Raw genomic sequence first — 66,823 nt, forward strand, 5'->3', positions numbered from 1 at the left:
AGAAAATGTGGTATATCCATATAAACAGCCACAGGGAAAGAGTAAGTATTGCCATTTACAGCAAAATGGGAAGAGTTTGAGGGAATTACATATAGCAAAGTAAATCAGAATGGTAAATAAATATGTATAAATGTAAATTTATAATATACATTATATAAATATATAAATATATAGTGGTTGATTTGACTAAGCAAATATTTATAAAAACTAGCAACACTAATAAAGTGAGGCTTCTGTGAGGGACAGGGGGAAGAGAAATGGTTAAAGGGATATAAGACATGGTGGTGGGAAAGAAATTTTTAAAAAATGAAATTCAACAATAGGAAAAGAAATTATTTGAAAAGAATGAAATATGTCCATACAAAAATACATACACAGATGTTTATCAAAATATTATCTATAATGTCTAAAAAGTTAAAATGACTGAAATGTCTATGCCTAATAAGGGGATAAATAAAATGAGGTATATATATGTAATGAAATCTTCTGTAGACAAAAATGAAACAGTTATATGCTCCAACAAGGTTGGTAAAAGAAACTTGTCACAAAAGACCATATATTTCGTATTTGCATTTATATGAGATGTCCAGAAGAGACAATCTACAAAGAGAAAAAAAATAGATTAATGGCTGGGGGATTGTGACGTGGGGTTGATGCTCACAGGGTTTTTATTGAGGGTAATGGAAGTATTATGGAATTATATAGTGTGTGATGGCTGCCCAATTCTGTCAGTTTACTAAAAACCACTGCATTTCACTTTTATATGGTGAGTTTTATGGTATGCAAGGCATATCTCAATAATTAAATCATTATCAAACAATTGTAGGAAAAAAACTAGTTCATGGAGTTACTATGAATAATAAATGAAATAATGTATATAGAAGATCCAGCCAGCTATAAATATTAAAAGACTTGTAAATTGAATCATGTAATAAGTGTACATCATGTATTATGATGTACAAGCAGTTCTAAACCCTGATAATAAAATACTTTTCTCAGAAACCACTTTACCCAAAGGACACAGAAACGTCAGTTCCAAAGAACATCTGCACCCCTATGTTTATAGCGGCACTGTTTACAATAGCTAAGCTTTGGAAACAACCCAAATGCCCAAAAAGAGATGACTGGATCAAGAAGATGTGGTACATATATACCATGGAATATTACTCAGCATTCAAAAAAGATAAACACATGCAATTTGCAGCAACATGGATGGCGCTGGAAGGGATCATGCTCAGCAAAATAAGCCAGAAAGAAAAAGAAAAATGCTGGATGGTCTCACTCATAGCAGGAATCTAGAAAACTTAAATAAGGGACCAGGAAAAATGAATAACTATAAGAAAGTGAAAATCAAAATCTACAAAAAACTATGAACCAGAGACACTCTATGGGGGTGGAGGGCGGGGAGGGGAGGGATGGGGTCAAAATAAGGGGATTGCAATTGTATGGGGAATATAAAAATAAAATTTATTTAAAAAAAAAAAAACACTTTAAAACCTGAGTGACTTATGCCGCTGAGCAGCAGATAAAGAGATTACGATTAAGGGAATAGTCCCGGATGTGGGTGAGGTAGTGGTGGGTGGCTGATAACGTCAGTGCTAGAGTAGAAAATCCTTCAACTAGGTGATTATAAGTAGCACAATTCGGTGACTTTAATCTTTTAGAATCTAACCGTTGTCTGGAATCCTGAACCCTTTTAACTTGTAATCATAGCTGTAGGCATATTTCATCATCTTCAGTGAAAGCTCTGCTCACATCTGCATCTGCCTCAATGTTCCACAGCCTTTTTTAACCCCTCACAGTAGGTGGCTTTTTTTTTTTTTTAATTACATGTTTTTCTCCCCTACCTAACTTTGTAATCCCTGAGAGCAGTGATCACATCTTATTCATTACTGAATAACCAGTGCCTATATACAGGCATTCAAACACTTAGTGAACCAACACTCAAGTGTATTTTGCTCCTCTTTATAGATTCCTCCAGTACTAAGGCACCAATAAATACTGGCTGCTGCTGCTCCCAGGTGAATGAGCTGTATTTCTGTTCCCCTTTATGAAGGGTTCCTTCTGCATCTTCATTTCATCCTAAAACCACAAGGATGCAGAATCATATTAGAAACACCCACAGTCATCTCATATTTTCATCCTTAAGACCATAAAGAACACTATCTGTGACATCCTATGACAGGGAATAGAATAATGATTATTCTCACCAGAGTGGAAAAGACCAGCATTTGACCACTTTGTAGGAGTGATGAGTACTGTCACAGTGATGCATAGGTGTGTCTCTAGTATCCTGAAAAGAACTGAAGTGCTTCTGGAAGATCTTTGCAACCTATTACCTGGGAGTCATTTATACAATGGAGAAACTGGCGTCTGATTTACTCTCTCAAACTTCCCTAAGGAGCAAAGAGGATTGATAGTTTTTGGGGTTTTTTTTAGATGAGCCACTTCTCAAATGAACTGAGTCTCTACCACCTCTTCCCATTCCTCTGCCTGCCCTCTTCCCTAAGATGCCCCTTATGGGCATCTCACCAAGCAGTTGCCATAACACTGGTAAATGGAGTAAACAAACCAGAACAGTTTGCTTCAACATTTGAGGTCTGAAACAAAAAGAATGATCAGATTCAGTTCACCATCAGCCCTTGTGCACAGCTGTGTGTTTTCCTTTTGCATCAGTAAGGCTGACCGCTGGAGCTTCACAGTCTCAGGAGATGCAAAGACTATTCACTGGTAGTCAACAGTTCTCAAGTGTCACACAACCTTTACAACCACTATTACACCATCAGTGCTTACCTATGAAAGTGAGAATTTTCACTCATAACAAGCATCTGGATTTGGGGCACAGAATTGAGCATTTGTTTTTTCTTGCTAATTTCATAAACTGTGTGTTCAAAAAATAAATCTTCACTGTATGAAGGAAGTTAGTCTTGCGTTTAACTACAGCAGCTGCCTGTGTGATCCACTGGTACTCTATATAGGAAATGTCTAAATAATTGAAATCTTTAATTGGGTTAAAGAGATCCCTAGCACATAGGTGTTCTATAAATAAAAGAATGAGTAAATAATATAGTGACATTCCTTTTCAGGCAGTTTCCCTTAAGAGATCATTTTGTTTTGTTTGCACCAATAAGATCACTGTTAGGGGACTCTTCAGGAAGGTTTGGTTTCAGCTGGGGCAGGGCTTTCCGGAGGAAATCCCTTTTAGTTTACTTCAAGTATATGCCATCTTCTTCTCTCCAATTTCTCTGAAAATGAAGAATTTGTTTATCTTTGTTGTAAGTATCAAGGCACCTTGGATTTGTATTTGCAACTGGGTCAGAGAAAGAAGTCAAGCTTGCAGACTGACTGTACCTTGTTACCTGAAGTCAGACAGGTTTAAGTAGCCCGGAACCTAAGCTGGAGGGCAAAAGAAACGGAAGTCAATTTAGTATGACCTGTTTGTCAGGTGATTTTTGCCAAGGAGGGGCCATGAAAACAGTTAGGGTTTTGCCCTTATAAGACAAAATCTATTTCTTTCCGACTGATGATTTGTCATTTACTGCACTTCCTGCCTTGTGACCACAAGGGTTGACAGAGTTCTTGCAGATCAGAAAGAAGGGGGTTTCTGGTCACACGCCAGTACCAGTACCGCTGAGAAGAGCTTTCCTACAAGGTAAATTTGTCTTTTTTTGTTACTTCAGGCTTAACTTTGCCTAACTTTGCTGGTTATGCAGCTCAGTTGGTATGGATTGTATAGTTTGCCTTCAGGAAACAAAGATCTGAGCACCTGTCACCAGAGCCCTCTGTGTGCCCCACCACCACTGAACCACCCAGCAAAGCTGCAACTGCCTTGGGTTGCCCCCTCAGAGGGGCCCCTTGGCTCTCTGGGTGGGTTCTCCAGTTATCCACAGTTACCACCCCATCCCCAAGTTAGGATTGTTTTTCCTTTTTTAAAAAAACCTTGTTATGATTTATTTCTATCACACTATTTCAGGGAGGCTATTTACTGTGATTTTATCTACTTTAAAATGTTCAGGAAAGTACATATTGATTATTTAGATTGTTCTGTTCATTGGCCTAATGGGAGTAGTCTAATTTTAGCTCCTGTGGTTCTGTTTTTCTAAAAAAAAAAAAAAACAAAACTTCTTTACAGTGTTTTAGTGGATATATTAACATCTCAAATCATATGTTACTGAGTGTGATACTGTTTATTTAAGTGATTTTGGCCCCAAGGGTTTTTAATGGGTGTGCTTAATAACCACATGGAATTGGAGGCATCCTCATCTCCATTTGTGTTCTAAAAATAAAAGCAATTTGTGTTGGTTAATTGTACTGTTTTTGCAGAATTGTCTGAACTATTTGTTATGCTTATGACCATACAAATGACCATTAAATTCTGGATGAATGGTTTCTGTCTGCAGTAGAAATTCTTTTAAAGTTGATATGGGGCATTTATTCCAGAAACTTTGTTGAAATGGAGACTTTGGACTTTGTAGTATCAACCTTTATTTAATTCTTGTCATTCAGCAATATTAAGAACCATTGACAAATGTTAACCATAAAAACCATTTCTACTAAAAATGAATTATCACCATTATCAACATATTTATCAAAACCCAATTTTTCTTAATCAAGGATAGCAACTTATTTTCTGGAATTAGTTCTTCAGGACAGCTTTTAAAAAAATAATTGTTATTAAATAAATAAAAGGGATTATCCACATATTTTGATTTTGAATTTACATGCATCCATCATAATTGGTTTCTATTAAATAAAATTACTTAAAGAATTGTGCAAAAGCAAATTTGCATGTAATTAACTGTTTACCTAAAATGTGAATATCTGGAAGTTATAAAATGTTGCCACAGTATTGTTTTACACATTCACCTAAATAATTTTAAATTAGGAAAAATGTGGAGCTGGGAGAGGAAGATTTGAAGTCCAGAAAAGAACAAATTAAAAGTATGCTCTGTCTTATTTTAAGTAAAAATATTTAATTAGAATAAATAAATTAGGATGCATGGGACTGTCTATATTTTCCTTATATCGAGAGTGAAAAAAAGAACATGAAAAGGTTAATTCAAAGTAGGAAAAAAGTCTCTTGATTGAAATTCAGGTGGACTGTAAAATATCAGTCTGGTGAGTTATAAAATATCTATTCCTCTTCATTTTAGCTCATCCCCAGTAACATCAGGGAAGAATCTTCGGGGTCCCTCCCAATAAGCACTGCTATGATGGAAGGAGTTATGCTAAGGGGAACATTTCTTTGGCTTCAGGGATGCTCTCCTTTGTCACATTTAAAATGTTGTCTCCTACATCAATTATGCTTTGGCAAAATCTGTAATTTGGAAAATAATGTCAGTGTTTTAATTTCAATTGTAAGTTTTTCTCTGAATTCTTTGTGGGAAGAGGAAGCCAACAGTAAAGTCTCATTCAAATATATCTATTTAAATTAGAGAAGAAAGGAAAGTAATTTTAACACTTAGTATTTGCAACTACTTACTATATTCAACCACTCTTCCTGCCTCACCTCATTTAATCCCCACTCTCAACTACCTGAGAGTGGGCTTAGGTCATTGTTGGAACTCGCTCAAGGTCACTAGTCAGGGGAGGTTGGGAGGTAACCAGGATTACAGGCTCCATTTGGCCTCTCTATAAGGATCTGTCTACTCCAGGTCCTCTCTTCCAAACCAGTATACTTTCTCAGATGTAGATTGCTTGTATGTAGACTTTCATTTCTGAAGCTGACTAAGAGAGAGTCTTGTCACTCACAATTTTAAGAGAGAAAGAGACAAAGCAAGAAATTTATAATAAACCCAGAAACATTTTTTTATTTTTCATAAATGAAATACCACTGAACTTTTCGTGTAAGTTGAAGGCGTAATTCAAACATTTTTTTCATTGAAGTAAAATTGGTTTATGACATTATATAGGTTTCAGAGACATAGCTTTGTAAATCGACACCTAGTTATACTACATTATGTTTGCCACCAAAAGTCTAATTTCCATACTTCACCAGCAGTATTTTCTTTTCATTGACACATAATTTCACTAAAGAATTGTGTGTACAAATTTGCTTCAACCACTTCCCCAACTCATCTCTTGTTACTTCCTTCTGCTCTAATCATCCCCCATCTTTCATCACCACCAAGTGCACAAGACCACACACACGACACCAGAAAGTTCTATGCTCTTTCACTTCTTTTCACTCCAACAGTCTCTCCAATTGCTTTTTTCTTTATTTGTAAAACATCTAGTTATTTTTCAAAAACTAAATAAATCCTAAACCCCCCCCAAAACAAACAAACAAACAAACAAAAACCACATCTAGTTATTTTTCAAGGCTCCTCTCAAGAAATATGTTCTGCTGGGGGGGGGGGGTGTCTTCTCTATTTGTCTCCCCCCCTACCTTCTTTGTCTTCACTTTTTCTTATCTATATTAAAATTTGTTAGTACTTTGATCTTGGGGTAAGAATAGCAAGAATATTGTTTTAGTTTCAAGTCCTTATTTGCTGACAACCTGAGTTCCTTCTCTAGATCTCCTGGCATATAACAAGTGCTAATGATATTTATTGAATTGAAAATTTGTCACAAGTATTTTTTCTCAGTTCCTTAGATATTTGTGGAAGTCTTTGTGGATCTCAAAACGTAGTATTTACTGATTTTCTCCAGTGACTGCCTAGAAAGAAGAGATACAACAATAATATTTTGCATTTTAAACACACAAAAAAACCATGTCTTTTTGCCAATGTACTAGTCTTCATTTTAGCTTCAAAAAAGTAAATGGATGTTGACTTCAGGTAATTTAAAGAATTACCAAATGACCAGAGCAAACAGGCAAAAGTATAACTTCGTTATTTTAATCTAAATATATGCATTAAGCTGAGATGTAGCTAACCTTACTTGATCTTAGGTTTCTTTGTTGATAAAGAACATGGGAATAGATATCATTACCTTTTACTTGGTCACTTTGGATTGTTCTCTGAAAATTCTCAAGTCAACTTTTTATTATCTAAAGAATGAAGGCCTTTCTCTGTGTGCAGGCAAGTTGGCAAACACATTTTAAAATCAGTTTAAGTAAAACAAAATTAAAATCTCTCATAAGATTATACTTATGAGAGTCAAAAATGTGTAAAGTAAAATTATAAAAAGTATTCCTATCTCACAGCTATCGTCAAATAGAATGGTACAATTCCATCTGCATGTTGAACCACACAGAAATAAAACTCAGAATTAGAGTTCTTCAAAACTAATCACTGTCAGCCAATTTCAAGAGTTTTAAGTGTCCCTAATTTGCCAGATGGTAATGTTCTTCTTAAATCAGACTCTTCATGATTCACGTTTTCATTTTCAAGTTTTAAGAAGTTACCTCCTAGTTAGACGTTTGTCTTCACAGATGGCTTCTCTTAAGTTCCCTCCTGTTTCAACTTCCTTATACTATAGACTATTCCTGTTGCTTTGGTTTGTCAATTGCAGGCATTACATCATTATTCCCAGTAATTTCATAACAGTCTATCTTGTAAGATACTTTAAATAGCCAGAGAGGCGGAAGAATTTCAGTCCATCACCCTAATAATAACACCTATATTTATATTTTACTCACTTTGAAATGGGTATTTTTCTAAGCATATTAACCATATAAATGCATCATTGTCATAAGACGCCTATAAAATGGTTGCTGATGTTAACTTCATGTTTTATTACTTTAATGCTCTACAATTGAATCAGTTTTGCATTAACTGCCCAACTCCAGGGAATCCTCCTGGAATAAATAGGCAACAGTCATGGTACTTATTTGTACCAGGGTCCTTACTTGTACCTAACTAATCATGATTTATTCTGAACGCACCTATATTATAATTGTTTTTATTAAATGGGCTCTATCATCATCATCAGTACTTCTCAGTCTCTCTCAGCATTGACTGAGTATTTGGCTTTTACCAATTGATGGGTCTTTGGCCTGGTCCCAAAACATGAGCTCTACCTTCAAAAGCTTTGAAAGGTTTTTGGTGTTAGAAGGTTAGGATATTTTAAGTGGCATTCACACTTTCTAACTGTTGTGACTAATAGACACAAATAATCTAATGTTTATATTCATGAACACATAACTATAATTATATAGTAATGGCCAAATATAGATGTCCTAAAAACTGAAAAAATGAAAGATTGTTTTAAATAGTGAGTCAAAGAAAGGAGGTAAAAAGTGACCCACTTACTGAGTTAAAATAACTTTTGCTCAACTCTATGAGTATGTCAGCCCCACTTATAAGTTTCTTAATTATGGTGTTCTTTTTGATGGAAGGAAAAGCTAAGATGTTAAATTGAGGACCAGTGAAGCCACCGTTCTGTGGTTGCAGCATTGATTCTTATTTTAATCGGACATCTATTACATGGAGGGAGGGATGGTCTGTGTCATAGTCTCTCCCTCTCCCCCCCCCCATCCTCCCACTCTCCCCCTCCCCGCTCCCTCCCACACACTTACACACACTGGGCTAAAATGGAAAAGATTTTGTTCCCCACAGGCAGAGAAGCCAAGATACCAAAATAGGCAGGCAAATGAATTAATTATGCAAGCGAATCAAACTGCCCAGTTAGTTTTCCTCTTTTCATTGGTTGCACTTTCAAGAGGGAAGTGAATTTGTGGGATAATTAGTTTTCATTTAAATAATACCTGCATTTTGATCCCTCAAATTTGTCCAAGCTTTGAATTGAAAGGTATAAAGGAAGTAAAGCACATAAATGTACTTGTATAAAATTTGCTGCTTCCTTTTGGCATTCCACTGGCAATGTTTAGAATTAGGTTGTATCTTTGTTACCCCAAGTGTAACATTTTAAAATGTTGGTCCTCTGTGACATGGTAGGCAGGCTCACTTTACCTTCACCGGGAGGGCTAGCTTAGGAAAGAATAGTGGAATATCCATTCCATGTGGAGAAAACTAAGTAATAGGTACAAAATGAAAATGAGAAAAATGATGAATTTGCGATACCATTTGACATTGTTGAGCTCCCTTTCTTCATCTCACTAAAGTGAAATAAACGTCCTCTGAAATTTCCAGTCCTTTTAAACATTAATTTTTCCCACATTGGAAAGATTAAATATTATGGGATCCTTTGAGGACTTTTCCAGATTTTCTTTCCCTCATTGTCTTTCAAGTTGGAATTGTTCATCCATAATATCACTAATTTTCTGTTTCTTTCCTATGATTACAGAGAAAGACAATTGTGACTCTTATGTCACCTCTTAGGGGGATGATCACACAGTTTTTTTCCATCACCCCATACCTACTTTGCTGCTCATTGCATTTTCAGTGTTTTGATTCTTCTTCCAATATTATATATGATATCATTGTTCAAAAGTTTGTCAATCTGAGGGTCTTTAGTTCCTGTGCAGGATGCAGATCTGACAAAAAGAAGACAGAGCAAATTTGGAGGCAAATTGGGCTTCATATTTGAGCTTTTTACTAAATGTGGAGCCTAATCAGGTCTCTTAAGTCTTCTGAAATGCAATTTCTTTATCTATAAAATATAGGGGAAGTACAGTGAATGTCCTAAGTCTCTTCTTAGGTTTCCTTTCTCTCCCATTTCCCATTTTATCAATCTATGTGCATATTCCATTTTATTTATTTATTTATTTGTTTTAAAGATTTATTTATTTATTTATACAAGCACTGGGTACAGTCAGAAGCACGGGAGGGCGAGAGAATTCACCAGAGCCAGAGCGGGGAGCAGAACAGGCAGAAGGACAGAAGTACACTGCTGAGGGGAGCAGCGGGCGGCAGGAGAGGTCTGTGCGCCATGTGGGACCCTCCTCCAGTGGCCGGGGAGCAGCCGGGGATCGAACCAGCGCTGCAGAGGCTGCGGGCAGCTTCACAACCCAGCCTTCAACTGCTGCGCCACCAGGGAGGCCCAAGACCTCTTTTCTTGTCATGACTCATGGGTGTGTTCAGGCTTTTTTTCAGGATTACTGTACATTTTCCGCCTTTGGCCACTTCCTCAACTGTTACAAGGTACTTTCCAGAAAAGGCTAAACCGATATAGCCCTTGACCCTTCAGTATGAGATCAATCAATACTAATGCTGCTGACTTCTAGTTGAGCTTATCAACCAGTCCTGAAACACCTTTGGAACCATAGAAGTACTCTGGGTGAGGAGAGTGGTACTAAAGTCAAAACAAGCCAAGTTAGCACTTAAAGATAGAGCACAAAAGTAAGGCTAGGTTTATACATACACCCTGCACACTATGTAGTACACATATAATCAACTGTGGGTTTTAGGTGGTTACATAGTATTTCAAACAATTTATAGTAAAAATTGGGTTTGTATCCCAAGATAGTATTATAAATTTTTTAGTCATTTTTTTAGCTTCCATTCTTGCATGTTTCCTCCCTCTCTCCTTTGCTTCCTTCCTTCACCAGGCACTGTTGTATGCACTTTAAACACTTTGTCTCAGTTAATCCTAATAGAATCCTGTGGAGTAAGTACTGTGGTTGCATTATTAATACCCTCCTTTTACATATGAAGAAACTGAGACTAAGGAAATTTAAATAACATATACAAAACCATGCATGAAGCAGTAGTTGTGCCAAAAAGTCCAGCATCTTTTTACCATACCACATTGCTTCCTAGTTCGTTCTTGTGTGTGTGTGTGTAGCCTACTTTCATAAGGAAAAGTAAGATCATTAGCACTGGTGGGATTCCTAAAATGCCTTTAATTCTCACCTAAACTGGGAGAAAGGTGAGTTGGGTTCTAGCATAGGTGAAGTAAAGCTGTCAACTAAGAATTCTGCTACCATTCTTGAAACACAGAGACAAACTTCTTATTCTCCTTTCCTGACAGCTAAGATGTCAAGTAGGCCCCATGGGCTATGCATCTCAAGGGGTTTTTGGAGGACCCACTTCTCTTTTTTTGAACTTGTCACTGACTCACTTTGAGACTTGGGTGAACAACTTCGCTTTTCAGGGCCCCCCATCTTCCCATCTCTAACATGACCAGGTTCCGCTTTACCTCAGTGTTGGGTTTTCTGAATAGGAACTGGTGCTATAAAGAGGAAGCCATGTATCTTGGACTACCTTTAATGACTTACAGGCAGAATCAGCTTGGGGAGGCTGAGTAGTGCTTGTATTACCTGAGGCGAGTGCATTAAGCTCTGTGACTAAAGATAACAAGGGGATTCTAGTTCACCAAGGTTTTCCTTCTGTAACAAGAGCTAGTAAAGAAGGGGACCACATTGGCACCTGCCGGCCTTTCTCCTGCATCCCTGGCTAGTCATACCAACCCCTGACAGACCCCTTGTGTGCTCCTGCTTGTCTTCTCACTCTGCAGCGCTCATTTCTCTTACATGGAGAAATGGAGCACCCTTCTCCATTTTCTGTATTTGGAAAACTTTTAAGATGTGGTTCGGTGGTCAATTGCAACTTCTCCAAAAATCTTCCCCTTCTCTTCTCAGGCAGAGTAAAGTGTTTCCTTCTCTCTGTTCCTGTAGCACCTTGATAATAATATCTTTAAGGTGTCAGATTAGTGTGGTGTTTAGATTGCATAACCTTTTTCCTTCACGATACTTTGTATCCCTCAAAAGCAAGCTCATTCACTATTCCTCTTTGTGTCGCCAGTATGTAGGACAAGGCCAGGGCTCCGTTAAATATGAATTGGTGACAGGGCCTTGGATGCTAGTGATGGAGAGGCTCCGTTTGTCCACCAGAGACAGGGACATAGCAGGAATAGACAGGATCAAACCTGTTGGTTCTGACTCTCTTGATGCTCCCCTCCAGATATTGAGGAAACGAAAAGAAGAGCTATTTAGAATCTCAAAAGACACCAGAAAGAAGTCCAGGCCTAAGTAAAATCTTGTAGAAGTGTGTGTGCCCCTGATTAACATGAAGTCAGATCTGAGTAATCCCAAAGAGAGCAGAACACTTTGAGATACAGAAATCCAGTAACTGAGGGTGGTAGGAAAGGTGTGTTCTCTTGCATCCATGTTGGCCTGTAGCAGAGGCAGCATATGGGGCTGGCCCACCAGGCTCTGGTGAACTCTGGTGAATTGGGGGAATATTTCCCAGTTCATAGCAGTGGAACCCTAGGCCAATTACTAAATCCTCAGTTTCTTCCTCTATAAAGGGGAAATCATAATAATGCTATATGAGGTTGTAGTGAAGTTAAGTATGAAAATGCATATAAAATATTTTGCATTAAGGAGCCAACCACTTAGTAAACCCTAACCAGTTTTTTCAGTTGTTCTTTAGCTATTGTTTTCTCTGACTTCAACATGGATAGACTTTCTATGGAGAGAATATGGTTAAATATCCTACGTGATAAAGAAAGGCTGATCTTTTAATTAGCAATAATCGCGCCTCGGATAAACCTCATTGGCTACGATACTGCCACTGCGCAAAGCTGGCTGATCTTTTAAAACAATTTTTATCCAAGTTTTATTTAATGTACTTATAAAAATTAGTAATAAAAAAGTAATAATTTAGGGCTATCCCTGGTGGCGCAAGGGTTAAGTGTCAGCACTGTGAATATATCTGCAGCATCTGCAGCACGAGTTTGAACCCCAGCCAGGGAACTAACCCATATGGCACAGCAGGCCTCTCCTGACTCTCCTGCTGCTCCCCTCAGCCATGTATTTCAGTTAATCTGCCTGTTCCCCACTCTGTCTCTAGTGAATCCTCTCACCCTCCCTGCCCCCTCACCTCCCCACGCACCTCTGGCCTGTACCCTAGTTCTTGTATGCATAAATAAATAAATCTTTTTTTAAAAAAAGTAATTTAGGGCAAATAATTCATGATGATTAAATAAGTGCCCCTAAATAATAGCTAACGTACTGTGCTCTGTCAAAATTTTTTAAATTTTTTTCTTTATTTTAATTAATTTGTCTTACATATCTATAGAACTTTGGGGATACATGGAAAAGACTGATCTTTAAGCAATCTCCTCCTTAAATGTGGGAATACAAGTGATATGTGGGGCATATAAGACTCTCCAGGAGAAAATATTTCACCCCCATCCTAAGGATCTTAGAAGTCCTCCTGTATTCCACTGACTGGTATCTTTTCTCTACTAAACAGGCCAGCACTGCATCTTATCTTTGTGTTGCCAGCATCTAATCCAGGACAGTCATGTAGGAGGTATATGTTTGGTTGGCATATGTTTATTGAAAGAAGAAATGCAATATATGAGCTTGCTTAGTGGCAGGCATTTAGAATAATCAGAGGATGAATCATAGTCCACACAGTGATAAGCAAATTACATTAAGGTGAACTCAAGCACCTACTCCTAATTATTTGTCATATGCTTCTGATATCATATGATTATTATAGAGACCCACACCAAGCAGTGCCATCAGCTGGGAGGATTTGCAGAAATAGCATGAAGGAACTGCCAGGTTCTGCTAACTCAGACAGAAACCTGCTGGCAGCTGGCAGCGTGGGGCCAGTTTGAAAACTGCCTAGGGACACTTGCTTCTCTTTAGTTCCCAAGCCATCTCATCAAAGCCATTTTTCCAACAAAGTAGTTTCATATAAACTTGAAGCATCACTTACTTGCCTTGTTCTAAGTGTTTGTATTTCAGTGGGATGGACATTCTAAATATGTACTCAAGAATATTACTGTTAAACTCCTCAAAGAAAGTGCCAGGAATCTCAAACCCTGTGTTCCACTAGTTTATGGGTTTGTTTGTTCATGTCCACAACTCATTTTCTGATACCTACTGTATGCTAGATACCAAGACAGTGCTGAGTAGTTCACTATAGTTTGTGAGCTCATAATCTGCTGGGAGAGATGGATGTGGACCAGCAGGTATGCTTTAAGTGGTACATCAGAGTTCAGGGGGCCCACTGGTTCCTCCAGACAATCATCAGAATGAAACATCTGAAGCCATGCTGCCTTTGAAAGTCCAAAGGTGTCATTTCTGTCTTCCTCTGTGAAGTTGGTGTTTTGTCTTTTTAACATTGTGCTTCAGGGTGAGTTGTTTTCATTGGTTTACTTTTTGGTTGTTAAGGAAGGACAGAGGGCCTTAATGCAAAGTCGAAAATGACTATACAGATGAATGCAGGGGGCATTCACCTAGTCTTGGTCGTTGTAATCTATAAGGTGCTAATGGGTTTTGAAGCCTGGTCCTAGATAGTGTCTATTCAATACCTCCATTAAATTCTCCTTTTTGTACAGGAACATACGGAATTACATTCACAAGATTTGAAATCATGGAGGAATCATACTTGCTTTATGTTGAGCAGGTCTTACTTAAAGAACAGCATGCCAAAAAAAAAAAAAAAAAAAACCAGTGTGTCATCTTAGGTTTAAAACTTGTCAGAAAGGAAAAAGGAGAGCGATCTGGAGACCTGGGCTCCAGTGCCAGCCGTATTCCCAATGAACATTGTGATATTGGGCGCTTCCTTTAATTTGGGTGTCATTTCATTCCTTCGTTACAGAGGACAGTAGTCAGATAAGATCCTTGCATTCTGTTATTCTTATGCTCATTATTTAAGGTACTTGGCATAAATACACCCAAATGATAGCAAAGGAAACTATTAAGTCTTTAGAAAATAAGCCCCCAGACAGGTTAAAAAAAATTTCAAGGCTTGGTGGTAATCACCAAGGCATGTGACAGAATTTTTATGAATTGAGCAATTTCTGTAATTCCCTCTGAGAATAGCTCAAGAGGGAGGAAGCTGTAATCCTATCAGAAAAGATTTAGGTTACAGGGTAGGGATATGAGAAACTAGAGAGGTTGTAGGGTTTCCTTATTTGGATATTTTAAGAAAGTAGTAAATGGCTCTCTTTCTGGGACAGTTTGCATACAGTCCTGCCTAGAACTAGGCGTGAACTGGATCAGACAGAATGTCTTAACTGTATGTGGTGACATCCCAGAAAGCCAATCCTGCGGACTGGCCTGGTAACTTCCCTGGCCTGTGCTGAGCAGCCGCAGCTGAGCTGTGGATATGGCCTCGGTCAGTGAGGAGGAGGCATGAGGACAGAGATCTACCTGCTGCTGAGGTAAGAGCAGGACACAGGTGGGGCTGGGAGATGCCCACTCCCTCCCAGGGTGCATTTCAGAAAAGGCTCTGCAAGGCCACAGCCACAGCTCCTGATGGCCACTGCTCCTGCTTCTAGGCGCATATCAAACATACTTTACCCTGCTATAAGTCACACGTGAATCTTGGCATTTAACTGTGGGCTTCAGGAAGCCGCAGTCTTTGTGATTCCCATGCTTATAGCCCAGCACCCAGAGCATCCGCAGTGAATGAGTGAATAGCATCTAATGTTGATGTAATTGTCTAATGGCGGATCATCAGCAAGTCAATAGTAATATCCAGCTTTTTTGAAAAGATGTATCTTAGACCCCCAAAGCTGTCAGTGGGAGCGAATCTGGCCCTGAAAGTAATTGTGGTAGAATGTGAAGTGGAAGGTAGCTATGGATTTTCAAGTTGTTAACACCAAGAATATTGTTTACAACCTAGGGAAGGAGAGAGAAACTAAGGCAGTGAGGACTCCCCCAAGCCCCAGCCTGGAGTATCACCCTTTGCTTGTAAGAGGTTTGCCCTGTGTCAGATGCTTATTGGCATTGGGTAACTTGGTTGACAAGAGAGGCATCAGGGCTGTGCTGGGGGAGGAGGCGAGGAGATGGGAACTCCTGAGTGGGAGACAGAGCTGGGCTGGGTTTGCTGTGCTTCAGAAGCCTCTGAATTAAGCTCAGACCACAAAGGCTCCCAGAGCAACATCACGTTTGGAGTAACCTACTGGCTTCCCATGAGTGTTCCCTCAGCCTGAGATAGTGAGAGAAGCAAGCAGATGAACATGTTCTGTGAATAGCCTTCTCCTTCCTTGCTCTGGGCCTTTACGTCAGAAACTATAGAGAACTCTAGACTCTGAAGCAGCCCTTAGGAGAATCAGTGTAGCTATAGAGAAAGAAAAGGCAATCTAAAGGAGATTTGGGGCCTCCCTGGTGGTGCAGGCGGTTGAGCGCAGCACTGTGAAGCTGTCCGCAGGCTCTGCAGTGCCAATTCTATCCCCACCAGCCTCGGAGCAACCCATATGGCGAGCAGACCTCTCCTGTCTTGCCTGCTGCTCCCCTCAGCAGTGTATTTCAGTCAGTCTGCCTGTTCTGTTCCCCACTCTGTCTCTGGTGAATCCTCTAACCCTCCCGCACATCTGGCCTATACCCTGGTTCTTGTATAAATAAAAATAAATCTTTAAAAATAAATAAATAAAGGAGATTTTGATTTGCCAAAGGCATTCATAAGATTCCCTTTACATGGCCATCTGTTTCTCAGGCCATTTATATTTACTGTATATTTGGCTTGCTAACAACAAAGTCATTTTTATTTTATTTTTTTAAATAATAAATTATATTTTTATATTCCCCATACAATTGCAGCCCCCCATTCTGACCCCAGTCCCTCCCCTCCCGCCTCTCACCCCCCAAAAAGTGTCTCTGGTTCATAGTTTTTTGTTGATTTTGATTTTCACTTTCTTATAGTTATTCATTTTCCTGGTCCCTTATTTAAGTTTTCTAGATTCCTGCTATGAGTGAGACCATCCGGTATTTTTCTTTTTCTTTTTGGCTTATTTCGCTGAGCATGATCCCTTCCAGCGCCATCCATGTTGCTGCAAATTGCATGTGTTTATCTTTTTTGAATGCTGAGTAATATTCCATGGTATATATGTACCACATCTCCTTGATCTAGTCATCTATTTTTGGGCATTTGGGCTGTTTCCAAAGCTTAGCTATTGTAAATAGTGCTGCTATAAACATAGGGGTGCAGGTGTTCTTTGGAATGGATGTTTCTGTGTCCTTTGGGTAAAGACCTAGGAGTGGAATTGCTGGATCATATGGAAGCTCTATGTTTAGTAGGTCCAGAAATCTCCACACAGCTCTCCATAGTGGTTGGACCAGTTTGCACTCCCACCAGCAGTGCAGAAGAGTTCCTTTTTCTCCACAACCTCACCAACATTTGCTGTTGCTAGTTTTTTTAATATGTGCCATTCTCACTGGTGTAAGATGGTATCTCATGGTAGTTTTGATTTGCATTTCCCTGATTACAAGTGATGTTGAACATTTTTTCATATGCCTGTTGGCCATTTGCATTTCCTCTTCAGAGAAGTTTCTTTTTAGCTCTTCTGCCCATTTTTTGACTGGGTTATTTTCTTTGTTGTTGCTGAGTCTCATCAGCTCTAACAAAGTCATTTTTAAAGCCCATTTTTAGCATCATCTTTTATGTGAAAGTTCAGAATATCCGTATCCATAGAGAAACATATGCCAAGAATGTATAGGAAATTGCTCATAGTTAGGCCCTCTACTATGGTCTACTTTGTATTGAAGGGCACAAGATTAAATGAAAACAAGGCTCCTGTCTTACGTGATGTAATATTATCAAGCTGGCTTTTTAAATAACTTGCAGGTATTTTATTTTGTTTTGGAGTCTTATGTATTTTATATTTCAATCCTTTAGTCATCACAGTCAGTGCTAAAGGTGGCAGTATTAATGATGTTTTAGATTACATGTTGTTTTGGATTATTCATTGCTTCTTGAGGTGTTTGGAAGTTACACAACTTCCCCATTAATACACACTGAAATGATTGAGGTAAAGCTAGGAATTTGGGTCCTGAGTTTCCAGTTTTACTTTATCTGCTGTGTCAAGTTGCAGGAAAAGTAGGGCACATTCAAAAGAGTCCCTTGGCAATGTGACGCTGTGGGTTACAGATGCTTCGTTGATCCTGCAGTTATATAATTGGGTGTGAATAAATTGACTCAAAAGACTGACCAGCATGGCACTACCACTTTCTAGAAATGGTTCTAGCCCATGCCATCTCCCTCTGGATACGCCGTCTTTTTCCATCCTTTCTTGCTGCTTTTCATTCACGGTGATGAAACTTTTCAGAAAAAATTCAGCATAGTTTTTTACACTTATTTTAGAGAGCCTATTTCCTTCTGTAAATTCTATAGCACTATGTACGATAGTAAGCTCCTACAAACATTTACTATATTCAGACTTCAGGGAACTTGAGTCAGGTACTTTTATTATAAGAAGCCTTCCTCAGAAAGTCCCTTGCATTACTGATCTGGGAAATACCAACCACCTTTAATCAGAGACTCAAAACTCATTTGACTTTTAAGTAATGAACAGGTTTTGTGGCTTTTGCAGTTTGGAGGAGGGGTATTTGATTATCTTATGACTTCAAAAATAATCTCATGGAAATGAACAACTGGTACTTTCTTCAGCTAAATATCTTGGGATTCTATAACTATTGATTTAATAAACTTAAGTGCTCACAGAAAACCTAGCAGCCAGACATGAATTAGATGAATGATTTGAGATTTGTCATCTTAGATTTATGATGTGGGCAATGATTCAGAATTGGTGTTCCAAAAATCACTTCTAATTTGCAAGAAACTTTAAAATGGTTCCCGGCAGGGCATCGTTAGATGTTACAGTCATTAAAAAGGACCTTGCTCAATCCAGGAAGAGTAGAGCAGAGCCAAAGAAACTGCTCTTTCCTGCCCTGAACAGGACACACTTTCCTCAGTGCTTTCAGGCTCCAACTGCTTAGCACATCCCATTATTGCAGAGACCTCTCTAGATTGCACTGCCTATATGGTGCCAGTAATTAACAAACTGAAACCCTAGCCAATTATCCTCTTGAATCTTGCTAACATTACTATAACTCATATCTTTAAATGTACATGAATTAAAATAGCTATATATTTTTTCCAGGAAAACATAGTCATAGTCAAACACAGTCTACTTCCAGCAATGTCATTCCGAGATGGTCTGATCTGCATGTGTTTTACATTAATTACCTTCTCTTCCTGCTTTGTGAAAATGCAGATTCAGTTCAATTAGTAAAGGCTCTCTTCTCAGTATGGACTTTAATGGCCCTTTTAATGGTACCTCCATCCTTTTCCTGCTCTTCTCACCGACAACTGCACTTACAAACTCTAGCTTCTAGAACTTGAACTTGGCGAAACAGTTCATCGCACTGAAACTTCAGTCCCCTTATCTTTAAAATGTGGGGGATGAAAGAAGTTATTTCTTAGATTCCTCTGTTTCTTAAAGTTGAATTGTGTTTCCTGGACTTGGTACTCATTCTGATAGTAGAAGAGACTCCAGATTTCTGTTTGGGTTTGGGTTCAGAACAACAGTGTCACAGACACATAGGTCGTTGACCATTCCTTTTCCAATTCACCATTTAGATTAATTCAATCTACTCCTTTCTCTTAGAGCTATTAAATCACTGCAGGGTTTTGATTTGGGGTTTTTAAAATTTGAAGTCTTGTCTCATAATTTGACCTCTCCAAGTTGAGATGTATAAATGTCTGAGAAAAATGTGCTCAAGTTTTTTCATCTTGACCTGCCTTACATTAGTTTAAAATCACATGGTTTTAAAATAACTTTTCCGGGCCTCACCTGGTGGCGCAGGCGTTGAGCGCTGTGCTGTGAAGCTGTCCACAGCCTCTGCAGCACCGGTTCGATCCCCACTGGCCAGCGAGGGTCCCACATGGAGCGGCAGACCTCTCCTGTCTCGCCCGCTGCTCCCCTCACCAGTGTATTTCGTCAGTCTGCCTGTTCTGGTCCCCGCTCTGTCTCCGGTGAATCCTCTCACCCTCCCGCGCATTTGGCCTATACCCCGGTTCTTGTATAAAAATCAATAAATCTTTAAAAATAAAATAAAATAACCTTTCCCTTCCATCTTCCTAGGTCAATTGCTTGAATGGATAATATAATTTTTATGCTAAAATATTTTCTGTACTTTTTCACTCTACCTTAATCTTTATATTCTCTTTTTAACCCAAGACTATAATTCTTCCCTTTCTTACTTGGCCCTGCCCTCAAACCTTATAATGCAGTCCTGTTCATTGCCTTTACTCGTATTCCACCCCATTTTCTAACAGTGCTCTACAGTCTGAAGCTATCATGTCAAAAGATGGGCCAAGTTTAGATTCAGAGACCTCATTCATTCTCTTTACTTTTGACATTGTTTTGTGCTTTCAGGGTAACTAGATCAGTACAGACATTGTCAGCAGGGGTGTGAAGAGCACTGCTTGATCTGTTGTAGGCATTCATAAAATATCGTAGAGTGAATGAATTTATCTCAGAACCCCAGGAGCATCGATGAACCAAGAAGTGTTAAGAAACCTTAAAACAAGGAGAACCAGGCCACTTTAGAGCTTTAGGCCAGATTTTACCAGCAGACCTGGTTAAAATAGGATGAGGGAGTGTCTTCTTCTAATGTATATGTGAAATACTAGGGAGGGTATAAAGGAGGACCCAGAAAATTGGTCGTGAGAATTCAGTAATGCTGACTGTACAAAAGAAAAACTCAACTTCTTAACATCAAAGCAAAAGCTCTCGAAGCTTCTCGGGCCTCCCTGGTGGCGCAGTGGTTGAGCGCCACGCTGTGAAGCTGGCCACAGCCTCTGCAGCACTGGTTCGATTGCCCACCGGCCAGGGAGAACCCCACATGGCACAGCACACCTTTCCTGCCTTGCTGGCTGCTCCCTACTCTGGCTCTGGTGAATTCTCTCACCCTCCCCCGCTCTGACCTGTGCCCCAGTTCTTGTATAAAAATAAATAAATAAATAAATCTTAAAAAAAAAAAAAGGCAAAAGCTTCTCAAGCTATCCAGGTGGATAGACTCTCTGCTAGGCTTTTATATCTCCCATGGGCTATACATTTTAAAGATACTTAATGAATAATTGCTGGGTGAATGAATAAGAGGATGAAATGAGTGTCTAATAGAATGTGAAGGTATTAGATATGAATAGACAGCATGGGAGACAAGAAAAACTTGACAGCTGGAATCCTGGCTGTTCCTCTACTTAGCTGTGTGGTCTAAGATATGTACCCTACGTCTCTGAGTTTTTCTTTCCCACTCTGTTGAGGGTCATTATATGAAACACAAAGTTTGTGGTGTTTGCTACATTCTCTAAGTGTCTCTTCTTGAAGGCTAAGATAAGATCATTGCTTCATACAAGAACCAGGGTGTAGGCCAGAGGTGTCAGGGGGGTGGGTGAGAGGATTCACCAGAGACAGAATGGGGAGCAGAACGGCAGATCTACTGAAATAAACTGCTAAGGAGAGCAGCGGGCAAGACAGGAAAGGTTTGCTATGCCATGTGGGTTAGCTTCCTACGGTTGGGTGGGGAATCACACTCAAGCTGCAGCAGCTGGCAGTGGTTGGCGATAGCTTAATAGAACTGAAACTTTAACCCCTGTGCCACCAGGGAGGCCCCCATGTGAAAGATCTTTAACTGGTGTGAAAGTTCAGAGAGCAGAGAGAGAAAAGAAAGCATTTCAAGTAACAGATTCCCAATCAAACTCAAAAAATTATGTTCAGCCCAAAGCAGGGCAACTGAGGCCAGAAAGCACCAGAACAAGTCCAAGAAATATACCAGCAGGAACCACAAGAAAGGGATTAGGCAAGTCTCAGAGAGCTGGGACAGAAGGTAAGAACCAAAATTCAAAATGTGCCATGTAATCCACCAGGAGGTCAAGATGACGGCTGAACATCCAAGGAACAGCCTTCCCACGTGTCTCACCTACATGTCTCTTCTCCACATATCTCCTCTGTTATAAACCTCAATTTATATACTCATCTCACTCCTTCCCAGCTGCCCTGCCCTTTCAGGAAGTTCATAGCCTGCAGGGAATTATAGTCCAAGGCAGTTGCTTATAAGTGTATGCAGGGGACATGGTACCTGTTCCTGTGCTGCCATGCTCCTCTTCCTTTCAAGAGATGCATTCTGTAACAGTCCTAGGCAGATGTATGGTCTCTGCCATATATTTGAAATATCAAGCTCTTTCCTATCTTCATCTTATTTTGCCAGTACTTATTTCTCCTCCTCCTGGTGACATTTTATTGGTCTAGCCCTTAGGTTTGGATATATCTTTGTAACCTAGCTCAAATTGTTTGGAACAAGACATGATAGAGGAAAAAAAGGGAGTAAGAAATGGTGGAGGAAGATAGAATGCGAGACAGAAACAAAAAAAAAAAAGGAAGGCAAGTGAAGAAGGCAAGAAAGTGATGAAGCCAGTACCCATCTCTGGGGTTGTTGTGATATGGAATGACACTGTGTTTACTATACAATCAACCCACAACAGTTTTTGCCTTCCTTCAAAGAACCTAATGGACCAATACCACTTTAGATATATAAGGCAAATAATAGTTTTACTAATAATAAAATACATTTTAAAGGAATTGAAATAATAACACTATATATAATTATATATTATATATAATATATAATGTGGGTATACATACAACATATGTATATTATATATAAATATCTATATATTGTATATATGCACACAATTATATAGTATATTGTATAGTATATAGTATATTATATAGTATATACAGTATAATAGTATATATAGCATAATACATGGTGTATGTTATATATAATATAATGTATAATATATTATATATAGTGCTATATATATATTAGTATTGTATATAATAAATATTATATTACATATAATATGTATTATATATTATATCTATAATGTATATTATATATTATATTATATATTGCATATATTATGTATTATATATTATATTATGTATAATATGTATAGTATATGATATTCAATACATATAATATATATCATACATTATATATAATATATAATGTGTATAATATATAATATATTATAGATAATATCTATAATATACAATACATAATATATATACTATATAGCACTATATAACATATACTAATATATATTATACCAATATAATATATATAATATACTAATATATATTATATAACATATGCAATATATAATATATAATATATAATATATAATATATACTAATATATACTATAATATATTATAGCACTCTATATAGTGCTACATATAATATATTGATATTATATTATATTTTATTACATATTTTATTATATTAATATTATATAATATTAATATATATACTATATTATATATAGTATATTATATATGTAGCACTATATAGAGTGCTATAATATATTAGTATTATATATAGTATAATATATATTATATATGTAGCACTATATATAGTGCTATAATATATTAGTATTATATATAGTGCTATATAGTGTATGTGTGTATATATATATATATATAGTGCTATATGTAAATCTATAATTTTTAAAGTGTTTTTGGGAGTTCCTACCAGTAAATAAATAGGGTAACAGGGAGCTGGGATAGGGAAGGACATGGGGACCTTTGGGGTTTTTCAACCAGAGTTTCTTACTTAGGGTTGTTATTTTTATTTGTTTTATTTACGTGTGAAGTTTCTGTTAACAAAGGGATGCTTGGGGGAACAAAAGTTTGAAGCATTGATGTGACAGCATGGTCATAATGAGTATGGATTTGCAAATTTGACTGTAATGAATTTTTGGCCTATAGGTGTAAGTATTAAAACTGTTCACTTTTCTGTGTGGTTGTTGGCTATCACTAAGAACAAGTTCACCACTATAAGTATATGTGAAAATATAGAAAAGGAAATCCATTTAACAACATCTGGGAACAAATTTAAAATGTTTTTTAACTAGTAGCTTCATTAAAATATCCCAAATATAATTATATGTTAAAATATCGCATTCTCCACACTCCCACCCAACCAGGAAATCCAATAAGCTTTAATGGTACTCTTATTTCCAACATGGTGTACAGATTAGCTAGGAGCATGGAGAATAGAATGCATTTCAGTTACATTCTCTTTCTGCCCACTAGAGGGCAGCAATGACACACAGGGGAAAGGAAAGTACTCCAGTGTTAACATAATTTTCTCAACAAATCTAGCCTTTCTGAGAACTCCTAAAAAGTCCCTCAGATTCCCATCTATGAATTATTAGGGGGTCAAATTCCTTTCCTTTCCTTCTCTAAATATTTAGAGAATTTAATAATTCCCTTTGAAGTCATGAAATTTATCTGTTGGCTTAGGCAAACATATTCATTTTAAATATGAGCAGAAAAATATCTCTAAAGAGACACTTATGTAAAAGTTAAAGTTTTTGTTGTTGTTGTACATTGTGTGACAAGCTATTCCAAAGTTTAATGACTTAAAACAACAGTCATTTTATCATCTCTCTTGAGATGGTTGGTTGATTGGACACAGCTGGGGACCTTCTACTCCATGTGATATTGACTGGGATTTTGACCATCTGAGGGCTCACAAGGTTTGGAGTGTCCCAAATAGCCTAATCGGGTGGCTGGCAGTGGTGCTGGCTGTTGACTGGAAACACAGCAGAGACTGTTAACCAGAGCATCCAGTTCTCCTCCATTGGCTTTTTCATGTGGCTGAAGCGTCTCACAGATGACAGTCAGTTTCCAAGAGGGAGTATCCCAAGAGTGAGCGTTCCAAAAGGAAGGAAGCAGAGATTTCCAGACATGATTCTCCATCCTTCTAAATGTTCAAAGCAGTTACAGTATCAGTGCAGACTGAAGGGAAGGAAATAAGCTCCCTCTCCGGAGGTGAGAAGCAGTCTCTGTGCAACGCAGAAGGGTGAGATTGGTGAGGACCATTTGGAAACTATCACTTAAAGGGTTAAGACAAGGACTATTTCATGTTTCTTAATGTGGTACTTGTAAGATTTAAATGTTCAAAAATCATTCCTTATGTTCTCTCCTCTACCCTTCTGTAGGTCTGTGGTCTAAAGCAATAATAAAAAAAAAATGGCCAGAGGATCAGTGTCCGATGAAGAAATGTTGGAGCTCAGAGAAGCATTTGCCAAAGTTGGTAAGTGGACCTGAAATGACACAATTCTCTGCTTTGTTGAGTAGTTTCAGGACAGATTCAATGCAGTGCCAACATGAGCAAAATAGTGGAAATGACAGGAATAAAGTTGTATTGATTAAATAAGGAGCTAGAGAGAACTTATTTTTTAAAGATATGCTTTTACCCCAATAAAAATAAAAGAGAGATATGCTTCAGGAAAATTACTTCTTTCTCTATGGTAAAATTACTTTTCTCAACTGTAGCTTTTTCCTGGAAACGGCCCCCAAGTCTCATCTTTTATACCTACTCTGCTTTCTTTGGTTTCCTTTGTTACTATGCCATACTTTTTCTTACTCTTTTTCTCTAAGCCTGTGATTCATTTTCCCGTATTTTTCTGTAAGAGTCCCTTCAAAATCTCCCTTCTCCTCCCCTGCAGGATATCTCTGCTTTATAATTGTCTGTTTTTGTTTTGTTGCATTGTGTTTTGTATTTTTTTTTTCCCCCCTGATGTCTTATTTGGAGGGAGAGGGGTCAGAGGGACGGAGGGAGGAGCACAGAGGACTGAGATGGTACATGGGTGCACTGGTGAAGGGAATTCTATGGGGACTCCTCCTGGGGGGTAAGGGAAAGCAAACATTGTTTAAAAATGAACAATGATGTAAAAAATGTATAAACAAATTTTTTTTTAAAAGAGTCCTTTCAAAATCTGTTGCCAGAAGCTCTGTTTTGGAATTACAATTCTTCCACACTGGAAAATTCACACCTAATAGCAGCAGACTTCTGGTGAGATTCCCGCTCTTGCATCGGGTCATGCTGAGACTCCTGAGTGATATCCTCCCCTAACCCCACACCCCCAGTCTCCTTTTCTCACCTGTTTTCCTGCTATTACCTGTATTGCCCTGAAACTTCAGCTGTCATTTGCCTTACAGATACTGATGGCAGTGGGTACATCAGCTGCAATGAGTTGAATGACTTATTCAAGGCTGCTTGCTTGCCTCTGCCTGGTTACAGAGTGAGAGAAATTACAGAAAACCTAATGGCTACGGGTGATCTGCACCAGGATGGAAAGATCAGCTTTGATGAGTTTATGAAGGTACGCATGATACAAAATACAGAGAAGCATTTGAAACTTGAACTTTGAGTCTGTTTTAAAAAATATGTACAATACATTTCACCCTCCTTGATTCAATATTACATATTCTTTCCTTTGATCACAGATTGCGTTTCTAAAGATACATTATAATTTTGCAGGTTTTTCAGGGCCTGAAAAGCACAGAGGTTGCCAAGACCTTTAGAAAAGCAATTAATAAGAAGGAAGGGATTTGTGCGATTGGAGGCACTTCTGAGCAGTCTAGTGTTGGCACCCAACATTCCTATTCAGGTAAGTTTGGACTAATGGGTGGAAGTGCAAGTGGAGAGGGTGTTGAGATGAGGAGAGAAATGAGGGTAGAAAGAGAGGGGCCCTTACAGAAAGGAAATATATCTGCCTTCTGGGGTTACGTTCTAAAACCATTATTAAACGTAAGGAGTGTAAAGAAAGACAGGAACCAACACTGTTTTCTTGGGCATAAGTGGACCAGAATACAAAATGGGAAAAGCAGTTCTAGCTCCAAGTAGTGTCCAATATCAAATAATCTTATCTTCATTTACAAAATTCATTTAAAGGCTGCCAAAATTCCTTTGTAAATCTTATGGATAAAATTAGCTACTCAAACTTCTGCCTCCAGACTTAATGATTATTCTTAATGCCTGCTGAATGGTCAAAAAAAAAAAAAAAAAAAGGTTTTCATTGATTTGAAGAGAGTTGTGTGTTTATTCTGAAGACTGCCATCTAACAGCCTTGATGGAAATTTCTAACAGCTCAAACACTACAGTAAATCAACAATTCCAAACTGAGTTCTACAAAACGCTAGTTAATCTTAAAGATAAATTCATGGTTAAGTGCTATCTACAATTGCTAAGACAAAGTTTAGCCTTTTGTTTTTTAAGACAGAAATTTTCAGAGCTTTTTGCTATATAATTATTTATACTGAATCGTAAAGACAATATATGCTACTCAGTGTTTCACAAATTTTTGTGACAGGATTCTTTTGAGGGACACTATTGTTTTCTGTGACATGGGTTTGGGAAGCAATGTGTTGGGCTGTAAGGCATAACTTGAGGTTTTATAAAATTTTTAAAATCAACATTTGGCAGCATTACTGATGAGAAAGAAAGATTTATATATTGAATGCATAAATTATGATTATATCATAATTATATTAAGAAGCTCAGTGATTTGCAAGGATTGCCTATGATCGTTCCACATTTAAACCAGCAGAGCTAAAGGCAGAGTCCTGAGTTTTATTCTGTAAGCATTAGTCATATTCATATTTAACCTTTATATTTATAAATAAAATGCAGTTTATATATATTTACATCTAAATATAGATGTAAGTATATATTTATTTTAAATATAATACACTTGAAAGTATGTCTTCTGGATATGCTGACTTGTATGTTTTACAGCCTAGAGTGAATAGTCCCAAGTCAGCTGTAATTTTTCTTTTTTTTCTTTTTTAATTTATTCTTTAGTTGAAGTAAGAATGTAATGCAACACTTCAATAAATGTGGGATGATAGGATAATAGACCAAATAACCTTGTGTTGTTTTCCTGTGTATGAGAATCTAAGACCCGCGTGTATGATTTTGCTTATATCTTATTTTCACTTTGCAAATAAATCCTTTTAATCATCTACTTGCAGAGGAAGAGAAGTATGCCTTTGTCAACTGGATAAATAAAGCCCTGGAAAATGACCCCGATTGTAAACATGTAATCCCAATGAATCCAAACACGAATGATCTCTTTAATGCTGTTGGAGATGGCATTGTCCTTTGGTAAATAACATTTCTTTTATTAGTTTCCAAAGCTTTCTCTCGAATTTTCTGCAATACTGACAATTTATTGTATTTATCCCAGTCCAACTTCCTTCAGTGCTCAGCTAGATCTGAAATACTTTTCTGGACTTTCACTTGGCAGGTCTCAGAGAGCAAACTAATTTCAAAAACAGCTTATGAGAAAGGTAAAACTACTGTTGCTTGGTTGAAGGAGAGGGATGCACAATATAGACAAACATAAATTAGCTAGAGATATAATAATACAAAATCAAAAGCTTTTTTGGGAATACATGCCGTTTTGTTTCATCTGAACATGGCTTATCATGAGAGTACATATTAGCACGGTAAGTGAAGCAATGCAATGAAAGTCCTTAAGCAGAGGGACTTTTGAATGATACACAGAAATATATAACTGTACCGGGACACCTGGGTAAGGATGAATGTGTTCTCTGTAGTCTGTCACATCTGTTCAGGATGGTTTCTTTGGAAATGCCTCTTGGAGCTTTGCTTTCCCAGCTTCTCTGCCACTGTAAGACATGGTATTAGTGAGGAGGTTTGCAATGCCCAATGCCAGGTGGGCTCAGGAGTTAAAAGGAAGGATGATGGGCAAGACTTTGAACCCCATCTTCACCCCATTGTAATTGAAAACTGTGGGTTTGCCTTTTATTTTGTTTTTAAGAGACTGCTCATCCCTATCCTTTCCTCCCATTGAAATCCAATTACCATAAAATTTTCTCATCTATCCTAACCCCCAGTACTCTCTCTCTTCATTGAATTTTTAAAGGATATAATGTTTATAATACTTTGGGAGCCATTATAATATTCTGCTTTGATCTTTCATGTAACTGTTCATGTTCATATATTTTGTTTATGTTATTTGACTATAAGCTTTATAAGGGCAGGGGCATCTTATACTTTTAAAATCACACCACCTCCCTACCATGTCAGAGTTTCTAGTTAACTAATACTAGTTTAATAGTTTCCAAATGGTAACTTTAAAGTTGTTTTGCCTAAATTGCAGTAAAGTACCTTTTATTAAATATTTGTACACACATACACGTAAACAAAACAAATTTATGGAAATACATTTTTAATAAACAGCCACAAAGAGAGGGGAGTTGCTTAAAATTGTTAGGAAAGTGTGTTAATATTGATTTCTCATTAAGAAAAAGAATCACAGATTTATTCGTTTTTTTGTTCTTTTGGATTTTTTTTTTAACTTCATTTCTTTAAACAAAGTGGGAGTAACCTAAAGATATTTATTTTTTTTGCTCCACTACAGTTTAAACCATTGCTGAGTTGGTACTGGGCTATATATCCAAAAGTCTACTTTTTTTGGAAAAGATTTATTTATTTATGCATACAAGAGCTGGGCTATAGGCCAGAGATGCGGGGGGTGAGAGGATTCACCAGAGACAGAGTGGGAAACAGAACAGGCAGACTGACTGAAATACACTGCTGAGGGGAGCAGCGGGCAAGACAGGAGAGGTCTGCTGCACCATGTGGGTAGCTCCCTGGCCGGCCGGTAATTGAACCCACGCTGCAGAGGCTGCGGACAGCTTCACAGCACTATGCTCAACCCACTGCACCACCGGGGAAGCCCCAAAAGTCTACTTTTTTAAATTGAATTATTTCTCTTTCAGTAAAATGATCAACCTTTCAGTTCCAGACACAATTGATGAAAGAACCATCAACAAAAAGAAACTCACTCCTTTCACTATTCAGGTATATCTTCCTTCTATTACTTTAATACAGGATTGTGCTTAGAATGAGTTCGTACCTTGACTGCTGAGTCAGCCTTTTTCAGACATCAGCCCAAACTCCAGGTTATGGGCTGGTGAAGTCATGACTTGTGGGCATATAGGGACACTTACCTGTTGTGTCTTTATTAATATAGCAGGATGGCATGCTGATGGAGTGTTCGTAGTTGGGACATTCTTTGTTCTGGCCACTTATGAATAATGATTCAAACTGGCTAAGTTTTAACTCAAAATTTCCCTAGCAATTTATCTTTGAACTGATGCCAAATATCAGCATTTTAGCTGAAAAGATAAGTAAGCCTTTTTAAGAAGAGAGGGGGTGGAAACAGGAAGTGCTCTGACGACCTTCACTGTGGTGTCACAGCCACTTGCTTTCAGTCCTTCAATTTATTGATTAACTAGAACAGTAACTAGTAGTAAGTAAACTGTATTTCTGCATTATGTTTCAGTATTTTAATGTAATTCCCTTGCTCAGAAACCATGTCCATAAACAATATGTTATGTCCTCTTTGGATCGAGGCCACTTCCCTTTTAAAAAGGGAAGTGGTAACTAAAGTGGGAGTAATGATTAAACATATATGAATGCACTTAACATCAAATTTACTCCTGATCATGGTCACAAGTAGAAGCAATACTTTTTACTAATCGTTTGTACTCTACTCTTGGACAAAAACCCACTTTTCTTTTGCTCCCTTTCCAATTCACTGGACTGTACTTTGTTTTGTTTTTAATTTGTCATTAAAAAAAAAAAAAAACAATTTCTGTACATCTCTGACTCTGATATCTTCTCCTTTGAGGACCCAAGAGTAGTATATAGATTCTAGACTGGAAATTTCAATGACCTATTACAATATATGTGAATTATATTACACACACTCTGGCTAGTTATAAGAACATATAATCTATACCTGTGTATGTGCACAGACATGTTTGTGTTTGTACTCAAATTCCCTAGATATTATGGATAGTCAATAAATTGTCCTAGTAAAAACTATCTTTCCCAGGAATAGGATTTGTAACTTTCTCATTCCATTATATCTAATTTGCAAGTCAACAGTTTTTCTGTTACTCTACATTGACCCTGATTTACATCAGCAAATGTGTAACTAATGATAATTGTGACAAGACAATGACTAAACTTAAAGGTGCCACCTATATTCTGCCTGATGGAGATATTGAATATGTAAGCACCATCACAGAACAAGATGGAAAAAATATAATGAGCTCATCCTGACCAGAACAGGCCTTCAATTCCAGGTGTTGGTTTGGTTGAGTTCACTGCACAAGTCCAATGTCTGGGTTTCAGGATTTTCTCTTCCACTAATTACTTATTGATAAAAGCAATTGCAACATGCTTCTAGACCTGGGAACCTTCCAGTGGGAAAACATTGTTGCTCCTGCCCATCAGTAATCATCACTTACTATCTGCATCAAGAAAAAAACTTGCATATGTTTTGTCTTTTAGGAGAATTTGAACCTGGCTCTGAACTCTGCCTCAGCCATAGGGTGCCACGTGGTGAACATAGGGGCTGAGGACTTAAAAGAGGGAAAGCCTTACCTGGTGCTGGGACTTTTGTGGCAGGTCATCAAAATTGGGTTGTTTGCTGACATCGAACTCAGCAGAAATGAAGGTACAGTAAAGCCTCAAACATTAATGGTGTGACTTTTTATTAATGCATGTTTTGTGGCCTATTGCTGGAAAATGTCAAGAATAGTTAAGCTCAGAATCCTCCATTTTTGAAAACTACTAGTTACTTTGAGGCTATTGTGTTAATGTAACAGATTCTATTCACACTGATCAGACTTTTGTAGAGGACGGAGCAAAAGCTTTTTAAGAAAACAGTCTAATAATAATGCTCGATTAGTACCGATAGCTCAGTCTAGCTGCCTGGGACTCCAACCTTAAGAGCTTTTATAAATTCACTCTGTATTTGGATACTTTATATATAACTTATATATAACTTATACTTTATATATAACTTAGTAGACTATTTCAACTTGTATTTTTTGAAGTGATTCACCTCACTGCAGTGATTCCTCCATTTTAAGAGAAACTTGGTTTATTTCTTTTTTTTTAAAGATTTATTTATTTATGCATACCAGAACTGGGGGTACAGGCCAGAGGTGTGGGGATGAGAGGATTCACCAGAGACAGAGTGAGGAACAGAACAGGCAAACTGACTGAAGTACACTGCTGAGGGGAGCAGTGGGCAAGTCAGGAGAGGTCTGCTGCATCATGTGGGTAGCTCCCCACCCGGCCGGGTATTGAACTCGTGCTGCAGTGGCTGCGGATAGCTTCATAGGTTGCGTCTTAACCCCTTGAGCCACCAGGGAGGCCCTGGTTTATTTCTTACTGAAACTCTAGAAAATGATTGGGGTTTCAGTGTTCTCAACTAAGCACGTTGCTTTCAGTCTTTATCTTTTCTCGGCAGCTTCACTGCATTTAAACAATTACAGCCCCATTTTTTTTTTTAAGATTTTATTTATTTATACAAGAACCAGGGTATAGGTCAGATGTGTGGGAGGGTGAGAGGATTCACCAGAGACAGAGCGGGGAACATTACAGGCAGACTGACTGAAATACACTGCTGAGGGGAGCAGTGGACAAGGCAGGAAAGGTCTGCTGTGCCATGTGGGTTGCTCTGCGGCTGGCGGGGATCGAACCGGCACTGCAGAGGCTGCAGACAGCTTCACAGCACTGTGCTCAACCGCCTACGCCACCAAGGAGGCCCAATTACAGCCCTATTTTTTAGACAGAAGAGGCAGGTGTTGATAAGCATCATTTAAAAAAAAACAATGTTACCTTAAATTTTCAGGTACAGATTTTACCAATATGAACTCTATAGCCATATTCTAATCAGATAGATAGACAAACTGACTGATAGTCACTTTTATTTATATGTCCAAATCACAGTAACCAGTGAAGAATCCTGAAGTACCACTTTAAAACCAATATATTAAATATAATATAAAGAAGGACAAAAAGCAAATAGGGAACTTAGAACTCACAAGAAATAATATTGATTTGCAAATAATGACCTCAGCTAAACCTCTAGCTGAGCAAAAAAGTATTTATTCATCTGGGGAAATATAGAGAAAGAGTTGATTATGCTTTGGAGATGCTATAAATATGTAGGTAAGCATTTGAAATATAAAGCACCAATGGGAATAGACAAGAGGACATTGCCACTATTACAAAATTGATCTTTTAGAGCAAAAATGTTATCACAGCAGGAAATGTGCTTTGGCAGCCCTAGCGGAGTATTCAGAGCTAATAATCTTTGCTATTTCTGATCCTCACCCACAGAATTCAGAGGCATATGTAACATTGAGATCTACTGGTGCCTTGTCTTCCCCATCTGAAATATGGGGACAGCAAATAAGCTCACAGTACCTTATGCCTGTTTTAAAGAATGGGAACAGTCAGATACACCTTTACCCTGGAGAGAGAATGTCATGGCTTTCTAGCAGAGTTCAGTTAAAATTATAACACATTCTCCCAAATAACCCCTGTATTTGTTTTTCTTTGGGTTTTGTCCTTCAGTTCTGGTTGCTCTTTTGAGAGAAGGGGAGAGCCTGGAAGATCTGATGAAACTCTCTCCAGAAGAACTCCTCCTGAGATGGGCTAATTATCACCTGGAAAATGCAGGCTGTGGCAAAATCACCAACTTCAGTACCGACATCAAGGTAGGAAAAGTGTCGTTTGTTTAAGTAACTGCAGCAAGAACAGGAATTGGGGCAGGAATGAAGAAAACACAGATACTGGCCAGGGCACTTCTGAAGCTGACTGGGTAGTTTGAGTGAGACTGGTGCTGTTTTCCAGCTTCTCCCTGCCCTGGAGTCCCTTGAAGCTCTAAGGCTGGCCACACACAAATCTGTTCAACTACTATGCAGCTTCAAAGGGAGAGGAGTTAAATTATATCAGCACTGAGACAGGTTTACGCCCTCTCCCTGCGGATGCGGCGCGCTAGCTGGATTCCTTGGGCATGATGGTAACACGCTTGGCGTGGATGGCGCACAGGTTGGTGTCCTCAAAGAGCCCCACCAGGTAGGCCTCGCATGCCTCCTGCAGCACCATCATGGCCGAACTCTGGAAGCACTTAGAGTTTCAATATTCAGAGGAGAGATGAGGGTGAAACAAAGGGAAGGCAAGAGATGCAACTGTTTTTTAAATAGAGAAGAGGACTATATTGTGGTTGATTCTATAAAGGAAAACATGAGGATTTCCTTGAAAAAATTAAATGAGCACTCTTTTAATTACACTAATAACTAACAAACATGATGTCTACTGCATACTAGACACTGTTCTAACTGCTTTGTACAAGTTTTTGACTCATTTAATCCTCACACACCAAACCGATGAGATACGAATTATTTTCTCATTTTACAGATAAGGAAATTGAGGAAAGAAAATTAAGTAACTTGTTCAAGTTCACGTAATTGGGGACTGGGGTCAGGATACAAACCCAGAAGTCAGTCCCACATACTTGATCCCCTTACTGTACTGCCTCTCTCAGACAACTCATGGATATCTTGCAAGTTTTTCATTTGTAGAAACCAGAGTAATTTTTACAAAGATAATGGTTCTGGAAAGCCCCTGTGAAGAGACTTTACTCCAGAGCATGTGGAAGATGCAGAGACAGTCCTACCACAAAGATCCAGAAAGGGAAAGGCTGAGGGAAGCAGGTAGTCTCATTTTCTAGGTGAAAGGAACAGCTACTGATGTTGATGACAGAGGCAGTTTAAGGAGCAGGAAGGAAAGTCAGAAGGCAGTCCCTAGCAGTTGATGGTTAAGGATGCTGGGAGGCAACCTAAGAAAAACATTTCAGACTCCATTTTCTCAAAAGTTAATGAAATTTTATGCAAAGAGAAAGTCAAAGGAAAGGTTACATGACACCAGTAGTCAACCCAGGCTTCTATATTTCTTAGAATGACAGTTTTCCCCTGCTGTGAACTCACTGACCTTTATATTAGAACTCAGGGTCTTGCCAGGCCCAGTGCCAGTTAGAATGAAGCTTCTAGATGGAAAGTCCCTCAGTCTTTAGGACCTAAATAATAATGTCAAATTCTTTTTTCTAACTACACAGCTTTCTTTTGTTTGAAACATTCTTCCAGCTCCACTGACCAAACCAGGATTTAATAGGACAGGGCGGCATTATGTCCCCTTTGTGTGGAACAGTTTCTCTATAATTGTTTCAGCCAAAATTTTCAAACTTTTCAGCCACAATTAGGCTGCTTGACCCAAACCACAAATTTACTTAATTTTCCACCATTAAATGGCTGTGTTCTGTGGAATAATAACCATTTTGGCTAGTGCAGTATCTGTATGTGATAGGAAGTCCAAGCTGAGCACTCCTATAGCCTGTGCCTGTTCCCAGAGAGCAGCTATATCCCAACCAGGGTCACAGGGGTGTCTGAACATCCAGAAACTTTGGGAGATGCCCTCAAATCACACATGGTGGGCAAAGGTGGGAGAATGCCCATACTAGAGTGAGAAAGGTTTATTAGGGACAGATGTAATAAGGTGACTCTTAACACATGGTAGGCAGATGGTATTGGTGCCTAACACCGCATGGAACTTTCACTGATTTAAAAATAACGACAATGAAAAGTATGAGGAGGAGATAGTAGAAAGAAAAGAGGCGAAAATCATTTTCCCAGGTGTAACATCAGTGACTGGTATTCTCTGTCTCATCAGTCTAACATCACAAGCAGTGAACTTACCTCTGCTCTCACCAGGTCCTACCCAGTTTCAAAGCACAGAAACAGTTATTTTTCAGTCTTTAAGAGAAATTAAAAAATCTTTAGACTTAAACAAATTAACTAAAAAATGTATATGCTTTCATTGAATGGGAATACATTTATAATTTTAAGACTTACCATTCTTAGAATTCTTTTTGTCATTAAGCATATTTCCAGAATCTAAGAAAGCATGAGAATTAAATGTCTATATCCAATCTGCTGTAACTAAATTTAACCATTTTTCCTGGCTTGTAGGTGAACATTAAATGCACTTATTGTAATATCTCTCCTTTTACACGGAGACTGCTTGTTAATGCTTCTACTTTCTGTCTTTGGAATCTTTCTTTTGCTGATTGTCCATTTGAATGTATTTTTAAACTCTGCTTTAAACTTCTACTTCCTTTTTTGTCACTTTTCTTTTTAATTAAACCTTAGCTGACTGACTTCTACAGCAATATAAAGGTATATATATTTTCCTGTATACAATTTAATATGTGTAAATAAATTCTCTCCTAAGGACAACAGAATAGCATTTGCTTCTTTGAGTTGCCTTTTGTGTATGTCCTGTGCTTTTGTTATACTCCTTTTGAAAAGAAAGGCAAATATAATTTTTAAACAGACAAAAAATTCAAATAAATAACTATATCCAGCTTTGTTAATTAAGTTTTTTTCTTGAATGATAGTCAAATAAAAAATAAAATATGTTTGCTTTTGGAAAACTGTGCTAAATGTGTGATTAGCTATGCCATTTCATAATTGTAATTTCTTAATTTCTCACAGGATTCAAAAGCATATTACCACCTGCTTGAACAGGTGGCTCCAAAAGGAGATGAAGAAGGTATTCCTGCTGTTGTTATTGACATGTCTGGACTAAGGGTAAGACAACGTACCAAATTGTGTTTCGAGCTTGCAATGCTTCCTTCCCCTTGGCAGTTCCGTTACTTGAATGGACCTGACTCTGGGGTCCCATAAGTGGCATCTCTGCAGAAAGCCCTGTTAAAACTGTTAAAAGCTGTTAACATTTCTGGATAATAATTGTGGGAAACTGAGTCTGGAAATCAACATTAAGTAAAAAAGAAACTAATGTTAATTAAATACCATACACCATGCGAGGTACTCATGTTTATCAATCATTTAATAGGCTCTACAACACCAAGAAGTGTTAGTATTTCCATTCCATTTCTAGGTACCTGAATATTATTTCTGGAAATGGATGGGATGTTTGCACAAGTAAATTCTCACTATAGCAATGAAAAACTATGATTGTAAGGGATGAGTTCATATGTCCCAGATCATATGACAGATTAATGGAAGTTTTTGATTCAAGGCTCCAAAATTCACCCAGTCGCAACCCTGCCTTACTACACTAATAAGAAGACAATGAGGAGAAAAAGACTGGGAAAGATCCTGAGTTCTTAAAAGTATCTGCAAGTCTCCTTAAAACAGTAGGCACAATATGTGTCTGAATGTTAGAAGGTCATTTTGCCTAGACTTCTGGCACTTCAGTATTGATCTTGAGAATTTGCCTTACCCATTTTTGTGCCTCATTTAATTTTATTAGCATTAAATCCAGTGAGTTAATATTATAAAAGTTAGTAACTAATTTCTGAATGAGAAGCAAAATACATGAAAGGTATACTGTATAGTGTTACCTAATAAGGCATCATATCAAGAAGTACTTTGTGGGCCTGCCCTGGTGGAGCAGCGGTTGAGCGCTGGGCTGCAAAGCTGCCTGCAGCCTCTGCAGCGCCAGTTCGATCCCCGCCTGCCAGTGAGGGTCCCACATGGCGCGCAGACCTCTCCTGCCGTGCCCACTGCTCCTCTCAGCATTGTGTTTCGTGGGTCTGCCTGTTCTGTTCCCCGCTCTTGATCTGGTGAATTCTCTCACCCTCTCGCGCTTCTGACTGTACCCAGTGCTTGTATAAATAAATAAATCTTTTTTAAAAAAAAAAGAAAAAAAAAGAAGTACTTCGTTTGAAGTTTAGCTTTCTGAAAATTGGTGGTTTCACCAATTTTTTGAAAGAGCTTTAAAGACAGCGGACCATATTTCAATAAAACTATAGTCTTCTCTGCTGCATAGGATTGGAGATTGTCTAGAACTATTTGAGTGGGCCTTTAATATCTTCAGTGAGTGTTTCTCAGTCTGAAGTCTACAAAAACCAAACTGATATATTTACCAACAATAGTGTACAGCTTGTGTTACTGATCATGTTTATTTTATTTGAGTTGCAAGTATACATTCTTGGTGTGGAAAAGATGGTTGTAAAGGAATATAATTTATAACTCAATAAATATTTTTTGGTAAACAAAATGTCATGAAGTCTGTACAATAAAAAATTACAATGTAAGTTTAATCATTGAAAAGAATTAATACCAGCACAAATGATAATATTGTAGAACCTTACTGAAACTCTTTAAAAGCAAGACAGCATTTGAAATGGTCCTAAATGGAAACAAAAGGATTCAATTACTTAAATTCTAAGGTTCTTTTTTTTTTTTTTAAAGATTTATTTATTTATTTATTTATTTATGCAAGCACTTGGGTACAGTCAGAAGCACGGGAGGGTGAGAGAATTCACCAGAGCCATAGCTGGAGCAGAGCAGGCAGAAGGACCAAAGTACACTGCTGAGGGGAGCAGAGGGCAGCAGGAGAGTTCTGCGCACCATGTGGGACCCTCCTCCGGTGGCCGGGGAGCAACCGGGGATCGAACCGGCGCCACGGAGGCCTCGGGCAGCTTTGCAACCCAGCACTCAACCGCTGCGCCACCAGGGAGGCCCTCTAAGGTTCTTTTTACTGTGACTTTTTGATTTTGGTTCAGGTGACTATAAGTAATAATTTGTTGTTGTTAAGTGTCTGAGTGTGTATCAAACACTTATAAGAGTCACAGTTATTTTCATGTTGTTCATGCCTGCTTTGTTGTGGAAAAGCCCTGAACAGCCTCGTCCTTTCTCATTGCAGGAAAAGGATGACATCCAGAGGGCAGAATGTATGTTGCAACAGGCGGAGAGGCTAGGCTGCCGGCAGTTTGTCACAGCCACAGATGTTGTTCGAGGAAACCCCAAGTTGAACTTGGCTTTCATTGCCAACCTCTTTAACAGATACCCTGCCCTGCACAAACCAGAGAACCAAGATATTGACTGGGGGGCACTCGAAGGTACTGGAAACCAGTTGCTTAAGAGTTTGGGGAAATATTTGCAAGTCTAGTTCAAAGGCAATTCAGAATCATCTCACAAGCAAATAAAAACCCCTCACACACTGAGGGAAGATTTGCAAACAGGTCATCAATTCTCTGGTACATAACAAAGAGAATAAATAGATTAATCAAGTCAATTACAACCAAGCAGGAATAATCAAATACTATTATATCACATCCATTATACATAAGCTCCATCCATTATCAGAATTAAATGTTTTAGGGAAGACAATGCATTTAATTATCAAATGAAATAAATTCTAAGTTCCAAAAACCTAATTTATGTACTTAATGGACTGAGTGTTAATTCCTAGAAGCAAGAAATTGCAGCCACTTATCATCTGTAAGAGATACTTAAGCTAGGAGGAGCTCACTGAGGTTTTTGTTTTGTTTTGTTTCTTTGGAATGAATTATGGAGAGCAGGGAATCATATTTTGAGGCAGAATCCATGACAATTATATTTTGGAAGTTAATGCCCCATGTTTGAATAAAAACATATAGCTTTAGTTAATACCTAGTGCCAGAGATGTTTACTTTTTTTCCTTCCAGCATCAACTAATCTCAGTATTGGGATAGAAAAATCAAGAGAGAATTAACATTAAATTAATATTAACAAAGCAATAACAGATTTAAGGTTGATCCTTTTCTGCAATGTTTACTCTAACTGGATTGATGCACCATCAATCCATGATCCAACTGCTGCATTTGTATGATTTGATAAATCATGGTCAGAGATTCAGAGGCATTGTTGACTACTATCCTCTAATCACCCATTTCCAGCTGCCTCTAAAATAGCCCTTTTTGGGTCCTTCACTATCACTTGAAATTCAGTACATTCAATACAAAATTGGTCATCACTTCTCTTATCCCCATTGTCTTTCCATCCTACCCCCACCATGCCATCAGCTTTCCTGTAGAAATTCTCCATTATCCATTAGTCGTGCCTCTTTTTTTTTTTTTCCCTCTTCTGTCTCCAAAGCTGAAAACCCTGGATTCCACTTTAATATCTTCCTCTTCTTCACTCTTAAATCTATCGAATCAGCAAATGCTAATATTTTTTCCTATGGAGTAACTTTTAGATTATTTTTCCTTTCTGCTCCTCTGGACTTTAAGTCACACACCAACTATTCCAATAGGTCTGAAGGGCCTTTTCCTCCATTCATCATGCATTGAATGTGCCCATATGCTATGTCAAACACTATCCCCTCTGTGTGCTCAATTGAAATGCATATTGCCTTCCAGTAATTCCGCACACTGCTGCCAGATATATCATAGCACTGCTTTCATTAGATCTCTGCCTTGCTCAAGAATTTATGATAGTAATAAAAAAAAAACATAATGACTGACATTGTCTAATATATTAACAAAAATCTGCTACCTGACATTTATAAGAGCCCTGATTCTGGTTTCAGTCACCAGACAGCCTATCTCTGTGTACTGTACAGCATGGATTTCTGAAAATCAGTTTCTAATGGTTTTAAAACAGACCGTGCCTATCACTCACTTTGGATTCCTATTTGCTTGCTTTAGCTCCAGCTCCTTATAAGCGCCCCCCTCCCATCTACTACTCTTTCCTTTTCACTATCAGATTTTACAAACCCTTAATAAGGTGAAGTCCAAGTTCCACTCCCTCCAAATTTAGCCCAAATTCTTTCCTTCTCAACTCAGATTACAAATATATCTGTCTCATATGTTAGCCCTGTAGCATCACGATTTCTCTTTGATGCCTAAAGTCTTGTTTTTCCAGAAAGAATGTTAGCCTTTGAGAGCTAATCTATAAGATTTCCCTACATAGGATCCTGCATACTACTAATAGATACTTGGGAAATATTTGTTGATTTGAAATGGAAAAAAAATAACTAGCCCAGAATAGCAACTCTCATCTGAATTCATTAGGTTTTTATATTTTCTGAAGGCCTGAAAGATAACCAGTCTTCATTAATTTAGGTGAGACGAGAGAAGAGCGGACATTTAGGAACTGGATGAACTCCTTGGGCATTAACCCTCGAGTCAATCATTTGTACAGGTAATAGTATTTGGGGACTCCTTTAAGGTGAGACACTGACACCATGAAAGTTCCTCAAGATTTCAAGTACCACAATGAGGTGCAATTGTCCTTAATGAAGATAGGAAAGTAAACTGCAGATGCCAGATATTCAGCTGAGAAATCCACTTTGATACATTATCCTTGTGTGCTTAGCACCAAATCATAATCTCAGTAAAAGGACAAATGCACTACATTTTTGAGGTGATGATATCACAAGCAGGCAAAGCAATAAATGTGGTTAAGTGCCTCCTATTCCATTGGTAAGAGCTGTATTCCTTTTCCTGGAGGCAGTTATGTTTTGGCTACAGGAGCAAGGTAGTCACACCTGGGGGACACCTTAAGTTCCCCTAATGTTTGAGTCAGAGTTTCTGCACCTCTGAAGATGGAATGCCTCATACCAGTGTTGCGAATGTCCCTTGAGCTAATTAATAGGTAAGGGAGGGCCTTCCTCCACTTTAGGACCTTGATAAATGATGTCTGAGAATTCTTTTTTGTTTGTTTTTTTTCAGTGACTTATCAGATGCCCTAGTCATCTTTCAGCTCTATGAAAAGATTAAAGTCCCTGTTGATTGGAACAGAGTAAACAAACCACCATATCCCAAATTGGGGGGCAATATGAAGAAGGTAAGCAGTGACTCTTCTGGTGTTCCAGAAGGCTGTGAGAGGATCCTGGAAATACCTACCAGGAGGCCAAACTTAGCTAAGTAATGTCTATCCAGGGATTAAATTTATAGTACAGCAGTCGGAAACCTGAATGGTTTTATTAAAGTGAGTTCATTATTTCAGTTGATTACTTATTTATAATTCCATGCTGGGTGTCTTCAAACATTATGATGTAAAAATTCTAATTAAGATAATTAGAGCAAGCAGAGCGACAGGATTGCTTTCCCCCAGCAGGATCCTCATTCTAATTTTCTAAAGACATGGGGCTTTGTACTGACAGTTGGACTTGTACAAATAGTTTGTCTTCTTCAACACAGTGGGAACACACTGTTTGTAAAAGCAGCAGTGGGGTTTGTACAAATATTTCTCACCATTTCTCATTCCTGTGACTCTTAATGATCCGCGCATAGCCACAGGAATATCTGTCCCACAAGTCTGTCCACCATGTGCATACAAAATGGAGAGTCCAGATTCCCCATGTCATTCCGCACACATTCAGCTACTTGGGGAATATTTGGACAGGTAGATGAGCATGACTCTCTACTAATATGATGCTATCGAGCCTTGAAAATGTTCATAATAATAAACTCATTTCCATTTTGGACTCAGAGGACTCATAAATATTTTTTGGTGAGAGTGAGAGGCTCTTTTTAAGAAAAGATAGAAAATTCTTTGACCAATTTCGAGTCCTATAATTGAAGAATGAGACAAGACTTGAGAAATCATTCTATCTTGCCATAATTATTTCATTTTGTGTATTCATTTTTACTATTTTATTTTAGCTGGTATTTGTCACCATGGAGATGATAACAATTAAGATTGTTTTCCTTCCTGCTCATTAACAGCTTGAGAATTGTAACTATGCAGTGGAACTGGGAAAGAATCAAGCCAAATTTTCTCTGGTTGGCATTGCTGGACAAGATCTCAATGAGGGAAACCGCACTCTAACCTTGGCCTTGGTTTGGCAGTTAATGAGAAGGTAATGCTAATCGGGAACTGCTTTTTATTGAATGTATTATTTACCTAGAAAAGATGCCAGCAGATTTTCAGGAATGTGACTCAACATAGTAAAACTGTATTTAAGTTAAATTTAAAACAAAAGGATTTTTTCCCCTATATAGTTTTTTTTTTCCTTTAGTTTTATAAGTTTTGTTTCAGGTATGAAACTGTTAATAGGTTCATAAATATCATTATGTCCCTTTAATGAATCACCTCTCTTTCATTATGGAGTAACTCTCTTCATGCTTAGTAATATTCTTTTCTCTGAAATCTACTTTTTCTGACATTAATATTGCTACTTCACCTTGTTTCTTTGGATTAGTGTTAGCATGCATTTTTTTTCCATCCTTTTTTTTTTAACTCATTTTTGTAAATAGCAGTTAATTATTTTTTAAAGGTATTTTCAAAATAAGGTAGAAAGATACTTTATTTCTCTATATATTTACCATTTCTTGCTAGGATGGATATCCAAATTTCTATCATTACCTTCTTCTTGAAAAATTTCTAATAGGCAAATATGCTGGCAAGGAGTTACTTCAGCATCTTTATGTCTGAAAAAGTATTTCATTTTAATTTTTGAAAGATAATTTCTCTGAGTGTAGAATTCTAGGTGGATAGTTTTTGCTTTCAATGTTTTCAAGATAGTGTTTGCTATCTTCTGGTTCACATTGTTTTCAATTAATCTGCTGTCATTCCTTTTTATTTATTTATTTATTTTTAAGAGGACAGAAGTTTATTTCTCCATCCTCAAAGTCCAGGGCTGATTTGATGACTCAGCTCCTAAAAGTCCTCAGAGATTAGAATTTCTCCAGCTCTATGGCTCATCTATCTAATGATGAGTCTCAGACATACTGTCCAAAGTGGCCATTACCATTCTTATCTTTTTTCATCTGTATATGTCTTTCTTCCTTGACTTCTTTAAGATTTTCTCTTCATCATTACTTTTAAGCGATTGTATTATGATGTGTTTTGGTGTTTTTCATGTTGAGGTTTGTTGAGTTTCTTGAATGTATGATTCATTCAAAAATTAGGGGGGAAATTTGAGGGGTGGAACGGCCGGCCTTTATTTCTTCAGTTGTGTCTCCTCTACCCATCAGCTTCATTTGGGGAACTACAGGTGCAAATATATTTGCTCATTCGAAGTTATCCCAGGGTTCATTGATGCTCCATTATTTTTTCTCCCATCTCCTTTTTTCCTCACATTTATATTGGATAATTTCCATTGCTTTGTCTTCATATTCACTGATCTCTTCTTCTGCAGTGACTTAGTTTACATTAGTTCTATCTACTAGGTACTTTTTTATCTCAGAATTATAGTTTTCATATGTACATATTTGAGTCTTTTTTGGCATCTCCCATGTCTCTGCTCTCTACCTTGAGGATATAAAGGTAATTCTGTATTCCTGCGTCTGTTTCCATGAATTGATTTTTATCCTCATCTTGGGTCATATTTTCCTGCTTTTTTGCATCCTTACTTAAATTTTTTTTATCATGTGTTAGGCACTAAATTTTACTTTGCTGTGTACTAGACATATCTTTATATATTTAAATACTCTTTTTTTCCCTGAGGTGCAGTTTAGTTACTCAAATACAGTTTGATCCTTTTTTAAATTTTTTTTATATTACCCTCAATTACACCCTCCTTATTTTGACCCGAATCCCTCCTCTCCCTGCCCCCCTCCCCATAGTGTATCTCTGGTTTATAGTTGCTTGTTGATTTTGATTTTTTCTTTATTATAGTTATTCTTTTTCCTGGTCCCTTATTTAGGTTTTCTAGATTCCTGCTATGAGTGAGACCATCTGGTATTTTTCTTTTTCTTTCTGGCTTATTTCACTGAGCATGATCCCTTCCAGCTCCATCCATGTTGCTGCAAATTGCATGTGTTTATCTTTTTTGATTGCTGAGTAATATTCCATGGTATATATGTACCACTTCTTCTTGATCCAGTCATCTATTTTTGGGCATTCAGGTTTTTTCCAAAGCTTAGCTATTGTAAATAGTGCTGCTATCAACATAGGGGTGCAGGTGCCCTTTTGAATTAATGTTTCTGTGTCCTTTGGGTAAATACCTAGGAGTGAAATTGCTGGATCATATGGAATCTCTATCTTTAGTAGGTTGAGGAATCTTCACACAGCTTTCCATAGTGGTTGAACTAGTTTGCACTCCCACCAGCAGTGCAGGAGAGTTCCTTTTTCTCCACATCCTCGCCAACATTTGTTGTTGCTAGTTTTTTTAATATATGCCACTCTCACTGGTGTAAGATGGTATCTCATTGTAGTTTTGATTTGCATTTCCCTGATTACAAGTGATGTTGAACATTTTTTCATATTCCTGTTGGCCATTTGCATTTCCTCTTTGATCCTTTTGAGACTTACTTCAAGGTTCATTGATCTCTGGCTAATACTGTTTCTCAATACTGTGATATTCTTTTGAGTACTTTACTTGATACTCCATGTATCCTGGGGGGTTTTCCCCTCCAACTTGTGGGACCCAGATTATTTCCACTCCTGACTTACCTCCAGGGATTGTTCTGCAAGTTCATTTTTATCAGTTCTTGTTCCAGCTCCTATAGCTTCCTTGCATGCACTAACCAGTGCTAAGCCAAAAAACTTGAAGCAAACCCTCTGAAGATCTCTGGAGCTTTTTTCTAGATGACTGTCTTCTCCAGAAGGTAGTTTCTCTCTGGTATGCTGCCCTGCAAATTCCAGGTACCTTCACTTTCTTGAGTTCTCAACCTTGGATGAAGAACTGCCTCACCTCACCTCAGAAGAACTGCCTTGCTCTGCTTGTGTTCTCTCGGCTTACACTGCAGCCTGGAACCTCTCCACCCAATGTTCTGGGACAATCTTAAGGCTAACCACTTTCATTTTCCTTCTTTTAAGGGCCACTGTTTTGAACTTCCTGTGGTCTGAACACTGTTTCATGTGTTTTTCATCATTTTCTAGGTGTTTAAGGCAGAAGGATAGACCTGATCCCTTTACTTCATTGTGGCTGAAGCAACATTTCTTGACAGCTCTTTAGGAGAAAACCTTAAATACCCTTTATGGTTGCATATAATAACTTGATTAATATGAGGAGCTTTGTGGCAAAATTATTTAAATGGCAGTGGAATATAATAAGATATACAAATAGAAGGTAAATTATAAGAAAATAAATAATTTCTGGTACGAAAGAATTTTAGAGAGCAAATCTGTAGTATAAAATAGTATACTTTGCATACTCTTTCCCCCTATACTGATTGTTCTGACTAGGCAAAAATCTTACATCCCTTAATTAGAATCTGTGTTAGTGTGACTTAATTCATTTTTTGACCTGGAAAGAAGCCCAGAAGCCATATATCACATTACATATGTCTTACAGGGTCATGGCAAAGACAGGGTTTGCGGTGCCCCTAGGCACTGGGGCTTCTTCCCAAGCAACTATCTGCAGTTCGTAATATTCATAATGGTGCTCCAAGTAATTGTCAGTATTTCTAGGTGATGTAGGCTAATAGAAGTGATCATAATGGATTTCATTAGATTTTACTGATTCACATTTGCTTTACTAAGTATAGCTCCCAACTACCCATTTCTTAACTGGTGTCTCCTTAATGATTGAAGGCAGATGTCAGTCATAAGGCGCCTCTAGTCCAGAAAACTCTAGAGCTAAGAAGCTTCAACTTTCCCTTACATTTTACTGCATATATCTAGAATATCCCTGAAAGTTCCTATGGGCCATTCTCATCAGTGTATTTTCAGAAGAAATTTCTGAGTTAGTCTTTATTGTCTTCCATGTATTATTAATTCTTAGCAGACTGGTTTTGGATACTGATTCCTTTAAAAACAACCAAAGCAAAAGTCTTTTTAGTTGTAGCAGTTAAATCAAATCATAGGTTTGAATATAAAATGATCTTTGATATTTTCTGCTTTAATGAGATAAAAAGAACTCAGGTCAACACTATTCTGTATTGAATTCATAAAATCTGAAAATCACCTTATAATGATCTTTGTTCTGGAAGTTTTATAAAATGTGGCTCATAGTCATGCTTTATGGCCGATAGATATACAATAAGTTCTATCTGCTGCTGCTGTCTCCACTTGGTTAATAAGCCATATTTCTCACAGTGTTTACTCTCCAAGAATTGTGCATATAAGCAAGTGGACAGCAAAATACATGACTGTGAAGGAGATGAAATGACAGATAATTTTGTAAATGCCACCAGAAGGGACTTTTTTACCCTCTCTGTGCTGCACATTAACAAATCTATTAAATCTAGAGCCAGTTCTAGCTGGAATTTATTTTATTGGATTTCACAGATGTGCTAATTTAGTCTTTTATCTGGATAACAAATGGCATGTCATTTTTCTCTTCAGAACAAATGAGATGTGCGTACTTAAACCTTCCTTTCCTCTTCAGTAGCCTGGAAATCACTCTCAGATTAGGAAGCTGGCAAACAGCATGTGTACAAATTTGGAGACAAAGGGCTGAAACAAGTAGGCTACCAGCAGATAGCAACAATAGTTAGACTCCAACAAAGGACCAAAGAGTAAGGCAGGGAAGTGAGGGAATTCTCCCTAAAACAGGTATGGACATCATTGAGTTTGTAATAAGTGCTTAAATAACAAAACACTGAAGTTTGTCCCTCTGGGTCAAATGTTAAATAATGAAACAAGTGTTGGAAGGCAGGAAGGGTAGCAGGTCAGCATTGCAGCCTGACAGCACCACACCTGCACCCTGTAGCACCATCCTCTTGTTGAATGAGGCACTGGCTGTGCTGGGGCTCGTGGGGCCCTCTCCTTTTTTGACAGAGGACTTTTCAGCACAGTGCATTTTGCAAACGCTGGTAGTATTGGGATTTTGACTGGAGGGTTTCGTTTAATAATAGCACAGTTGCCCCAAAACATGTTTGGTGATAGGGAATGACTGTCTCACAAGACATCCTTGATAGACACAAGTCAAATTCCTTTTTGTTTTAAATTTTGAATATATATAGTGCTTAGTGGATGGTCTAGAGTTGAGACTCTGGTCTAATTCTACCTTTTCTTCTCTGTTTTTACTATTGTACTTACATGCAAGTATCTGATTCCTTTTAAATCTCTGGATCAGTCCTGAGGTGTCAAAAAAGAAAACTTTGTGTTCATAGAACTCTGTGCCACCCTGTGGGGCCATCAGACCCCTGGATGCAGTAACGGCTTCCAGGTGGTCAGTAAGCTGCCTTCATGATTTTCTGCATTTCTGTTTCCCTGCTCCTTTGCAGCTTTTTTGTTTTTCACAGTAGACTTTTGTGTAAAGATGAGCGTCTCCTCTGTACCATTCCCTTCCCTAACTCAAGAAGTGGATCTAAAGCACAGTTTCTGTTCACTTGGGACTATCAGCAAGGCAGGTTGGGACCCTTGGCAAAGGCAGTGACAATTCAGTCCTGAGGTGTGTGAAGCTGCTAGACTGAATTTAGTTTGTTTCATTGGGTTATATGTAGACATGACCCACTGAAACAGCATTAGCTTATTGTTTCTTATGAGAAATTCTTTTTTTATTTTTATTTATTTATTTTATATATTAATTTTAAAATTTTTTTTACATCATTGTTCATTTTTAAACAATATTTGCTTCCCCCCACCCCCACAGGTGTAGTCCCCATAGCGTTTCCTTCACCACTGTACCCATGCACAATCACCTCAGTTCTTATAAAAAATTCTTAAATGTTACAGAAAATGCTAATAACTTAGTACATATGCAAACTATCAGCAAACAAGAAGCCAGTTATGCCATAAAGCCTCATCTATATGAACACATTAAGAGTAGGGCCTATTGCCAAAGTAGGACTATTGTAAAAACCTATCTGGGACATATCCCAGTTGTACTCATTATTCCTTAGCATTTCTTAGTGGCCCCATCCCTGAGCCCAGATGAGGCATTTCTCCCCTCTACTTTCTCCTTGCTTTTTCTGGGAGAAATTCTATTTCTTTTACCCACCACTCTAGTTTTTCATTTGCTAGATGCCCCATGTTCTCGCTGAAAACACCATGATGAACTGGGTGTATGGACTTGACAGAGGGACATGGTAGGCAGATGCACATCAGCTCTATCAAAAATTCAGGGAAACAGGCTAGAAGCAAGTAAACAATAATGATTAACATCAGAAAAATGATGCTTGAGCTGGGAATTGTTCAAAGGATTTGAAATTCACTAGAGAGGTAGGACTTCCCAGGCAGAGAGCACAGTCACAGAGGTGGGAGGCAGAAGGTGGGAGGACATGCAGTGTGGACACGGAGCTGCTGATGGTTCTGTACCATTGAGATGTGAGTGTGTGTGTCCATGAGGGGTGTGAGGTTAAGTCCCAGAAGAAGGGAGGGAAGGAGGAAATCAGTGGTGTATTGAAATGGGACATTAGAACCAAATTGTGCATGTCTGAGGAGTTTGACCTGTATTCTTTGGACCAAGTAGAGTCACTTTAAAAGATATAACCAGGATTGTACTTCAAAAGGGTAAATTCTGGGCCTCCCTGGTGGCGCAGGGGTTAAAGACAGTGCTATCAAGCTACTGCCAGCCACTGCAGCACAGTTCACTCCTGGGCCAGCTGGCCAGGGAGATAACCCACATGGCGCAGCAGACCTCTGCTGTCTTGCCCACTGCTCCCCTCAGCAGTGTACTTCGATCAACCTGCCTGTTCTGTTCCCTACTCTGTCTCTGGTGAATCCTCTCACCACCGCACCTCTGGCCTACACCCCAGCTCTTGTATGCATAAATAAATAAATCTTGGGGGAAAAAGGTAAATTCTGTGAGGATGAGAAGCAGAATGAAGAGGACCCAATTAATAGGATATTTGGAGAGTTATAATTGGGAGAATGTTGATGCCAGATTGGTAAACATTATCATTATCATCATCATCATTTTGATAAAGAAAAGTTGCAGAAGTCATTTTCCTCCTCAGCTACAATGATGCGAAGGTGCTTCACCCTAGAGGAGGTAAGGCAGCACTCCTATTTCAAGGATTAAACTTGAAAACTGTGTGGGAAATTCTGGCTGAATTGTGTTTGCCATAGAAGAGTAACTAGAGGAAGTCACCAAAGGGTTATGTAAGCAAAATCCTAGGCAACCCGTGGGAACGACCTCATTTAGGTAGGTCCTTGGAGAGGGATTCGGTGGCAGAGTACTTAGGTTGCAGTGTAAACAGTGCAACAGTGCACACTGTAACTCAAGCCCTCTGAGTCTCTCCTGGGTAACCTGACCCTGCCCTGCAAGCCCAAAGCCTGAGGCCAACAAACCTTCCCAGCCCAGCTGCTTGGCTTTCTTTTCTGTAGTCCCCTTTTGCTGGAAGTAGCTTTAGGGAATGATGAGTGTTGTCTGCTCTGTGGACTTTTAAGAGCTTGGAGTCTCCTCTTTTTTTTTTTTTTTTTAAATAAAGATTTATTTATTTATATAAGCACTGGGTATAGTCAGAAACACAGGAGGGTGAGAGAATTCACCAGAGCCAGAGCAGGGAACAGAACAGGCAGACTGACTGAAATACACTGTTGAGGGGAGCAGCGGGCGCGGCAGGAGAGGTCTGTTGCACCATGTGTGACCCTCGCCTGCAGCTGGGGATCGAACCGGTGCTACAGAGGCTGCAGGCAGCTTCGCCGCCCATCGCTCAACTGCTGCGCCACCAGGGGAGACCCTAGAGTCTTCTCTTAGTAAATGTTTCCCCAGCATGCCTGACACTCCTAAAAGTAAGGCGATTTACTCTCAAACTAGAGTTTAACTTCGGTTGATGTATTCCTAACATTTCTAATTATATAAAGAAGAAAACTCTTTTATATTTGTCCCTTATTATGTTGACTACTAGGATTTCTCTGCCATTGTATTGTGCCTTGACTTTTATGGTTTCTTTAAGAAAAAGCATCACTCATTCAAATCCTTTGCTTCCTTTTCTTTTCTTCCGCCTTTTCTTCCTACCCAGAGCAATGACAGTGCTTAGAAGGAGGTATTAGCTGTGCATTTCACTCTAACAAAGTTACATTTTAAGTTATTCTAAACAAAACTAATGTATTATATATTCTTTTTTCAGCAAACATTATGCTGTCCAAACTGTCTTCTGTGACATGCCTAGAAAGACAAAAACATTTCTACCCTGGTTACTCTCTGAATTGAATGAATTCAAGTACTCTATTGAATTCTTTAGCAACTTTTTTCTAGAAACCATTCTTGATTTTGTTCAGGTACACACTGAATATTCTTGAAGAAATTGGAGGTGGACAGAAGGTCAATGATGACATTATTGTCAACTGGGTGAATGAAACATTGAAGGAAGCAGGGAAAAGTTCATCCATCTCAAGTTTCAAGGTAAAACTCTTAGGTTGCTTGTAAGTATAAGTATAAAAACCTGAGTTTTATACTTATTCTTAGGTTTTCACTCTATTAGAAAGTGACCTTCCATGTGAGGTACTGAGATTTCCCCTTCCATTTTGATTTTGTCTGAGTTACCCATTATTGTTTTGGTGTTCATAGGTCATTTCATTGACGAATTTCTTCACTATCTCTTGAAATAATTTTTAAAACCCATCATTTTTCACACATTATTTTAGGCATTGTTTTTCCAAAGTAACATGAAATGTAATATTTTTTAAGTGTGCAGAGCCCTGTGATTCAGATTCTTAATGGAAAATGGAGAAATACAAAATGGTGAAAGATCTCTGGTGTTTATTGAGAAAAAATAGTTGAGTACTTGTATTCAAATCCAATTTTTATTAATGGCATTCAATTTTATTAAACTTATTAACACACATTTCAAAGAGTGCATGGATCTTTCCTCAAGGTACCTGTGTACTTGATCCATAGTAAAATAGCTGTGCTTATTTAACTACATTTTTCTGGTTTAAAGGTCAACACTGTGGGGTTGGGGGAGACACCTTCTGAACTGTATTAACAGGCTCAGTGAGGCAGTTCATTAAATCAATCCTCTACTTCAAAATCAAGAAAAAAAATAAAATAAAGTTCCTCCTCAACCAGAGAGGAGAGAAGGCATCTCTGGGTTCATCTGCACCAGAAGTACCCACCCCTGGGAACTCTTCTTAAAACAGCCTCCTCTGTCCCCTCCAGCTTACCTTTCAGTCTGAATGGTGAGGGGTAGCTGAGCAGGGCTAGGAGTAGAGGCTGGTGAAAAATATGAGCAACTACTTCCAAAAATATTTGGAAACGCTGTGAAGAGTTCTCAATATTGAACACTCTCTGAACCTCCTTATTTGTAATGTCACATTCACCTTCACAGACATTGTGAAGTTGGTTTTGCTGTTTTCCTCCTTTTATAGGTGAGGCAACTGGAGCTCAAGTAACTCCTGAGGTTACAACTGGTAATTGCAGGTGATGGTCCATCAGTGAGGGGAGAGCGCCTATTACCTGCAGGGTGAGGCTGTAGGGCAAAGCGTGTCCATCCGGTCACATAACCATGACTACACAGTGACAGGTCAAATAGCCAAAGCCCAGTGTGTGTCCCTGTAAAACAGTTCCCACTGCTGTCCATATTGTCACCCTGCATTTTCTGGAATGTTCTCATGGGAACTCACTCGTGAGAATGTTTGACAATTCTTTTACCTACTGTGACACTCTAGGCCAATTTTCTCCTGTCTTCTCACTAGATCATTATAGATAGAATCAATAAATAAAAAGAATCACAAAAATAAAATGTCAGAGTTAGCTCTACCTTCCTTTAGAATGAAATCTTAAGAAAGTTAACACAATCCACTCTTGATTTACCATTTTGGAAATAATCTCTGTTCCTTTCTCATCTATGGTCAGCCACCACTTGCTGATCATTTCCCCTGCCTGTTTTCACCTTCACAAGACTGGCAGAAACTGGGAAAGGAGACAAAATCCAACCCCCCATTTTGTTTTTCTGTGCTTCTTCACCAAAAAGTTTTATGAAGATAGAAGCTCAGGATTATGGTGAAAATTAGACCGATTTTAATTTTGTAGTTCTTACATGACCCAGGAGTAAATAAAAATCCACCCATTATATATTCTTAAATGTTATTCTGCCTATCCAGAAGATGCTAGATGCTAGAGACTTAACATCTCACAGGGGTCCAGAGTTGCATTCCTTGAGTAGAATCGATTTAAGGGTTGGATGGACCCTTAAAGTATGGGGTGTGGGATGGTGGCAGACAGTTGCCTTTCCATTTCTGCCCTCTAAGTCCCCAGGAGAGAGGAGAACAGCTGACACAGAGCTTGGTATCATCACACCTTAGGAACACCCATAGTTCTAGGTGTGAACATCAAAATGTTTACAAATGCCAGAGAAAGATCCCAGTGTTTTAGGTAACTTAGGGACTTTACCAGCAAGTCCCTTAACCTCAGAAACTCCTTTGACTCACCATAAATTAAGATCAGATGCCTACACCTGAGGGGTGGTGACAAGATAACCTAGGAGAAAGCGCTGGGCAAACTGAGGCACCAACAAAGACTAATTGCTGTCACTGCACTTAGTCACGTAATTGGCTTCACCATCTCTATGAGCCTGGGGATTCTTTTCTTTACCTGAGGTCTCTAAGATAGGAGCATCTACTAAAGCTTCTGTCCAGCTGAGCCCTCATTTCTAACCTTGCCCATCACTTCTAGCCCCCCCACACACACACACACATAAAGCAGGGCTTCTTGTAATAGTTTTAGTCTCCCTTTGCTGATCATTTCCTTTTCAAATCCCCCCATCTCTACTATGTTACCAGTTGGTAAGTTAGACACGATATATATCAATTTCTCTGTTTTTCTCCAATTGCACTAACTTCCTTCCATTCCCTATTTGAGAGTGACTCCCTGCCTGTTGGTGGACAGTGGATTTTCTCTGTTCAGTGAGTCACCAGGAAGTTAGTGATGCCCCTACAAAAACTACAGTTGATGTGGTACACTGTGGCACTTCCCAAACCAGGCTGTATATGTTTCATATTTAAGATAAAACAACCACCCACATCCCTTGAGTTGAATAGAAATAACTTGGGGCATGTTAACAAAACCTTCCCTTTCTTTCTCTGCAGGATCCAAAGATTAGTACAAGTCTGCCAGTCCTAGATCTCATTGATGCCATTCAACCAGCTTCTATTAACTATGACCTTTTGAAGACAGAAAGCTTGAATGATGAAGAGAAACTCAACAATGCGAAGTACGTAAATAAGCCTGAGGTCAGGGAGGGAGGGAAATAACTGACAGCCGCATGACTGCTTATCCCTTTGTGCAAAGAGTTTATTCTTCCCTTTAGTGCTTTCTCTTCTCATCACTTACTGTGTCTCTTTGTCACTACTTTAGATATTGCACAATAGCCACGCAAGGCTCCTAGTGTTAGAATGTGAACAAGACAAAAAGCAAGAATATAGTTGCAATATACTAATCATAATATTTAAGAGACTTCCTAAATAAAGTTTGTATGTGAAAGACCCAAATACAAACACTCCATTTGTGAATATCCATGAATATGAGTGGGCAGAGGTGGGTTCAAGACCACAGTCTTCTTCTGCCTGACAGCAGCTGCCATTTGCTTGACTGTGTAGACTGAGAGTCAGCAGACTATAGACTCTGAGCCAAATTGACCTTTTGTCTGCTTTCATAAATTTTTATTGAAACACAGATATGCCCATTCATTTATATATATATATGTATTTATAGATATATAGATATATAACTTCTGTAGTTGCCTTCCTGCTAACAAGACAGAGTTGAGTTGTGACAAAACCCACAAAATCTGAAATGTTATTATTGGCCCCTCACAGCAAGTTTGCCAGCCTCTACCCTAGAAAGATGCCTTTCTCAGTGGAATGTATCAGCTTCCTAGGACTGCCGTAACAAAATACTATGAACAGAGCATCTTAAAACCACATAATTTTATTCTCTTCTGACTATGAAGTCTACATGCCTGAAATCAAGGGTCAGGTTGATTCCTTCAAAGGGCTCTGAGGGAGATTATCCCACATCTCTCTCCTACCTTCTGGCAAGCAGTCCTTGGCTTATGGATGCATCACCCCAGTCTCTTCCCCATCTTCATGTATCTTCTCCCTGTGTGTCTGTGATGTCACATGACTGACTTTTCTCTGCATGTGTGTCTGTGTTTCTTTTATTCTTACAAGGACTCCAGTCACACTACTCCTGCATGATCTCATCTTAACTAGTTACTTCTGAAACAACCTTGTTCAAAATCAGGGTTCTATCTGAGGAATTCAGACTTCCAAATATCTTATTAAGGGGCACAATTCAACACATAACACAAAATTAGCAAGTGACTAGTGCCTTGTTATATATATAAACCCAACCATGCTCTTCTCTATGTTTCCAGTTTGGGAGAGTGAAGATCTGTGTTCCTGGTATACTGATGCTTAGCACAGTCTCTTCAGGAGAAGATAAACAATTAAATGGCAATTACAATGGAGTATGATGGGGTGGTGACATGGAAAGGGGGCTATCCGGTGCCATGGAGGGGATAGGAAAGGAACTGAAATCCTACAGAGCAAGTGACATCTAAGCTGAGATAGACTGCAAGGCCAAGTAAAAAGGAGGTGGATAGGGCCTCCCCTGGTGGCGCAGCGGTTGAGCACTGGGCTGCGAAGCTGCGTGCAGCCTCAGCAGCACCGGTTCGATCCCCGGCTGCCAGGCGAGGGTCCCACATGGCGCGCAGACCTCTCTTGCCCTCTGCTGCTCCCCTCAGCAGTGTACTTCAGTCCTTCTGCCTGCTCTGCTCCCCGCTCTGGCTCTGGTGAATTCTCTCACCCTCCCGCACTTCTGACTGTACCCAGTGCTTGTATAAATAAATAAATAAATCTTTAAAAAAATAAAAAAGGAGGTAGATAGGTGAAGGAGATAGGAAGAATATTCCAGGTAGAAAGAAGAGTGTATACAAAGACCAATAAATTTAAAACAAAAAAGACATTGAAAAGTCCTTGAGGGTAGATGGTCAAGAAGCATGTCATTAGGTTTAAGCACAATGCCCAGGGTCCTAGTAATTCAGCTGGGATTCAAATTCTGACTTCAGAGCCCAGGCCTATAAGCACTATCTTGTAAGGGCAAGACAGAAAATTACTTAGAAAAATGGATAAAGGAAATTATGCAAAATGTTACAAATGGTAGGGGCCTCCCTGGTGGCACAGCAGGTTGAACGCAGTGTTGTAAAGCTGTCTGCAGCCTCTGCAGTGTGGGATCAATTCCCAGCCAGCCAGGAAGATACCCACATGGTGTGACAGATCTCTCTTGTTGTGCCTGCTGCTCCCCTCAGCAGTGTGTTTCGGTCATCTGCCTGTTCTGCTCCCTGCTCTGTCTCTGGTGAATCCTCTCACCCTCCTCCGCCTCTGGCTTGTACCCCAGCTCTTGTATAAAAATAAATAAATGTTTAAAAAAAAAAAACCAAAATGTTACAAATGGTTATGTTATGGTGACAAAATTGTACATCACTTTTTTAAGCTCTCTTTTCTCATTTGGCAATTTTTTCTCTTTTTTTAATAATAGAAAAGTAAATTTTTATTTTCTTAGTAATACAAAGGAAGTGATTGAGAGATAGACAAGGAGAAAGAATATGGACCACTCCCACCTGGTGTGCTTACTTTAATTTGATCAATAAAGTAAGAGCAAGATTATTTTAGGAGATCAGGAGGAGTAATGGGAGCTTGGGTGAAAGTGGGAACCCTGAAGTAGTCACAATAAGAGGTTACTAGATAATAGACAAGGTGAATAAAAGATCTGTCAGGTGATACTGTGGGCTCATTTGAAAATAGATTATAACTAATAAAAGTTATAGACCTGTAACTATAAATAGGGCAAACATGTTCTGATGCAACTATGGTAACTTTATATGAAAAATGTATAATGTAAAAACCTGGCTATTCTAATACTGTAGTAACATAAATACACATTTATGTTCACAAAGATGGAGTGGGACGAGGAATAAAAGAACTGATATGTAAGGCCAAGGTAGTACAGATGCATTTCTTCTCTTTTCTTCCTTGCATAAAATGTTTCTATAGTTGAAATACAGTCTGTAACCTTTCCTAGCACAAATTTTTAGTCAGTTTTATGACTCTTTCTGTGGATATATGGCTCAGGAAAATAGTTGTGGTGTTTGGGTCAAAAGTGGCAGGAACTAAGAAGGTCTCTGAGGACAAATAATAAAATCGGTGATTATCATGAGATTAGACAATAAATCTGGTGGAGCCAAGATTTACCCACAAGAGTGGTGGATGCCAGTGACTGGCTCCAGCTACACTGGGAGTGGGCTCTGCATAGTATTTAGTATGTAATATGTTGTTTGTGTATACTGTTTGGTACATATTATATAGTGTGTAGTATGTGCTGTGACTGTAGCATGTGGTATGTAATATGTAGGGTATAGTGTGTAGCATATAACATGTAGAACCACTGTAACTTTGGTCCTGAGGGGTTCCCTTCCTACTTTGTTGCTCTGGCTCTCCTCATTGTTCCTATTTTCTCCTTTTAGGTACGCCATCTCTATGGCCCGAAAAATTGGTGCAAGAGTATATGCCCTTCCAGAAGACCTGGTTGAAGTGAACCCCAAAATGGTCATGACAGTGTTTGCCTGCCTGATGGGGAAAGGGATGAAGAGGGTGTAAGAGGGTGGGGCAGGGCTGGAGAAGGCACTCTCATTCCTAACTGCTCAGCTCAAGATGCCAACAGGAAACCCAGGAAGATAACAGCTGTTCCAAGTTTTTAACTTGCTAGCGTTATATGAGATTTGAAAAAGGGTATATTTGGCCAACCAAGTGGGCCTGTTTGTAACAAAAAATTATTCATGCTTTGCAAATGCCATTTCTTGCAAATATTTTTTATCAATGAATTTATTGCTTTTTAGAAAATCTGCAGAGAAAAACATCTTAATTTCCAGGCACCCTTCCTGCTTTAGCCATAGTCCTATATAGAAGCTTTAGTGTTTTTAATTTTACCATAACCTTGCAAACCAGTTTAATTTGATTTTGACTGCCTTTCTCTTCAAGTCAAGGACCGGCTGGGAGAGTCATCATACTAGCCCACTAGTCCAAAAGCCTGTTTTTAGAAGCCGATATTTGCTGTTTTTAGACTTTCTAACCCCCTTCTCTTATGCCCTATGACTTTGCTCTTCCCCCTCTCACAACTTTCTCTATAGCCCACCTCTGCTAGACCTCCCTCATCTCTGGGCCATTTGGAGCATCTAACAAATCTGTCAGGCTAGTGGGACCCCAAACATCTCTGGCAACTTGCTAAAATAATCATCAGAGCCTTTCCTCAGAACTGGAATCATCAGTTTCTTGTGTGTTGTTTCTGGCCAATTGGATACCCTCTGTTTTTAACCCTAGGATTTGGGTTCAGGCTAGATCTAGCATCTTTGAATATTGTGCCTTCAGATGTTTGGCAGGTGAGCTCTAAGGAGCATGTAATGTGTCAATGAGCCACTAGGGGGCATTGAGAAACCAGTCCTCTGGGGTACTGCCTCTCCTTGTATTTAGTGTTGAAGGTTAAATCTAGCTGTTGTGATATGGCTAAACAATCCGGCTCCTTTTTATTTGTTCTTGCATAGTGCATCTGATTACTGCCAGGACACATTATCAATGGCTACTTTTTTGGTACTGTAGAAGCTTTTTGTCACCCTCTCCCCACCTCCCAGGTGGCATATGTGCCAATGAAGAGTACCCCCAGCTCTCTCTGTCCCCTTACACTCACTCTCATGCAAAGAAATTGGCCAGGTATCAAGCTGGTCGAGGTGATGAGAAAATATATTATTGAGTAAATGAATATAATAAAGATTCCAGCAGAACTTCCAGCCCAGGTGCAATGAACACTCCAATGCAGGCATAATTAACAAGTTTGCTTACTTACAGCTCTTTCCCTTTAAAGATTCATGGCCAGGGCCTCAGCACTCTTATCTAAACAAAGTTGCAGTCAGATAACCTGTTTTTTGACACTTGGGTTGTGTCCATAGCTTACCTATTGTAAACAATGCTGCAATAAACAAGGGGTGCAGGTGTCCTTTGGAATCAATGTTTTTGTGTCCTTTAGGTAGATCCCTAAGAGTGGAATTGCTGGATCATATGGTAGCTCCATTTTTAGTAGACTGAGGAACCTCCAGACAGCTTTCCATAGTGGTTGGAGCAGTTTGCACTCCCGCCAGCAATGTAGGAGAGTTCCATTTTCACCACATCCTCACCATCATTTGTTGTTGCTGTTTTTTTGATATGTGCCATTCTTACTGGTGTAAGATGGTTCTCAGTGTGGTTTTGATTTGCATTTCCCTGATTATAAGGGATGTGGAAGATATTTTTATATGCCTGTTGGCCATTTGCATTTCCTCTTTGGAGAAATGTCTTTTAATTTCTTCTGCCCATTTCGTGACAGGTTTGTTTACTTTGTTTTTGTTAGAGTAATGTGAGTTCTTTGTATATCTTTGTGATCAGTACCTTATCAGTTGTATGGAGTGCAAAAATGTAGGAGCAGGAAGGCCGCAGAGCAGGATATCTATGATTGGAGCAGACCAGGTAAAGGAGAGTCTTGAGCCATTGGTGTCTTTCTCAGGCTTTTATTGCGCTTTTACATGTAGTGCAGCAACCAGGTACACGGAAGGCAGGGAGGCCAGGAGGCCCATAGCCCTCCAAGCCCCAGGCAAGTCTTCACTCTGGGCTTCTGGCATTCTTTCTCCTGTTCTCTCCCATTCTTTCTCCTGCTTCTGTTTGTCTTGGTGAATATCTCAATACTCCAGCCATGGCCCATAGAAGTAAACAACATAACTTATAACTGTAACAGGGCCTCCCCTGGTGGTGCAGGCGATTGAGCACCATGCTGTGAAACTGTCCACAGCCTCTGCAGCACGTGTTCAATCCCAGCTGGCTGGCGAGGGTCGCACATGGCACGGCAGACCTCTCTGTTGCTCCCGCTGCTCTCCTCAGCAGTGTATTTCGTCAGTCTGCCTATTCTGTTCCCCGCTCTGTCTCTGGTGAATCCTCTCACCCTCCCATGCATCTGGCCTGTCCCGGTTATTGTGTAAATAAATAAATCTTTAAAAAAAAAAAAAAAACACGGGCCTCCCCAGTGGTGCAGCGGTTGAGCGCTGGGTTGTGAAGCTGCCCGCAGCCTCTGCAGCGCCGTGGCTGCTGGGCGAGGGTCCCACATGGCACCCAGACCTCTCCTGCCGCCCGCTGCTCCCCTCAGCAGTGTACTTCGTCGATCTGCCTGTTCTGTACCCCGCTCTGGCTCTAGTGAATTCTCTCACCCTCCCATGCTTCTGACTGTACCCAGTGCTTGTATTTTAAAAAAAAAATTTAAAAAAATAAAACCAATGTAACAAATGCAGGTGCCCCATCAGGCAGGGGAATCCTAATGGTGGAGGGCAGATAAGCTTGAAAATCATTTACCCTACAAAGGAACGGTGGTGATCTGTGCATGGACGCATTGGTGATGGAAATTATATGGGGACTACACCTGAGGGGGTGGAGGGAAGCAAATATTGTTTAAAAATGAACAATGAGGGGCCTCCCTGGTGGCACAGCAGTTGAGCATTGGGTTGCGAAGCTGCCGCAGCCTCTGCAGCGCCGGTTCCATCCCTGGCCACCAGGCGAGGGTCCCACATGGCACGCAGACCTCTCCTGCCGCAAACACTGCTCCCTTCAGCAGTGTATTTTGTCAGTCTGCCTGTTCTGTTCCCTGCTCTGGCTCTGGTGAATTCTCTTACCCTTCCATGCTTCTGACTGTACCCAGTGCTTATATAAATAAATAAAATCTTTAAAATAATAATAAAAAAAATTTTTAAAGTAAAAAGAAAAAAAAGATAACCACTTGAGCAGTCCAGTCTCTGAGGTAATTTCCCAAGGGCGGGGGACAGATCTACATGGCGGTAAGGAAACGATGCGAGTAAAATCTCCCATTAAAAAAAGTTAATAGGGAGGAAAAGCGGCAGGTCCCAGTGAGAACTGGGACACGGGAGATAAACAGACGACTCCAGCAAACTACCCGAAGAAGAAAGCTGCCATTAAAGAGGATTAGAAGGGAGGAAAGCTCAGAACCCTGCTACCCTCCCCCAACCACAAAGTTGGCACTCTCCGACCAAAGGGAAGGAGGAAAAAACAAAAAAACTAAAACGACCAACAAGAACAAACTACACAGCAAGCGGGACTGTGAGTGGAAAGGAACTATTTCAGCCACCACACCCCGTGAACTGGAGCTGCGGAGAACCCTGCAGGATTCGCCGCAGAGGTGAGCGAATGGCTCCAGGCGCCATTAGAGAACACTCTGGAGACCTACACACAGCCCCAGGCCAGCCGCGGCACGCTTGAAAAGCAAACGCGGAACGCAGCTGCCCAGGTCCCCGCACCTGTGAGCTAGGCTTGCGGGGAGATGCGCGGGGGCCCTCACTGAGGTGAATGTCCTTCACTGAGTAATCAGAAACCAGGTGCCCAGGCACGGGAGTGGGGTGCAAAAGGCGCCATTTCTGCGGACACTGAACTGGGCTACAGCCCGCGTCCTGGACCTGAGGGTTTTGGAACTGAGACCCAGGGCACGAAAATTGGGGTGTGGGTTCCCCACGATGGTGGGGCACAAGGTAGACACAGCACCCCAAAACCGTTGAGGCTTTCCCCCACTCTGTTCCCTGTCCCACGGGGTGAAAAAAACAGCTCCCCAAGGACACTAGGAGAGATCTCTGGCGCCACCTAGCGACCAGAAAAAAAATCACCAACACCCTGTAGAACAGGGACCTTTCTTCAGAAAAGACTGCTTGAAACCGGCAGAAGGCTACCTGAGGAGCCAGTGGTGAGCTGGGAAGTTTGCCTATGCCAGGGCTCTTCTGACCAGCAATCCAAGCCCAGAGGAGGAGCGGGCACCCACGCCGGGGCAGACCGGGCACGCAGAAGAGTGTGCCCGAGACCGGGCACACAGGGAGTGCGTCCTGCATCGCCATTTTAGAACAGGGACATTTCTCCAGTAAAGACTGCCTGAAATGAGCATAAGGCTCCCGGAGGAGCCAGAAGTGTGCTGGGAAGTTTGCCCACGCCAGGCCCCTTCTGGCCTGCAGTCCAAGCCCAGAGGGGTAACGGGAACCCACCACCGGGGCAGACCGGGCACACAGGGAGTGCATCCCACATCAACATTTTAGAACAGGGACATTTCTCCAGTAAAGACTGCTTGAAACCGACAGATGGCTCCCAGAGGAGCCAGAGGGGAGCGGAGAAGTTCACCCAAGATGCCGGCCAGTCCCAGCAACACAGTGTCCCAATGCATATGGCAAATTAAAAAACAGACAGTAGGGAGTAGAAGAACCACACACAACATAGCAACTCCTCAGGAAAAAAGCACACCACAAAAAGAAAACCACCCCCCAGATTGCAACAACAGTAACTTGGAAGAACTTCTGAGCCTTCCAGAAAGAGAATTTAAAATTGCAATGATTAAAAAAATGACAGAAGTCATAAATAAAACAATGATAAGGGGAAAATAATCAATGATCAGAAGAATGAAATTGAGTCCCTAAGAGGGAAATGCAGGAGATCAAAGAATGCAGGAGATGTAAAAGAAATTTAGGAGATCAAGATGTAAAAGAAATGCAGGAGATCAAAGAATTAGTGGAGGCACTAAAGAACTCTGGCAAAAGCAATGAAAGCAGAGTAGATGAAATGGAAGAACGAATAAGCACTCTTGAAGACACAGAAATAAAAAGAACCAAAACAGAAAAGGAAAGAGAAGTAAGAAGGAAAAAGACAGAAGAAAGACTTTGGGAACTATCTGACTCCATGAGGAAAGGAAATATAAGAGTTATAGGAATACCAGAAGGAGAGGAGAGAGATGTAGGAACAGAGAAAATATTCAAGGAGATAAATGAAGAGAACTTCCCAAACGTGAAGAAGGAGATGAAAATTGATATACAAGAAACAAGAAGAACACCAAACTTCCACGATGAGAGGGAAAAAACAGCAAGACACATAACAGTAAAGCTCCCAAGAATCCAGGACAAGGAAAAAATAATGAAGCTGACAAGAGGGAAGAAACATAACATACAAAGGAAAACCAATCAGGCGGACATCAGCCTTCTCCGAAGAAACACTACGGTCAAGGAGAGAGTGGAGGGACATAGTTAACAGACTCCAAGAAAACAGATGCCAACCAAGAATACTCTATCCCGCAAAGCTCTCCTTCCTCTATGAAGAAAGAATAAGGACCTTCCAAGACAAACAGAAACTTTGGAATTTCATTATGGCTAAACCCCCACTCCAAAAAAATACTACAAGGAGTCCTAAAGCCAGAACCTCAGAGGGATGAATAACAATGAAAGAAGGCCAAAAAAAAGTTATTAAAAGAATAAATGAATAAAATCAAAGGAAAGACAAACATAATGGCAAATACAGATGCTAACATATCAATATTAACTCTAAATGTAAATGGACTAAACTCTTCAATAAAAAGACATAGAGTCGCAGGCTGGATTAAGAAACAAAACCCAACCTTTTGCTGTCGCCAGGAAACACAGTTAGCTACAAAAGATAAAAATACTCAAAGTTAAAGGATGGAAAACAATCCTACAAGCAAATGGACCAAAAAAGAAAGCAGGAACAGCTATACTTATATCAGATAAAACAGATTTCAAACTCAAAAAGGTAAAAAGAGACCCCAAAGGTCACTACATTATGATCAAGGGGACAATACTTCAAGAAGAAATAACACTCATTAACATATATTCACCAAACGAAGGAGCACCAAAATATATCAGACATCCATTGTCATCTCTGAAAACAGACATCAGAGAAAACACATACATAGTGGGAGATTTCAACACACCACTAACAACAATGGATAGATCAACGAGACAAAAAATAAGTAAAGAAACTAAAGCTCTAAATAAGGACCTAGAGCACTTGGGCTTAACAGACGTCTATAGAACACTAAACCCAAAAAAAAAACGGAGTACACATTTTTCTCAAGTGCAAACGGATCATTCTCTAGGATCGATCACATACTGGGACACAAGACAAACATCAACAGATACACCAAGATTGAAATCATACCAACCATCTTTTCTGACCATGAAGGCATCAAACTAGAAATAAACCATAAAAAGAAGGCAAGGAACTCTCCTACCTCTAGGAGATTGAAAACCACACTACTGGAAGACCACTGGACTAATGAGGATATCAAAGAAGAAATTAAAAAATTCTTTGAATTGAATGACAATGAGGACACCAATTTCCTAAATGTATGGGATGCTGCAAAAGCAGTAATAAGAGGAAAATATATAGCAATAGAGGCTCACATCAAGAAACAAGAAAGAACTCAAAGAAACAACCTAATCTTGAAGCTCAAAGATCTAGAAAAAGAGCAACAAAAAAACCCCAAAACCAGTAGAAGAAAAGAAATAATAAAAACCAAAGCAGAAATAAATGAAATTGAAACTAAAAAAACAATCCAAAAGATCAATGAAACCAAGAGCTGGTTCTTCAAAAAAATCAATAAAATAGACAAACCCCTAGCCAGGCTCACACAGGAAAAAAGGGAGAAAGCACAAATAAACAGGATCATAAATGAAAGAGGAGAAATCACAACGGACGCAGCAGAAATCAAAAGAATAATCAGTAACTACTATGAACAGTTATATGGAAACAAGTTCAACAATCTAGAGGAGATGGACAAATTCCTACAACTATACAATCATCCAAAGCTAGATAGAGAAGAAGTAGAACACCTAAACAGACCAATTACAAGCAGCGAAATTGAAATGGTAATCAAAAACCTCCCCAAAAACAAAAGCCCAGGACCTGATGGATTTACAAATGAATTCTACCAAACGTTCAGAGAGGAATTAATGCCTATCCTTCACAAACTCTTCCAAAAAATTGAGAAGGAAGGGACAATACTAAACACGTTCTTGAAGCCAACATTACACTATTACCAAAACCGAACAAGGACAACACAAAAAAGGAAAACTACAGGCCAATCTCCCTAATGAACACTGATGCAAAAATCCTCAATAAAATTTTAGCTATCAGAATCCAACAATGTATCCATAAGATAATTCACCACGACCAAGTAGGATTCATGCCAGGGACACAAGGATGGTTCAACATCCGAAAATCAATCAATGTTATCCAACACATCAACAACAAGAAATATAAAAACCATATGATAATATCAATAGATGCTGAGAAAGCTTTTGACAAAGTGCAACACCCATTCATGATAAAAGCCCTTGAAATTCTTGGGATACAAGGAACATACCTCAACATCATAAAGGCCATATATGACAAGCCAACAGCCAGTATCATTCTCAGTGGTGAAAAGTTGAAAGCATTTCCATTAAGATCTGGAACAAGACAAGGATGTCCACTCTCACCACTGCTTTTCAATATAATACTGGAAGTCCTAGCCAGAGCAATAAGACAAGAGAAAGACATACAAGGAATCCAAATAGGAAAAGAAGAAGTCAAACTATCACTATTTGCAGATGATATGATAATATACATAGAGAACCCCAAACACTACACAGAAAAACTAATTCAACTCATCAATCAGTTCAGTAAAGTGGCAGGATACAAAATCAACACGCAAAAGTCAGTAGCCTTCCTATACACAAACAATAAATCTGAACAAGAAGAAATCAAAAAAAACCATCGAAACAAAAAAAAAATCAAATACTTGGGAATAAATCTAACAAAAGAGGTAAAGGACCTATACAAAGAAAACTATAAAACACTGTTAAAAGAAATAGAAGAAGACACAAAGAAATGGAAAGACATCCCCTGCTCATGGATTAGAAGAATAAACATTATTAAAATGGCCATCCTACCAAAAGCAATATACAGTTTCAGTGCTATTCCAATCAAAATTTCAGTGTCATTCTTCAAAGAAATAGAACAATTATTGATGAAATTCATATGGAATCACCAAAAACCCCGAATAGCCAAAGCTCTCCTGAAAAAAAAAGAAGGGAATGGAGGCATCACACTCCCAGACTTCAAACTATACTACAAAGCCATAATCATCAAAACTGCATGGTATTGGAACAAGAACAGACATACAGACCAATGGAATCGAATAGAAAATCCAGAAATAAATCCACAGATTTATGGTCAACTAATCTTTGACAAAGGAGCAAAGAATATGCATGGGAGCAAAGAAAGTTTGTTCAATAAACGGTGCTGGGAAAACTGGGTCGCTACATGCAAAAGAATGAAGCTTGACCACTACCTCACACCATACACAAAAATCAACTCAAAATGGATTAAAGAACTAGACATAAGACCTGAAACCATAAAATACATAGAAGGAAATATAGGCGAAACACTACGTGATATGCACATCAAAGACATCTTTATAGACACATCACCCAAAGTAGTTACAGTGAAGGCAAAGATAAACATCTGGGACTACATCAAATTAAAGAGCTTCTGCACAGCAAAAGAGACAATAACAAAAACAAAGAGAAACCCCACCGACTGGGAGAACATTTTTGCACACAACACTAATGATAAAGGACTGATCACAAAAATCTGCAAAGAGCTGATGAGATTCAGCACAAACAAAGAAAATAATCCAGTCAAAAAATGGGCAGAAGAGCTAAAAAGAAACTTCTCTGAAGAGGAAATGCAAATGGCCAACAGACATATGAAAAAATGTTCAACATCACTTGTCATCAGGGAAATGCAAATCAAAACTACCATGAGATACCACCTTCCACCAATGAGAATGGCACATATTAAAAAAACTAGCAACAACAAATGTTGGCGAGGGTGTGGAGAAAAAGGAACTCTCCTGTACTGTTGGTGGGAGTGCAAACTGGTCCAACCTCTATGGAGAGCTGTGTGGAGATTTCTGGACCCACTAAACATAGAGCTTCCATATGATCCAGCAATTCCACTCCTAGGTATTTACCCAAAGGACACAGAAACATCTATTCCAAAGAGCACCTGCACCCCTATGTTTATAGCAGCACTGTTCACAATAGCTAAGCTTTGGAAACAACCCAAATGCCCGAAAATAGACAACTGGATCAAGAAGATGTGGTACATATACACCATGGAATATTACTCAGCATTCAAAAAAGATAAACACATGCAATTTGCAGCAACATGGATGGCGCTGGAAGGGATCATGCTCAGCGAAATGAGCCAGAAAGAAAAAGAAAAATATCGGATGGTCTCACTCATAGCAGGAATCTAGAAAACTTAAATAAGGGACCAGGAAAAAGAATAACTATAAGAAAGAAAATATCAAAATCAACAAACAACTATAAACAAGAGACACTCTATGGGGGTGGGGGTGGGGAGGGGAGGGATTGGTGTCAAAATAAGGGGATTGTAATTGTATGGGGAATATAAAAAGAAAATTTATTTTAAAAAAATTCCCAAGGGCTGCACTTTGCTTATTTAAAGCTCTTTCCCTTTCAAGATTCATGGCCAGGGCCTCAGCACTCCTATCTAAATAAAGTTGCATTTCAGAAGGGTGGGGTGGCAACCCCCCCTTCTGTTGTCTAGGGACTTTGCAGCAAATAGTTGTACCTGCTCAAAAAACGATGCAATCAATATACCAGATTTGAAGACTGTTATGTATAAAAGGAACTCCTTGTCCTTAAACCAGTGCTCAGAGCTTACGGGCCTTATGGGGCTACCCAGGTCTGGGACCTCATGTGTGAGTAATACTTATCCTGACCTCATCATTCCTGAAGTACTGTTTGGTCTTCCTCTGCCTGGGTAAAAGGCCTGAATTTCTACAAGAGAGCTATAACTGTAACAGTGCTATTGTTTTAACACTGTTATAGCTACAGCTATAACAGTGCACTATAACTTATAGGTCAAACTGGTTGACCTCCCTGGTGGTGCAAGGGGTTAACACACAGCGCTGTGAAGCTATCCTCAGCCATTGCAGCACAAGTTGGATCCCCGGCCAGGGAGGTGGCCCACGTGGCACGGCA

At 39.1% G+C, this 66,823-nt stretch overlaps 1 protein-coding gene across 1 annotated transcript; it reads left to right on the forward strand.

The window, feature by feature from the left end:
• Positions 1-24,635: 24,635 nt before the first annotated feature.
• Positions 24,636-56,516, forward strand: LCP1 (lymphocyte cytosolic protein 1; the record flags this gene model as incomplete). The annotated part of the gene is made up of 15 exons (XM_084235309.1): positions 24,636-24,699; positions 25,608-25,771; positions 25,930-26,059; positions 27,423-27,555; positions 29,199-29,280; positions 30,781-30,946; positions 32,860-33,002; positions 35,838-35,933; positions 38,017-38,212; positions 40,199-40,277; positions 40,808-40,922; positions 41,807-41,940; positions 50,139-50,262; positions 52,947-53,071; positions 56,384-56,516. 15 exons carry the CDS (start codon positions 24,636-24,638, stop codon positions 56,514-56,516), a joined length of 1,884 nt encoding a protein of 627 aa, XP_084091435.1.
• Between the last annotated feature and the right edge of the window lie 10,307 nt (positions 56,517-66,823).

Source organism: Talpa europaea, assembly GCF_964194135.1.
Source record: "Talpa europaea genome assembly, chromosome: 6".
Taxonomy (NCBI): Eukaryota; Metazoa; Chordata; class Mammalia; order Eulipotyphla; family Talpidae; genus Talpa; species Talpa europaea.